Source organism: Phyllostomus discolor, chromosome 3, assembly GCF_004126475.2.
Source record: "Phyllostomus discolor isolate MPI-MPIP mPhyDis1 chromosome 3, mPhyDis1.pri.v3, whole genome shotgun sequence".
Taxonomy (NCBI): Eukaryota; Metazoa; Chordata; class Mammalia; order Chiroptera; family Phyllostomidae; genus Phyllostomus; species Phyllostomus discolor.
Window position 1 is genome coordinate 64,410,290 of NC_040905.2, and position 67,098 is coordinate 64,477,387.

General features: G+C 40.8%; 1 protein-coding gene and 1 pseudogene across 2 annotated transcripts; one reads left to right on the forward strand and one right to left on the reverse strand.

Moving 5' to 3' along the window:
- Positions 1–6,927: 6,927 nt before the first annotated feature.
- On the reverse strand, positions 6,928–7,339 carry LOC114497877 (annotated as a pseudogene).
- A 25,937-nt stretch (positions 7,340–33,276) lies between these two features.
- RGMB (repulsive guidance molecule BMP co-receptor b) lies at positions 33,277–59,830 on the forward strand. 2 transcript variants are annotated; one of them, XM_028515411.2, is made up of 5 exons: positions 33,277–33,536; positions 34,481–34,556; positions 37,668–37,930; positions 42,973–43,481; positions 56,721–59,830. In XM_028515411.2, exons 2-5 carry the CDS (start codon positions 34,552–34,554, stop codon positions 57,387–57,389), a joined length of 1,446 nt encoding a protein of 481 aa, XP_028371212.1. In that variant the 5' UTR covers positions 33,277–33,536; positions 34,481–34,551; the 3' UTR covers positions 57,390–59,830. The 2 variants fall into 2 exon arrangements, with proteins under 2 accessions (XP_028371212.1, XP_035876478.1); XM_036020585.1 differs by lacking the exon at positions 33,277–33,536 and adding an exon at positions 34,023–34,169.
- The last annotated feature ends 7,268 nt before the right edge of the window (positions 59,831–67,098 follow it).

A 67,098-nucleotide genomic window follows, 5' to 3' on the forward strand; every position in this document is an offset into this window, starting at 1 on the left:
TACCCCTATGTTCATTGCAGCATCATTTACAATCACCGAGATATGGAAGCAGCCCCAGTGTCCATCAGTTCATGAGTGGATAAAACAACTGATTTATTTCCTAAATGATCATTTCTAATGATTTCCTGGTCATCTCTTATAAAATAGTTTGTATCATTCCCTATCTTGAGAATTAATGAAAAAAGAGCTCTGGGGTGGGGGGGGGGGCAGTTACTGGTGTGTCTACGTCATGATAACACTTAATGTCCAGCAGTGGGAAAGTTCCAGTTAAGGAGGGCATAGTTACTTCTCTTCCCTGGAACATAGCTGGGGAGGAATTGAGCCTATTCCCTGATTCTACCCGGGAGTTACATAGCTGTGACTGAAATTAAATATGGATACGTTTCTCAATATGTGAATTCTTACACTCTTATAAACAAATTTAGGCATATGCTAGGACTTGGGCTAGAAATTTTAAAAAATGGTACAGGATGATTTAAAATCATGAGACAGACAGTGATAGGTAGTTTAGCTAAGAATAGCCGAGGGTTACAGAATTTTTAAGTTCTAAGGGGAGGAAACACTGAGCTAGAATGGCAATTAGATGAAATCCAACATCCTGAAAGCCAAAGGCAGTTAAGATAGCCTGTCAAAAGAAATGGTTGAGAGAATAATACCAGGAATTCTAGACTTGCATGGACCCAGCATCTTACAAACACAGTCTGCTGGTAACAGAGAAGTACAACTAGAGAATAAAGGTGAGTTGTTCCATAAAAACACATCATCTCACTCTACCCATTGTGGCTCAGTTGGTTGGACATCATCCCACAAAATGAAGGGTCACAGGTTTGACTCCCAGTCAGAGCACATGCCTGGATCATGGGTTCAGTCCCCTGTTGGGGCACATGCAAGAGGCAACTGGTCTATGTTTCTCTCTCACATTGACATTGCTCTTTTTCTCTTTCTCCTTCCCTTTCCCTCTCTCTAAAAATGAGTAAATATTTTTTAAAATTTTTAAATGTATCATTTCCTCTGCAAAAGCAACTTTCAAAAGACACACTTCATCTTTACACTGTTTAAATCTATGGTAACTAAAAGCCCCATTTTGCATGTATTTTCAGCAAAAATAAACAGGGTTTTTGTATAATACTTTCATATGAAGAAATATAGCTAGAAATAGCAATAGTAATACAAGTCCATTATTCCTGAAAAATGAAATTATACCTACATTCCCAATTCATCTTTCCAGGAAGTTTTGAGGAAACATTGTATAGGGGGAGAGAAACCATTATAACCAACACTACTGAAGAGATTCAAGTAGCAAAGACTTTAAAAAACTAAACCCTAAGCAAGGAAACTTAGTCTGAGGCACAAAGAAAAATAAGAAAAATAACATTTTCATAAACCAAAGTCTGCTTGGCTTGGACATTTTGCAAATGGAAAACAGTGTATTATATTAAATCTTAAGTTGTTTATTTAAGGTTGATATTTTACATTTTGAATTTACACCACCCCCATTTCATAAACATTAATACAAGTCTGTGTAACTTTTTCTTTCCTCATCCTTATACCAACATGAAAGCTAAATAGGAAAAACCAACCCAGCCAACTACAGGTAACTTCATTTATTCTTGTCCATGTTTCAATATGAAATATTAGGATCATGGAAAGAGAAGGGTATGGGGGGAAAGCAGAACTAGGAATAATAGTGAACAATGCATATCGGTTGAGGATCTGGTCAAGACCAATCAGCAACTGACCAGCTGTCACCCATAATTGAAAATATTGGAGCTGCCCAATTCTGAGTACTCTCATCCATGGCAAAACCCCCAAGAATGCCAGCTGTCATTGTTTTGGCACAGGTAGTATTGTTTCTTCTCCAGCCAGGCCCACACATATCCTTTGCCTCCTGAGTTATTTTTATAAGCCAAACAGCCCCTCCTACGGCTCTCCCTGCTTACGCTGAGGTTCAGTCCTTTTGAGATTTCCTACCTAACTGACATATGAATATGAATATGAATATGTCAGTGATAATAAGCTAAAATTTACTAGACATGAGAAGAATTATCCTATTATTATAACCATTAGTAATAGTGGTCTAAAGGTAAGATGAAAGAGATTCTTTGCAGGGTCTCCACACACAGCCATGCAACTCAGGCTGCACACCACACCACACAACTCTGTGACACAACATTCACATGGACTGTGGTGTGAACAGTGCCCCCAGATGTGGCTCTTTTCTATGTGTGCATAGAAGTCCAGAGTATCAGTCAGATGAAACGGATTTTTCTCAAACATCTTCCTAATATTCTTCTTCAAAATGCATGTAAATAATTATTTTTTATTTTCAAGTCACACAGAGTACTTCTGTAGAATACAATTTCCATATTCTTTCATGATACATTATTAAAAGAACTGAAGATGGAGAAAATCTCAAATACCTGATTTTCCTTACCAAAGAGAATATTTCAAATAGAAGGAAAGGTTTTTAGTTTGTCTTTCAGCTAGCGTATTCACCAGAGCTCAGTCAAACTCCTCTTCATTTTTAATTGCAAATGTACAAATTTTCTTTTCTGAAAAGAACATTTTAATTATGTAAAAAGTCTTCATTATGTTATGTCGAGTGGCAATTTTAATTCATTAGTTTAAATCATTTCAAAGTTAAACAGTTCTATTCACATCTATTAATCTTAAAAGGGCAAAAAATGATTGAATTTTTTATTGGATTTAGTTTGCCTTTTTCCCAAATTGAATGTGGGTCAATTGTTTGCAGGTGCTATTGTGAATCTAAAAATGCTATGTTAATGATGATCCCCTATTATATTTAAGAAAGTAAAGAACCCTGGGAGTGACTTATTTCCTTTTTTTCTACTCCCTCAAGCAGCACTGAAAAGAGGGAAATCACAAATATACAGTGGTACGTTGGTACTCCTTGTTAATTTGTTCCAGAGCTAGTGACGAGTGCCAAAACCAGGCGAGTACCTAACGATGTAGCATTTTCTCTTGTGGGGCAGTGTCATGACTCACATGTTCTAGCAAGTGCAATGAATCCCAAGAAAGCACCGAGTGCTGAGACATTTTTTTTTCTCAAGCATGGGAACTTGGAACAGAGTACAAGTTGCCAGAGGGGAGGGAGAAGGAGGATAATGGTGGAAAGAAGGGGAAGGGACTAGACAAAGAACATGTATGAATGACCCTGGACAACAGTGTGAGAACTAACTGTGGGACCAGGGGGTGGGATGGGTGGAGGAGAGCAAAGGGGGAAAAATTGGGACAACTGTAATAGAATAACAATAAAAAAAATGATTTAACAACAAAAAATGTGACGAATACAAGGTTTGACGAGAACCGATGTATGACTGTATGAAGAATCTCATTGACACCCTCCAGTCTGAAGGATGTGGTCTGGTGAGAAGGAAAGCAAGCTAATGAGGCAGAGGATGTAGATTGTCCTAGACTGGAAATCCTTTTCCCCACAATAGAGAGATCATAACATATCCAAAAAGCAAAAAATAAAAAAACAAAAACAAAACCCTCCCTAAATCACCAATTTGTTTCTGTGTCTCACTTGAAGAGAAACTCAGTAGAGACTTTGCAAAAGTAATTGTACTCACTGCAAAGGCTTAGCAAAATTGAATAAGAAAGGGCAGAAATAAAAACACATTAAAAGGTTAACCAACCTGGTGAAAGGATATTAGAAAATTTTATGGGAAAATCACCTGCTTTGTTGCACTTAAATAGCACGAGAATTATCTGGAAGAATTCCTAAATTTTTACTTCTTCTACCTCCAGAAACAAAGGAAAGGAAACAGAGGACAACTGGAAAGAGAAAGGTGGATGAGGGCTGTGGGAGTGAAGGCCTGGTGGAACAGGGTCTGGAACACCAGGACATCTCCAGGGCGATGGGAAAGACACCTGATGCCTACAGCCTCCCTGGGGTACATTGGAGGGTTCTCTATATATCCCATGGCCCAGCACACTTCCTGACACAAGACCTTCTTCTGGGTTTCTCTTGCCCCAACACTCAGTAACATGGGGTTGGGTGCTGAGAAAACTCAAGCCTAGCTATCTTCTCCATGTGCCTATTTGGCCTGAAGAACCGGTCATAAATGTTTGACTCCCACCAAATTACAAAGGACAGCATAATCAACTGCTGGCTCAATGCTTGCCTCATCAGCAAAGGAAACACACCAGTCTGAGTCCTGCCCGCAAAATTTTCCAGACAAGAAGTGACCACAGATCTCTCCATTTTGCAAATAGCTCTTAATTTTCTAGATCATTCTTTTGAGTACCTCCTCACCTGGACTGAGGAAAAGGAAATATTCCCCTATCCTCCCTTTTCTTTCCCTTGAATAAGAAGAAAATAAATGCCATAGTATTCTCTACTCTTAAAAATTTTCTTCAAAGAATCCACTTCACAAGTCTCCAGCCCCCTCTAATGCAGACTAGAGTTAACTGATGTTCACAGATCTATATGACTGCCTGCTAAGTGCATGCTACAAAGATGTACCTAGCACATTTATTTAGATCATGAAGTACTTGTCCATTGACCCCAACTTTGAGGTTTAGCCAATGTTCTGAACTATTAGAAAAAGTCTTATTTACTTTAACTTCTGTAATATTTGAAATACTTTGCTTATAACGTTTGTTTATGGCCATATATTTTGGGTTGGTTTAACTCACATTTGGTAAACTAGAATGCCTTGCTTTTCTTCAAAGACTGGGAAAAATAAAGAACCTAGCTACATTTTGTTATGACAGAGGAGCCATAATTTGAGTGTTTTGGTTTAATGGTTCACTGAAATGTCAAGCAAGAAATTCTCTACTTTTATTAGTTAAAACAGCCAATTATTGTTAACTTCAATTTTAAAGCTGTATAAATTGAGCCTTCTCCCATTATTCCAGATATTATTATTTCTCCCATTATTTCTTTTAAAATACCAAATGAAGTAAGATATAGTTAGGTCTATTAAATGTACCTTCTAAATGCCATACTTTTTGTCTTTTTTTTAATCCTCACCCAAGAACTTTGTTTTATTGCTTTTAGAGAGAGAGAGAGAGAAACATCGATGAAAGAGAGAAACATCCGTTGATTGCCTTCTCATATGCTCCCCGACCAGTGATTGAACCAGCAACCTGGTTATGTGCCCTGACTGGGAATTGCATTGCAACCTTTTGGTCCACAACAGGATGATGTTCCAGTGAACTGAACCACACCAGCTAGGGCCATACTTCCCTTTTAAAACCAAGCAAAAAGGTCAGCTCTTATGTTTGGAACAGAGTATGGATGCTCATATGCACAGATTTGCAGACAGCTTGGGAGGCAAAAGGTAGGAAGCACATCATTGTAGGGAGAAGTTGGACTCTAAGCTGTGATGACTTTTGGCAAGGCATTCAATTTCTCTAGACCTCACTTTCTTTTTTTTTTTTTTTTAATTTTAATCATTGTTCAAGTACAGTTTTCTCCCCCCTACTCCCATTCCAGTCCACCCACCCAACCCTCCCCCCAAGACCTCACTTTCTTAAACGTATAGCATATATGCCAGATTCCCCTCAAAACCCATGCTTTCCTCTTCTTTCTAGGTACACTATTAGACTGCATTTCCCAGCCTCCCACCAATTAAATGTGGCCAGGTGGCTGAGTTCTAGTCAATGGAACATGAGCAGAAGTGATGTGTCTCATAAAAACCTCCCAGATATTCTTCTCTGTGTTCTCTCTTCTTCTGGCTGGCTAGAAAGGAGATGACTCTCAAGAAGACTTTGACAACCTGACTTATTGGATACAAACCTATGTGCCTTCTCAAAATGTCTGATAGCTTCATTCTTTTCAAAGATACCAATCACTGCCTGGACCACTCCACAGCTGCCTTTACTGGTACCATTGACCAGTTTCCCACAGCAGGAAACAAGGAGTCAGTGCTGAGCATGACTAGGAATGGTATCATGTCTGACTGCAAGTAAGAAAGTTAAATTATTCTTGCCGTTTGTGTGTGGGAGGATCCTGATGCAGCAGTGATGCCTACCATGAGTAAGTGTCTTCTTCGACAAGCCCGGTGCTTCTGTTAGAAAAGTGAATCCTGCATTAATGGGTTTGCCCTCTTTCTAGGTCACATAGGGGAAGTATAGACTCTGGCCTGGAAGTTTCTCTATTCCTTTAAATCATTACAAATTTCTGCACTTATCTGTTGAAGACAAAGCAGAATGCATTAAGAGAAGTCAGACAAGTAGAAAATAAACTGCACTGCAGGATGCTTTCTCTTTATTGACAACCAAATGGAGACTGAAATAAAACAGGGAAGTAGACAATTTAGTCAAATGATATAAGTGTGATTAATGTTCTAAGCAATTTCTAACCAAGTCAAAACACGTATTTTAGTATTTGTTAACAGTCCCTGTGGCCCTTGGGCCAGCTGGTTTTGACAGTCTCCAACCAGAATCCTTAAAAAGCCACGTCCTAGGCTAGAAACAAAGGAGTTAGGTAAATAATAAAGTAAAGGAGTTAATCATTTGTGTCCTTGTTTATTTTATATCAATTTTTATTTCTAACCAAACTCACTTCTTATAGATATATCTATATCCATACATATCTGTATATCTCTATATATCTCTACATATATTTTATATATCTATTTATAGAGAGATATATAGACATATCTATATATGTCTTACATGTGAATAGATATATAGAGAGAGATATTGATATAAATCTCCATCTATACAGTGAATGTTGTAGTCACATTACTGAAAGGAGCTTCTGAAAACTGTTGTATGTGATCATGCCTCCAAACAGATCAAAAGTCCTAAATAAATTAGTATCTTACCTGCAAATATAAATAATGCTTCATTGGTCATCCAGTCTAGTTTCTAATACTCCAAATGATGGTAAATAAATAAAAACATAGGTTTTCTTTAAAAATAATTGACATTTATCTAAAGTAATGTATCTGTAGCCCAGAGGGTTCTAAACTGTACATTTCAGGTTTTACCAATGTCATTAAAATACTGAGGACAGCTGCATCCATAGATTTTGATTATGTGATTATTTCTTTGCCCATTTTTTTCTTTATGGAATAGCTTCTTTCAGATATGGTTCAAGGTAGTTTTATCCTTATATTTTGTCCACTGCTCCTTAGGCAAGACCTGCTGCCTCAGAGACAGGTCCACTGCTCTCTTAATGCAGAGCACCCCATCATTATGCAGGTTTGAATATGGCTTGTTTTACATCATCACCCACGGGCATTGTATTGTTTCACAATTAACCCCAGTTTATTGGACCCTGCAGCATTGTAATACCATTTTTGAACACTCTCCAGCCACCGGTTTGATGCTGCAATGGCAGATCTGCTTACCATTTTGACCTCAGACTGATGCATTTCCAAAGAGATTGTTTTGTTTTCATCCATATATTGTATTCACTTCAATTCATGTCAACAAATATTTACTGCTTATACTTTTAAGCATGTGCAGACAAGAGTATGAGGTGCTACATTTACTTTATTCACGTCAAGCATGATGCTAGTGAGGCCACGTTTGTAAAATCAAGCTCCCAAATGGTCCAGTTAATGTAGCTCTATTATCTATATTATATCACAGAGTACTTTTCTAATCCTGGAAGTACAAAATGAAAGACATCTATTCCTTGGAGAAAAGGAATACCAAGTAACAGGTCATGGCTCCATTAGACAAAAGAAGGCATGAACCCTACAGGGTGAGCTAGTACCCCTTTCCCTCCACATCCCTGGTAGAGAAATTCTGATTACTAATTAGGTGCCTACAACTCTGAGCATTTTAAAACTTTAGTCAGATTAAAAGTCCTTCTGTTTACTACCACACTCAGACAGCCACCCATGTGGCAGGACCAAGGAGCTTCATTTCTAACTCTCAAAAGGCAGTCACTATTCAATTATCTTATGCTGAATAGTCTTATTTTCATGCTGACACTGTATAAAGAGGGATCTAATCCTAATGATACTACATATAAATACTTTTAAAAAATAAGAGTGTTTCCTGATGCTGTATGCAATTTTTATATTGGATGAATCTTGGTTGCCCAAGAATAATAAAAGTAGAGAGAGACAGATGCCAGAACAGTTGATAGACTCTGGTTGCCAAAGTTTTAAAAATGTGATTCTTACTCTGAAGTTAGATACTTAATATTATATTTTTTACCACTAATATCTTTAAAAATTTTTAATGTGAATATTATATTTTTTGATCCAGTCAATATTGTCAGAATTGTTGAGTTAGATGCCTGTTTGACTTACTTCAAAACTGAGGGTACAAAAGAGGAGTCTTTAGCAATTGCATTTTTTTATGTACTCTGTCAGTAGTTACTATAGTCTATAAATGTTTTTAAGTGCTCAAATTTAAAAAGCAACTGGGACTTTGGGAAATACAGAGTGAAATTGATTTTAATGGATCAAATTACTCCAAATTTTTCTACAATTTTTACTCAGTTAGAAAGAACTTATAGGGCAGTTAACTACTGAGCTTTAAATTTTTTTGAAACTTAGTACATTGCTTTCTGAAGTAGATGCACATTTTGCACAAAGCAAAACCTCTAAAAAATGCAGAATTGCTCGTCTTATTTTCTCTAACCGTGTTTTAAATAGACATATATAATTAAAGAGCATATTCTATTTTGTCTTTTCATTTGTAGTATTAGTAATAGAACTGAGGTTTTTCTGTGGCTGCCGAGCCCCAGGCACATACTGATGCAGTCAACCCTCATTATTCATGGATTCTGTACTTAAAAATTCACCTACATGTGAAAAGTTTTGTATACCCCCAAATTAATATTTGCTGCACTCTCACAGTTGTTCACAGACATGAAGAGAGCAGCACAAAATGTGAGTCAGCCAATGGCCACTTCCCAGCTGAGGTCGAATAAGGAGATATTCTGCCTTCTTATTTCAGTTCATAAACAAGCATTGCCTAAGGTGGATCTTTTACCTCTTCCCATGTAAGTAAGAGCTTCTCCCTCTTTATCTTCCATCCCCACCTCATTTTTGTAACCACTTGTTAACTTGGCATCTCCTAATTAATATAATAGTCTATAATCCTTTAGAAATCTAAAGTCCTGCTTGGGATTTCTACAAATACCCAAGGATTGTATGTTTTCTTCCTCACCTCTGGCTCATTCTACCAATTCATTCAGTCTGTGGACTATTCACCATCCCATTTCCATAAAAAATGATAATAAATACACAAAAATCTCATATAAGCTATCAACAAGTTTAGTGACACAGACTGGAGTTCTGGGGCTGTAGAAACAGGACAGAATCATAGTTCAGGAAAATAAGCTACTTTGCGGTGAACATGAACATTATGCGTTGTATTCTTTGTGTCCTTCAGCCACACCGTCACTGAAGAATATTCAATGCTTGGTCCTCCTTCATGCTGTATTGGCCTCACATCACCATGTTTTATACAGAAACCCCCAGAAAAAGAGTGTATTTTTTTCTCTTACAGAGAAACTTACTGTTCCATTATTTTTTCCTGGAGCAATATGATTATTCATACCTTAATGTTTTTATCATCTATTCTCTACCAAGTGGCTTACAGAGGTCTTTTCTGAACAGAAATTAAAATTTTCTGCTAAAATAGAAATACTTTTACCACCTGTTGATACACACTGTTGACCACCCTGTTAGCTTCACAGCGCTGGTACACTGTGCCCAGAGAACAGAGCCCACACAGACTCCAGTCTATTATCTTAACCCCACATTATAATGCCTCTACTTCACAAATACCATCCCTCCCTACCCTTGATATCCCACCTCGCATGTAAATACAGGGTGGGAAAAAGGTTTACAGTTGTTTGAATGGAAAATAATATAATAAATAATACAAGAATAAACTATTTTGTGTACTCACAACTGTAAACCTACTTTTGCCTAACCCTGTATTTGTGAACTCCATACTGCAAATAACAGAATAAAGAAAAATGTATTAATCTAAAGAAAGCAAGGAAGATGAAAAGAGAAAGAGCAATACCACAAAGTACAAAGTAAGAAAGAAGAAATAAACCCAAATATATGAATAGCCACCAAAAAACTTCAATAGTTCAAATTATAGCAACTATCAACTGGTTTTACTTAATTTCAACCTTTTCTTTGCTTTCAAAAAACCTAATTAAAAAGAAAAAGCAGAAAAACAGAAATACTGATTTTGTAGACTAGTATCAGAATACTAGTCTTGTAAAAAGCTTGAGTAACAAAACTAGTATCAGGCAAAATAAGATCAAAAGTCATTAACCAAGATAAAGAAGAAACCTATATAATAACAAAAGGAATAATTCACTAAGAACAATTAATGTGCATGAAGCTGTATGTACCTAGTAGCATGGGCATAAACATAAAAAGCAAAAACTTTTAATTACATTTATTAGAATATATATCGAGAAGAACTTGTTTCCACTGCCACCTGGGGAACTAATTATGGGACCTCACATCATACAGTTAAATTCTTCTCCCTCTTCGGTAAGTGATGGTATCCACCCTTGTCTTACTAAAGACAATGTTTTTATTTTAACAAGATAAAGCTTAATAATGTATGTATATATGTATATTTATGCATATAATACTAACAGACACAAAATGAGAGAAAAAGAAAGAAGAACAGATAGAAAAGATCCACCACAAAAAAAAAAAATGTAGGTTTCATCAGGTATAGAGGCTTGCAAATAAATCAATTGCAAGGAAGGAGAATGAACTGTCAAAGTCATGATAGACATTGGAAAGAAGAAAAGAAAGAACTAATTACAAAGATCTGGATCCAAGGAGCTACAAATAATAAAGATATAAACAAATATATATATTTTCTTTGAGAGTTTGCATTATTTAACTCACAGAGTAAACAAGTAACATTTTTTTACTATTTCATAAATGAACAGGTTATCAATGTTTAAACAGACATAATCCTTGGCTCTAAAATATCTCCTGAAATCTTTTTATAAAAAATAAATTTTCATTGGATTTTGCCAGGCAGTCATGCCACAAAGCACTTGCACTTGTGGAAGCTTTTTTTTTTTTTAATTTGAAAGCAAAATGAGCTGCATCAGGGAAATATGTAAAATCTGACAATTTATGTGACAGATTAAAGAAAAATTAGGTATTTTGGTGCTTTAACAATAGAGGTAATTGAATAGTAATACAGTTCACAACAGTTGTTGAGTTCCTTCCCATTACTCTGATCTGTCACCAACGTATGTGACAGTAGCTAAACAGATAGAGTCATGAACTTTCAGTATCCTTTTAGCCCTCAGAAATGTCCATTGGAAGACTCTTCACTAAAAAGTAGTTATCGGAAAAACTGAGAACTTGTACAAAACAAGTTCAATAGATTAGGTGCCTATCTTCTATGTACCTGCCACCTATGGCAGGCAATACTGGAAGGCCAAACGTTGTATGTCAATAAAATACAAGAAAATATAAGTTTGTTCTTTATAGAAAAGAAACCATAAATGGTTGTGAGGGGTTTTTTGTGGGTTGTTTTTTTTTTTTTGACTATGAGCTTTTTGAAAGTAGGATACGTGTCTATTTTCAGTGCTGTTCCTCCAGAGACTAATGCAGGTCCAGGTATAAAACAGGCACTCAGTACTTGATTGTTGAATGGAATTGAATTAAGAAGGCACTGATGCACTTAACTGGATCTGAAATGAAAAGGGAACACTAGAGAAACCACATGTGTGGAGGACAATCAGATTCATGAATGGTTGTTTTCATCACCCAGCACCCACTCATGTTTCCCCTGGTAATAGTTACTCTGATGCCAATTCTTCCACCCTCTCAGCACATTGGTTCCAGGTGAGCCTCCACAGGGGCTTGTGTGAAATAGACCTAAGCCAATCAGCATGGCACATTACCCTGAGCTATACTGATTGTTTCAATGATGGAACTATGGACAAATGGAACTACGGAACTGGGAATCTACAGACAAATATTCTCAATCTTTTGCATAGGGATTGATGATCAGACCATGCAAACATTAACAGCTTCTGCTGATCATGAGGGGATAGCCCTCCTGGGGTCAAAATCAACCAAGACAATGCAGAGATGAGAGATTGAAAGGGAAACCCCCACTCCAGATGGCATGGATTGAGTTCCTATAACCAGCCAGACCCTATGTCTAACTTTCAGTGTTATTTTGAAACACAACTTTCAGCAAAGAAAAGGAATCATGGGATTTTTTTCTTCTCTGTATCATACAGTGTTTAGTTTTCTCCACTTTTGCAGGATCTCACTGATAAACTGCTTCCCATTTTCTTCACTCTTCCATGAAGGAGTTCTGGTCCTCACAAGTATTACCAGGGAGACCCGAGTCAGGAGGCTCCACACCTCTTCTCAGTTTTTGTCTTGCTTGCAAGAGATGAAGTCAATTGAGAGACAACAGTATAGTGGAAATGAGGTAGCAAGTTTATTTATGAAACACGCATGAGCAGGAAACTACAGGCAGCCACCCAGCTAGTGTAAATGCCCAACCTGTAGAGGAAATAAAGTTAGTAAGTTTGTTGGTAAGTTTGTTCTATACACTTGAGCTGAGGCTACAAGTGGGCCCTCAGCTAATCTGAGTCTACCCACTCCTGGGGCTCAGGGGTTATATACTTTACTCAGCTTCTAGGAACCCCACCTTCTCCCCTTGCTAAACCTTGGGAATAATGTACAGCTACAAAGGCTTTCTTTCTCAGCTAGTAAATGCTTTTTTTTGTCTTAGAAATTGCTACAGAGGCTCCTTTTCCCAGTACACAGAGTTTCAAGGACTCTCTTCCTCCTTAGCACTGTCTTTGCCTGTGATATTCGGAACACCCCACAACCTTACCAGAATGGGCTCAGGACTGCTGAGTAGTGTGTGAGACATGTCTCCCTCCTCTTCCCTGCCTTAGTTTACTACCCATCCTACCTAACACAACCATCCTCCTTATTTTCAGTAAGTCTGTTCATTCTATTCCTTTCCAAGTGTACCTGTGCTCCAGAATTGTCTTATTTCTTTGTAGGCCTATTTCCTTCCTGAAATATAAGCTCTCCGAGGAAAGGAATTATTAACTTCATATCCACAGAGCCTACTCAATTTAATTTCTGGAACATAGTAGATACTCACACTAAGTATAAAGGCAGTGTGTATGGTGCTGTGGAGAGAACTATAAAGCAAGCACAACCAGGTTCACACTAGCTCACTCTCTACAGTACAGAACCTCTCAGCACCTCGGTGTCCCCATACAGAAAACAGTAATAATAACTGTCATGACCGTGGTCAAAATTTAAAATGTTTAATACATGTCTATGTGATGTCTAGTTATGGAAAGTCCTCAATAATAATTCATTTTTTTCAACTCCATTCCCATTAAACATTGTGTAAGTTGATATTTCAAACAGGAAGTAATGAGAAGGTGATAGAGGACTATAGCTTCGGGGAGGAAAAAAGGCCAAATTTAGATGACATAAAGTAAAAACAAATTTTGGCAAAGGTCTAGATAGATAAAGAACACACATAATTAAATGTAACCTAGAAAATTTGAGGACTAAGAGAGACCACTGATGATCTTATCATGACCCAGAAAGAAAGCACAGACCATGTTACCAGCTGGTTAAGAAATCTCCTTCAAGGTTCTAACAATGTAACGTGGTAGCAATGGTAAACCATAACTGAACTTCTGTGAACATGTTGACTAGTCAGATTCTAATTCTCTATCGGGGCCTCCATCAATCATTCCAGTAGTTAATTGCCCAAATTAGCTATAGGCCTTGGGCTCATTGATAAACAATTTAATGATAACTCACAGCATACAGCAACAGCAAAAAGGAAACAGCTGAATATCCCAGGTGAGGTAGATCCACCTTACAAAAGTTACTATAGTATTTGGTCAGTACAATTCTCTCTCTAATTACTTAAGGTCCCAGGCTTTCCTATAAAATTTCCACTGAACTCTTCTGATGAAATATATGACTGGAAACCTCAGGAATAAGTCTAAATATCAAAAAAGTGGAGATTGAAACATCTGTTCAGTACATGAATACTGTACAGGTCAATGAGTGAAATATCTTAGCCCACTAATCTTTTTTCATACTAGAAGACACTTAAGCTTAATTATGACAATGCATGTCCACTGATGGAGTGGACAGTGCCAATAAGGCCAATGAGACTATATGTAGAGTATCTATAATAGTAACTACATTTCTATTCAAGCAGTATGAATCCAGGTACACACATTTAGACAGAGAATGTGGCATCTTGATTATGGGAACTTGGTAAATGGATACTTCTGGATGCCTGGCTTTCTTTTGAAAGTTGATTTCATAATTTTATATATACTTTTAAGTACCTTCAGTGGAATTCTTTCCATAATAAATCACTTGCCTGACTCTTTAAATGAAAATTATTAATGACTCAAGTTTATCATTGTAAATAACAATTATTAAAACCTGAAATACTCAAATGCCATTTAAACTAATATTTTCATTACTGGAAGTGTATCTTTATTGCATTATCATAAAGGTTCATAAAGATTTTACTATAAGGATAATCATATAAAATTGATTACATAAATGATTATAAAATGCACACCCCAAACCATTAAAATAGTATAGATAAATATGCATTTATATTTTTACAAAGTAAAAATGGCAATGAACATGTCACACTTTAAGAAAGAAAAATATAAATATTACTATGAAAATATTAATTATCGTATTCTGCAATGATACAGTGATGACCTTAAGACCTACTGATGAGCATGGAGCTGTTTGTTCTCTCTCTCTCTCACACATGTGTACACACACACCAGGCTCTATTACTGTCCTTTTCAGGTCTTGTACCTAACTTTTGAGATTTTCTGCCCTTCTCCATTGCTGTAGGGCTGTCTGTTCTTTCTTCCCATTATTGACAACGCACCTGTCCTTAGCAGCCCTCCTCCATTTTCATTCTTTTAGAGTCATGAGACTGAATAGGACATCAGTGATCATTGAAACTGAACACCTTTGAATTCTCAAGGCACCTCATTGACAACTCTGCTAAATGCCATCCAGCTCACTCTTGACCTATCCACTTATGACAACTTGTTTCTTCCTCTGACTGTGACTCCTTTCAATTTTGTGAAATTCTTATCTATTTTTCCCCTTACAAAGTTTCCTTTTTGGTTCACTGAAAGCCCTTGAAGCCATTCAAATCTAAACTCCTTTCTAATCACAGTTCTTTAAATATTAAAAAATAACTATCATGGTACCCAAATTGTTCTCTTTTCCTTCATTTTTCATTCATTCAAAGAATGTAAATTCATTATTTACTCCTTATTTTGTGTTGGGCACTGCTCTAGACATTGATTGGGACTATGGTTATGAATAAAACCAATAAGGTCCCTATCCTCATGAAAATCACATTCTATGAGAAAGAGATAATTCAAAATAGTATTTTCCTGTGGAGAATATACATAACAGTGTTCCTAGATGAAATTCAAGGGAGAATGAAAAGAGATAAAAAGTTTCTGGGTAAGAAAAATCAAAATTATGAGGTCTGTACTCTGAACATCAGAACCTACAGTTCATATGTTTCCTTATGAACTGGAAACATATGAAAATCCAGTGGATCTCAAAGTGTGGTTCTATACCCATGCAAACTGGGTTTTGGCCACTTGGCACCTTTAATCCACATGACTCAATGATTTGTGTTGAAGGAAACAGGTTTTTATTAACAGGGGTCCAACCTGGGGGATGGGGAGGTGCTTGAGAGCCTCTTGCTCTGTGCTCTTCTCTCCCACGAGACCCAGAAATTCCCTTGCTCCCCAAAAGACTACAAGCCAAAACTATGCCCGGAATTTCCCATTTCCTTATCTGTCCTTAAGCCGGTCACACAAACAGACCTCTCTCCTGTCTGGAATGTGCACTTGTGGGTTTCAGAATCACCATCTTCTTGTAGCAGTTTTCTCTCTCAGGATTTGGCCTGCACAGCTCTCAGGCTCCATGCAGCAGTCCAGAAATCATGCACCATGCTACACTGGATCATGGTGTCCCAGAGGCTGGAGCCCAGGGAGGCACACATCCCTATGTGGGATTCTGCCTCCAGGAGTGAGCTACCAGCCATGCAGGGTCTAAGCTGCTGCTGGGCCTAGCATCTCCTGGTCATACGAGTGCTCCTGTCTGTGCAGGCAGCAGGGTCAGATGCCCAGCATGTCCAAATGCTAAAAGCCTGGAGAGAGGGCTTGCACCAAGCTCCAAAGCAAGAGAGTAACTTCTCTATATGAAGCACACAAGCAAGAGAGAGAGAGAGAGAGAGAGAGAGCGTGCACTTGCCTTTAGAGACACTCAAAAGTGAGTAGCCCTGCCTCCCTCTGCCAAGTCAAATCAGTTTCAGAATATGCCACTCAAAAGTATTGTCCTTCAGCCCTGGCTTGTGTGGCTCAGTGGACTGAGTGCTGGCCTTCAGACCAAAGGGTCACTGGTTAGATTCCCAGTCAGAGCACATGCCTGGGTGGTGGGCCAGGTCCCCAGTAGGGGACACATGAGAGGCAACCACATATTGATGTCTCTCGCCCTCTCTTTCTCCCTTCTCCTTTCTAAAAATAAATAAATAAAATCTTTTTAAAAAATCAACAAGATAAAGAGGTGTCAACCTTAAAAAAAAAATACCATCCTTCAGAGACACAGAAGTCTGCAGCTCAGCATTCCTGGTCACTGTTTGGCTCTAAGCTGAACATCTCTCATGAGTCTGTATGCACCCGCCTGAATCCTTCCCACAGTGTCAGTTTCTCTCCCCCAGAGCTGCCTTTATTGCAGCCATCAGTTTACCAGTGTGCCTGTGTGCTTGGCCAGGCAGGTTGCCTCCTGCACCCCCAGTTCTGCTGCTGTCTTCTATGCAGGAGGGTTGCTGAGGGTGTTTCCAAGGGACCCACAGACCTCATGTTTCTTGGTGTGCTGCCATTTAAATGCTCTGCTTGGAAATTCCTGCACAACTGAATATCTGGCTCTTCCTGTGGTGCGACAGTGTCTGCCATTTTTCTCAGCTCCTCAGTGTCTGACCCTCTTTTGGCTGCCATCTTTGGTCAGAGCAAGAGTTTCCCAGTCACCCACAGGCACCTAGGGTGGGCATCCAACACCTGCAGCTTACCCAGGTGTCATATGATCTCTCTCCCAGACTGGCTACGTCATTCTGCTGGTGCACATTCTCAGTCTCTTTACAATTTGCCCTGGGCAGCAGCTTTCTTCTGCAGCCCTTCCCTTCAGGAAATCCTGGGCTGTTTTATCTACCTTTATTATGCAATGTGCCTCAAAGGCTGTGACTGCTCTATCTGTGGCCACCCTTCCCCACCTTTTGCAGGATTTGGGGTTGGTGTTCTCCTATTTTCCAGGGACCTCTGCTCTGACCTATCCAATTGCAGTCCCTGGATGGGTAGCATTAGCAAAATCTGAGAATGTGTTAGAAATGCAGTCTCAGGCCTCACCCTAGATCTGTTGAATCAGAATCTCTGAGGGTGGGGTCCAGCAACCTGTGTTTTTTTACAAGATTTCCAAGTAATTCTGGCATATGCTATTCAAATTTTGGAGCTACCACCTTGTGGTTCTTAAGCCAGAAACAGAGGTATCACCTGGAAGCTATGAAGAAATTCAGATTCTTGGGCCCTGCCTGAGACCCATGGAATCAGAATATGCATTTTAACAAGATCCTCAGGTGATTCCTCTGTATGTTAAAGTTTGGGAAGCACAGGGTTGCTGTTCTGCCATGGTTTGCAGCCTTGGGTACATAATGAAACCACCTGGGGATATTTAAAAGACTACCTCCAGAGATTCTGATTTTCCTGGTCTGAGATGCAGTTTAAGCACCAGAGATTTCTTCAAAACTTCCCAAGTGATTCTAATGGGCAGACAAGGTTGAGAACTGCTGCTGTAAATCCTCAAACAGAATATATTTACTTTTGTTTATAATAGGCTTCTTTATATGACTTCCAACCTTGCAGGAAATCTTAATCTTTATCTGCATTAATGGAAGACCTGCCTAAGTAGAGAGGTCCTTATTTCATGATCAGGTCAAACCCAAAACACCACCTTCATCTTGTTACAGGGTGCAGCCAAGAGGGGGGACCCAAACAGGCATTTGAAATGGGGTCCAGAACTTAAGGTGTCCAGGAGATTTTAAGATGTCTCCATCCCCGCCTCCCACCAGGGTGTGGGTTGGGGGAAGGGACAAATGGATCAGGGCCATTGAGAGCTGTTTAGCATAGCAACAGCCTTGCAGCTAAACTCTGGTGTGGTTGTTTGGCAAATCTATAACCTTTGACTGGTTGCATAGATATGTTAAGTAGCTGTGATCAGCTTTAAGCCAGGGGAATGGAAGTGACTTCCCCACCCAGATGTAACTGGGGGGCGGGTCCCCTGAGTTACAGCACCTGCGTGGGAGCTCAGAGAGGATTGGCTCCAGGACATGGGGCCACGCCTGCCCAGACTCATGATGGCAGCCCAGTAAAGCTGGAAGGATACGAGTTCTGGCATGTGAAGCCGAGTGTGGGAGGAGTCGGAAATGAGGCTGCAGAGGAAGATTGGCCGAGGGGATTTAAACCCAGATTTGGCGGCCATTGAGGAGGAGAACCATGCTGCTTTGAGGAGGGGAACCACGTGGCAGCCCTGAGGGAGAGAACCACATGTCTTTAGCAGAGTGGAGACTCCCGCATCCCAGAGAGAGGGAACCACACGGCAGCCCTGGAGAAGAGAACCACGCGGCCTGGCAGAGTGGGGACCCCCACAGCTTTAGAAGGGGGAACCACCACCTGGTTTTAGCAGAGATCCTGGCGACTCAGCTGAGGGTGCCGGGAACCCAGGGAGGTCTCCCAGTCGAGATGGAGTTCTAACTGGGAAGAACCAGAGGACTGCCTGAGCCATGGACTTCTATTTCCTTTCCTGAAATACGGTACTCTGGACTGGGCAAAGGGGGAAGGAAGGAAGGACTGTGTCTGTGGGTGTTTTAAGGGACTTTGGGATTTTGGTGAAGACATTAGGTCACTACTTTAAGTTAGTATAGCATTAAATAAACATTTCCTTTCCTTTTCACAAATCTCTGGCATTGAGATTCTTTGAGAGTCTTTCCTCTGATGGTGGACATAATGGACCCGGGGCCTTCTTTCAATAATAGTATATCATCCCAGGCCCCTCTTGTTGTGTTCTGTAACAATCTCTCGGCTCCCTTGTGGAAAAGAATGTACAAAACTTGAGCATGTTTAGAAAGACTAGACCAGGGGAACCAACACAAATCATTCCTATGAGAAATGGTTATAGGAATTTGTAATGTTTAGGCAGCCAGAATGATCTTTTAAAATGTAAATCAGATTTTATCACTGCCATGCCTATCACTTGCATTTGGAAAGAAATTTTGCACCACATTCCTTCATGATCTGGTGCTGCCTTCATCGCCCACCTCAACTCTCTCCAGCCAACATTGCCCCTTTGTTCTCTGATCACTGAGAGCTTTCTTGTGAGAGTGACTTCACCCTCTATTCCTTCTGCCTATAGTGCTTTTCCCTTGACTTCCAACGGTGAGACTTCAACTTTCCCGTCTAGGCTCAGATAAGGTGCCTTTCCTATCTATATAGTCCCTCCCAGTACCTTTCTAGAACAAAAGCCAACTTAGGTTCTTCCTGATACCTACTAGGATCTACAATTACCTTCTTCACTTGTCCATTTTCTTATTTATTACCTTCCCTGAAATGCAAACTAATAAAAACATATGCTACTAAAGTGATGAGAGTTGAGTAGTAAGAGAAAATAAAGTGAATTGCTCCTCCAGCATCAAGTGTTTCTTAGTAAGCATTTTTCTGAATAATATTTTTCCTCCAGGCTCATCTACATACCAAAAAGTTGACAAGTATATTACACTTCCTCGGTTATATATATTTCTGATATGACATTATTCATTTATTTTTATGTGTAACATTTTTGTGTATTTAAAATATTAAACCAGAAAGTCTCTATTTTCCCTGTATATTTGTTTACTCAGTAAATAAAATTTTTGTTGATGTCCAGGAACTACAAAATATGATTGTCTGTAATAGAGATATAAAAGCCTATGCAGCTTAGCACTTGTATGTGGCTCAGTTAAGAATTCATAGAGTTATGATAGAATCAAAAGGTTTTTTACAAATCTTAAAACAACTGCAGCACAATTCAGCTCTAAAATAGCATGAATTCTTACAGCTCTAGATTATAGTATGAAGATGCACACCGAATACTTGTCATACCAGACATAGGAGGATCAGTGATTGGAACGTTCCAGTGTTCTATCCATTACCTATTTTCAGAACAAAGGACTGTGGGGGAGCTTTGTCTGCAGAGCCCCCCATCTGCCACAGATGAGAATAAGTCTACCAAGACATGATCTGCTTGGGGAGGAAAGGTAGCCAGTCTCTCAAAGGAGAAGGACCAAGAGCCTTTTCCTCAATGGCTTTTATTGGGTTTGTTTACACAGGAATTCAGGTAAAGCTCATTACTCATTGCCGAGAAGTAAGGATCAAATAACAAGAAACTCTGAGGGCCTATTTTGAGTCAGGGTCAAATAGCTAAAGAGCTGTAAAACACTTTAAGGAACAAACTTACTTCTTCCTTGGACCCTTATCATTTAATTGAGAGCATTCCAAACAAAGCAGGTTTCACAGGATTTTACATATTCTTTCTTAGGCCTGATCCCCTGGGGAACCTGCCCTTTCCAGTACAGGGCTGCACCACCCTGTCATTGTTTCAGGCTTAGGTGGAGCAAGGTAAGTAAGGCAGCCAAGAGATTAGGAGATTTTCTCACAGACAGTGAGGACTCAGGCTACCTCAAAGCCGAGGGGCGAGGGTCCATCAGCTGTAGCCCCCCAAAGTCCTTCCTTGGGGACCTCCCACGTGATTGTGCCTGTCCTAGGTCATTCCCCCGTTGGGGAATCTTACCCATCATTGGCTAACCAACCAAGCATTGGAGGCCAGGCTGGGTGAAGTAAAAGGGGCTGAAGCAGTGCTCTTGCCAGGGAGATAAGCTTTTGTCTCCTTGGTGGCTTATGGCCCAAGGTCATTCCCTCAGCCTTAGCCTTGAGGGGGGAGGGGGGTTGGGGGCGGTTACAGCTTCTGATACCAGGCAGGGAGGTTCCCAACAAAGGATGGTAATAGAAGGTACACAACAGAGTTCTTTCTACTCAACTTAAAATGTCAGATTATTTTTTTAACCCTCCTGATTAGAAACCCTTTGAAGGATAACTCCCTCCCACCAAAAAAAAAAAAGAAAAAGTTCCTTTCCAGCTCCATTTTATTGAGTTATTTTTAAGAAAATAAAAGAGAAAAACTGACTTAAGGACTTGCTCATAATAAGTCTATTTTGGCTGAAACCCAAACAGAAACTAGAAGTTTCACATTGGAAAATAGGATTTGACTGACTTCTTGCTTTACATAAGTCTTGACAATTGAAGAAAATCAGTGAGTTAGCATGGAGTGCCATGCAAAGAAGTATAGAAAAAACAAAGTATATACCAAGATTCAGATTCTCTGTGGTAAATGTCAGAAAGGTAAATTTGGACAGTGAATTAAATGATATACTAAATTTTTTGAATTGTCTTTTTTTCTGGCATGCAGTTTCTCAAGCAATTGTCTTTTTTTATAGCAAGGAACCAGTTTCATAACTTCTTTATTGTCATTTACTAGATTACCCCATATTGAACAGTTCAGGATCCATGGCTGGAACTGCATTCCTGAAGTTGATTATTAGTATTGCAGGGGCACTGTCTTTTTCTTTTTTTTTTTTCAGAGTGAATTACCCATTGCTGGCAACCCTTGGGGACAATTAGAATTTTGGCAGCTGGGAAAGCAAAATGACCAAAAGCACCTGTAACCAAAGTAGCTCTACCTAGTTATTATTAATCAGGCCAATACTAAGTGGGTGTAATTTCTTCTGTGACAAGAGATGGGAGAAACTAGAATTAAATTATTGATAGGCAACATTGCTTTAAAATGCCATTTTTGGGAGAAGACAAGCCTAGAAAGTAAATTAAAAATGTAAGAAATGATTGAAAGAAAATGCTACCTATAATTCTATGCAAGTCCCTTAAGCCAGTATCATTCAACATTTTTATTAAAAGCTTGGAGTAAAGATTTAGTACTAATCAAATTTATAAATCATCAGAGAATTAATTTTTTTTGAAAATTAATATTAAAATAAAATATGAGCCTGAGAAATTGGAAAATGGGTTTAAAACAATAAAGAATAGTTCATTCAAATAACAGAAAAATGTGAAGTGATTCTCATAGAAAACAGTAAGTACTGAGAAATACTAATGAGATCAGAACACCAAAGAGCATGAGAAAAAAATGGCAGGTGTCAATAATGTGTCACTAACACTAAAATTCTATAATTCATGTTATTCTTCATTAAATGTGTTATTTAACAATTGAATGAATTACATTTTAATGTTTTCACTAGTACCAACTGAAGTTCATTCTAGCAATATTATGTAATAAAAAAGACACAAATTATATCACTAAGACAAAAAGAATGAATAAAAGTTTAAGAAAGAAATCCCTTCACTGCAAAAGTTAAAACTGGGGGAGTAAAAAGGCAAAACAAAAATGATGGAACTCTTGTTTAATACATAAATGGAAAGCAGTACTAGGTGTAATGGTTGAGACTTTAGAGTCATAGACCTGAGCTTGAATCCTACTTCTTCCATTTTCTTCTGTTCCTTAAAAAAAAAAAAAAAAAAAAAAAAAAAAAAGCATGACTTAGGCACCTCACATTCTAAATTTCTACATCTGCACAATGCAGAAAAAAATGATACCTAGTACTGTAGGATTGCAGTAAAAATTAAGTGAGTAGTGATGCAATTTACATCACCTGCATTAAGGGAATTTAGTTACAATTATGATTTTCTAGAGGCCAAAGCTTGTAATACTAAAATAGGTCCCAACTATAGATTATTTTAAAACCAAGTCATCCTTTCCCAAAAACTAAGGGAATGGTCTAAATCATATTCCTCAAACCTGCAGACAGAACTTGTTTGTAGTATTTTATTCCATTTCACAAGTAGTGCCTTTTGTTCTTGGGCAAAACTACAGTTTGCTCTTAATCTTTTTATCTTTTGTGCCTTAAATTTAACTTCTAAGATTTCTACATTTAAGATGTCCTTTCCTACCTAAAACCTATATATCCTCACTTTTTTCTTATTCCACATACATATAATTTGCAGTCTACTGTTTTCTAGTTTCTTCACCAAAAGGCCCACATTTTATCACTTGTCCGACTGCTTTGATCAAATTTTGAATGTCCTAATTTGCATATAAAATGTGAGGCACTCTGAGAGATGTTGGTAGGACATTTGGGGAAAATGTAGACAAATAACCTGTAAAACTATAATTAAATGCACTATTTCATATATTTTAATATGCAGGGTCCAGCACACATAACACCTCTTTTTTATCACAAAATCTTTTATTACAAAATCATATGTAATTCTGTAACATAACAATATCACACTCAGCACATTATATGACATTTTAGGTAAAATGTTCAAATTGCTGTCCATCTCATGCTAGACATTCACATACCCTACCAACCATACTCAAGTAGGTGTTACTTAGGCCAGACCCTGGATATTTATCAAAAACAGGGTTTTGTGTAGCTTTAGGCAAATTTACTAAAGAAAGTTATGGTCTTTCAAATTCACTGGACATCTGTATGACCTACCCAGCAGTCTTTCATGAGTCCTGAATCCCACCACCAAAACATGGACTATTTGAAGTGTCACAGGAAAGAAGACCTGGCTCCATGTTGATAAAAATCAGTTAGTAATGTGAAGGCTTTTAAAAATATGTAAGAAAAAAATAATCTAGACTTCATCTGCTAATAAATGAAATTGATTCTTAAAATCTCATATTTTTACAAGCAATGTAAGAATTCAGGGCTGGGGACAGCAAACCTTGTGATATTAGACAAGGAAAACATTTTCAAAGATGTTATTTACTTAATTTTAGAGAGAGAAAGAGAGGGAAACCTGTGATAGGAACATCAACTGGTTGCCTCTTGCATGCCCACAACCGGAAACCTGACCTGCAACCCAGGCATGTGCTCTGAAAGGAAATCAAACCAGCGACCTTTCGGTTCCCAGGCTGGCACGCAGTCCACTTAGCCACACCAGCCAGGACCAAGTAAAGAAATGTTAAATGGGTATTAACTAGGGAGCTCAACAGAAATAAGTCCAAACCTAAACCTATTAAGTCCTACACCAAATTCTTGCTTTTCTCCCCAGACAAGACTTAGATTTACAGGAGACCTCTGCTCCCATTATTTTCTGTTCAAAGAAATCGCTAACCACAAAGCACCACCTTGCCCTTAAATATTCAGGATAACTCACCTTCACCCTTCTTCAATGACTCAGATAAGAGCTCTCTCCATCCTTCCCCAGGATTCCCATAGGACGACCTTATGTCTCCCTTGCCTACCTGCCTCTCTCCCACGACCCCTTTCTTTTGCTTTGAGGTGGTCCTCATTAACAAACTTCCTCCCTATTGCAATAGACTGACTAAAATCATCTCTTTAATTATGTGTTGTATTTTATCTTTCACACACCAAAACCTCTCCTAACTCTTAGCTCAGTTGATGTCAGTCCATCTGAATGGTGGCTCAGGCCAAAAGTCTAAGTGTGATCTTTGTCTTTTCTCTCCCTCTCAAGCATCTCCATTTGATCTATCAAAAAATCCTTTTGAGCCGTGGCTGGCATAGCTCAGTGGATTGAGCTCAGACTGTGAACCAAAGTGTTGCAGGTTCGATTCCCAGCCAGGGTACATGCCTGGGTTGCAGGCCATAACCCCCAGCAACCGCACACTGATGTTTCTCTCTATATATATCTCCCTCCCTTCCCTCTCTAAAAATAAAAATGAATAAAATCTTAAAAAAAAAAAAAGAAATCCTTTTGAGTCCTGGCTGATGTGGCTCGGTGGATTGAGTGCCAGCCTGTGAACCAAAGCATCACTGGTTCAATTCCCAGTCAGGGCACATACCTAGGTTGTGGGCCAGTACAGGCACGCAAGAGGCAACCACACATTAATGTTTCTCTCTCTTTCTCCTTCCCTTCCCTTCCATCTAAAAATAAAATAAATAAAACCTTTAAAAAATGTTGATTTAAATGTCAAAATATATCCAGAATCTAATCACTGCTACAATTTCTCTGCTACCATCATTGGTCTGAGCCACTGTCATCTCTTGCATAGATTATTAAAATAACCATCCTACTGTTTCTCAGCTTCCACTCTTGCCTGGCTGTGGTATACTCTCAACAAGCAACATGAAGGAACTCCTAAAATTCAGATTATGTCATTTCTCTGCTCAAAATTCTCTGCAGGTTCCCAAATTTAGTCAGACTCCTTACAATGGCCTCAAAGTTCTCTGTGATCTGGATCCCTATATCTCTAAAATCATACATATCCTACCACTCTCCCCTTGTCACTCTGTTCTGATAAAACTGGTCTCTTTTCTCTTTCTTGAATATGCCAGCCACAATCCCACATCAGAATCCCTGCACTGGCTCTGGTCTCAGCCTTGAACTCACCTCCTTTGGATAGCTACATAGGTCAACACCTCCAAGTGTTTGCTCAAATGTCATCTCAGTGAAGCCCACCTTTGCCACCCTTTTAAAAACTGTACATACAAATCAGCATTCCACGTCTCACTATTACACTCCACCTTTCCCAGAGCACTTTACTCCTTCTGTTGCACTCTGGAATGTCTTCATGTTTATTGTCTGTCTCTCCCTCTAGGAGGAAGGAAGATTTTTTATTTTATTCATTGATATATATATACATATATCTTAGTTCCTAACTCTTTTCCTTCCCATTAATATATCCTTAGTGCCTAGAAGAGTATTGGCACATAGTAGATAGTTCAATAAATATTTGCTGAAAGATTAATTGGCTAAATAGGTGTCTGACTGAATGAATGAATAAGTGGATATAATAATATTGGCTATCTGTTTAAAGTTATTATTTGTGCAGTAATGAAGCTATGCATGGATGATCTGTATTATTTTCCATTATGATTCTGTTGGACTTTTTCCACATCATTACTCCTAGTTCTCTTTCCTGGCTCTGAATGTGGCAGGAAACCACTAATATTACTATGTACCTGGTACCAGTGACACCATTAATGCATTACCATAGGCACACAGCCCTAAATAAGGAAATGGCACAATCTAAGTTGCGAAAGAGGCTAAAGTATCCTTAAGTATCCTTAAGATAATGCTGCTGTGAATTCATTAGAAACTTGGAGGCCTCCCATCGAAGGAGTATGTATCGAAACCTGCACTCCCACAATCAAACCACAGGAGAAGAGCAGCAGAATGTACTAAGTTGAGGAAATAAGAGACTCTTCAGCTCTCTGTACTATTGAGAAGAATGTCTTGACTAGACTAGAAGAGAACCACAGATTTAATTTAAAATTTCTAAAAACAATTCTTAAGTTTCTTCCCAACCAGCTCATTTTCAATTTCCTTATTAATTATCTAATTTTATTTATCAGTGGCTCAAAACCTTTATGATGAATCTCTGTCATTCTAACGCCAGAACTTCCTAATAAATAATACAGAGCAATGAAATCTAAGAAACAACTGGACTTGGGAATCAGAGAGACTCAGTTAAAATCCTGTATTATTTCTTATGTACCTTTAAGCAGGTTTTTAAATCTTTCAAGCTAAATTTCCTCCTCTATAATAAGATAACAATAATCTGTGCTTCAGAGAAAGTTGTGAGGGTGCAGTTAAATTACCCCTGTGAGCTAGACACCTGGTGTCAGACTTAATAATAAATAAATACTGCTTGTTTTCTTGCCTTCCTGAGGTTTGGGAACAACCAAAAAGTCTTCATTCAAATGCCAACTGGAAATTAAAGAACTCTGCCTTATAGATTGCTAAAAATGTTCCAGCAGATGCTTTCTGCCATAGCTTTGTCTATTCCTTGAACACTCAAGTGTTGTTCCCACTGTTAAAAAACAAACACAAACTGGCCAGACTTGAAAATTCCCTGAGCAGAAAAAAAAACAGTTTTGTCATACAAGCAAAGCTTAATTTTGCTTATTTTGCAAAACATGTGAGGCTAACCCAACCTGGGTCATTTCTTGCTTATGCTTCTGAAAATCATAAGTAGAAATTTACAATGTTCCCCAAAATTGACATAAGGTAACCACTAACACCAACTCTCTTTCATTTAAGAAAATTCTGCCCTGGCGGGTATGGTTCAGTGGACTGAGCACTGGCCTGCAATCCAAAAGTTTGCTGGTTCAATTCCCAGTCAGGGCATATGCCTGGATTGTGGGCCAGGTGACCAGTAGAGGACACACGAGAGGGGGCACATGTTGATGTTCCTCTCTTCTCTTTCTCCCTCCTTCCCCTCTCTTTAAAAATAAATTAAATCTTTTAAAGAAAAGAAAATTCTAATATTGTAACCAATCACTGAAGAATGAACAGTTGCTGCCCTTACATAAGCTGCTTTATGATAATATAAATATATATTATTTATATTATATTATATTTATGATATATTTATATTATATTTCTAATATAAATATACCATATATGGTATATGGTAATATACCTCTGAGCCTCATTTGTTCCATGTTTTTGTTTGTGTGTTCATGGTTTTCCAACTGTCTTTCTGGTGTGTGCACAATAAATTTTTACCAATTATTACTTCAGTGATTCATTGATTTTATTTTTTTCTAAATTGTTGACAATACCTTGAGACCTTGACCTCTGCCTGAAACCCCATATCACAGGCCTTACGTGATACCTCCGAAAGTCCTTCCAATTAATGGTTTTTCCTGATCTTCGTTACTCTCTACCATAGGTTCCTATTCCTTAAACTTTATAACATTACAGTTATTTTGTTTATTGACTTGATGACCTATTTATTCTCCTACCACCAGAATGTACATTCTTAAGAATCTTTGTCTGAGTTGTTTACAGCAGTATCCCCAGGACTTAGAAGATTGCCAGGCTCATTAGTGGGTGCTCAAAGTTTGCTTAATGGAAGAATTAAGGAGAGGATTTGCATTTGAGAATAGGTCAATAACAGATCCTTTCTGTAACAAGGAGCAAGTATCCTGGATGCTGATTGCTTGCCAAAGGGTCTGGGGGGCCATGTACCCTATCTCCCTGAGGGGACCCTCAGGGGACAGGAAAAGGAAACTTCATCTATTTCACATAGAGCCCTGCACCAGTCATGCATTCCTCGAATTCTTTGTTGATGGACAGTCCCAGCTGGGACAGCTGAAGAGCACATTAACAACTCAACAGCCAGAGCCTGACCTCTGAGAATCCTTTCCTATTCCTGTACTATATTACTCTTCTTTTGAAAAAGTCCCACTCTCAAAGTCAGCCAGATTTGTTTCAGTCAAATTTCTGATGAACATGCACTGTTTTCCTCTCTGGGTTCATTTTCAAGCTTGAATCTAACCTTGCTTCTGGCATGAACACTACCTGAGCTTCTTTATGTGACGTGGACAATTTGAAATCACAGATGATAGAACAAGAGAAGAGAAGAAAGAGGAGAATACTTATTATTTTTGTACTTGTGATTATTTTAACACTGATTTCTTTGGTCCCATTATTGTTTCAGTTCATTAAGATGAGTTAAAATATATCTCCTTGGAATTTTCTCTAATATTGGTAAGATATTGGGTTGGCCAAAATGTCCATTTAGTTTTTTTCTATAAAATAAAGGACACATTTTTCATTTTCACCAATAACTTTATTGATTTGGATAGTTTGAGTATGTTGGCTATCTCCTACATGGTATAATGTTGATTGTTCTCAGTGTCTCTATTTGATCACTATCAACCTCAGCTGGCCTACCCGACTATGCCACATCATCCAGCAATAAATCTCCAGCATCAAACTTCACAAATCGCTTCTGACACATTTCAATCAGTCAGAGCCCCTTCTCCATACACTGCACAAATCTTTTTTTTTTTACGTTTCAGTTGTGTTTTTACCTTTCTTGAAATAGTAAACCATAATATGCTGAAAATGTTGCATATTTTCTTCCATCATTAATAATAAGTGGGTATAAAAATTCAGCAATTTTGGTAAGTTTTTTTAATATATAATGATATAACAGCTGTCACAACACAATCTAACAAAATTGTTTTAAATGAAGTTAAAGACAACTAAGCGCTACTAGAGCCATCTTATGGAAAAAAAAAATGAACTTTTTGGCCAACCCAATATAGACATATACTATCTATATATTAGAATACATCTAGTTTTATTATTTAAAACTCTTAATCGGTAGTTTTGCTATTAGAATCTAGGGTATCCAATTTCTCAAACAAATTTCATGGAATGTTAAAGATTGTGGTGTATTCCATTCTGTCATGTTCTTGCCACTGTGCACACAAATGAGTGTGAGGACAGAGATTTTGTCTCCAAGCAAAACCCTAGATTACCATGGTAGATCTAAACTATTGCACATAAGAGTAACTTCACAGTTACTTACCTCCTTAAAAAGGTTCTTTTCCAGTTTCCTGAAGTTTACTTTTCATAGAGCAAATGTAATATAAAAGAGTGACTATTTTAGGATATATATTTTGCCTCTTAAAACTTATAAGATCTAAGCCCTGGCTGGCGTAGCTCAGTGGATTAAGCGTGGGCTGTGAACCAAAGTGTTGCAGGTTCAATTCCCAGCCAGGGTACATGCCTGGGTTGCAGGCCACAGCCCCCAGCAACCGCACATTGATGTTTCTCTCTCTCTCTCTCTCTTTCTCCCTCCCTTCCCTTTCTAAAAGTAATAAATAAATAAAATCTTTAAAAAGACAACTTATAAGATCTAGAAAAGATAGTGTGTGTGTTTGTACCTAAAATGACTGAAACTAAAATAATCAACAAATACAATAGTGAAAAGGGCCATCCCTGGGGTTTTGCATTCTGCTATTTTATGCTGTCCTGAATGGCTACAAGAACTTTCCTAATACCAAGAAAACAAAACAATTGCTTTCCCCTAGGTCCTTCAAGGAAATTATTATTTATTTTATTTTTTACCACATATTTTTATATTGACTTTATTTATTCAATATGCATTCATTTACCTGTTTTATTGTGTACATGTGTAGGAATACTTTAGGGTTGCACGAATTGCACGACATCCCTAGAAAATTAGGCTTTCATTGCTGATAGAATGCAATAGTTTTCATTTTCTAAACAAAGTGCTTTTTAAAAAATTTGTCCTTGTTGTTAGCTATGTGTCTAGAGGTATCATTTTCTAAATTTACAATTTATCAGATTTCTTTACCTTAATCATTATCTGAGCTGATGATTTAACTGCCTTACATCTTTGTACAGAAGAAAAGTAAGCAAAGCAAATTCTCACCTTTTTAAACATAGAAATAGGTTTAGATCCTTTATGTTTTTACTCAATTTAAATACTGATCCTATAAAACAAAAAAAAGGAAGTAGCATTTTCTCCTAGTATTATTTTATAAATGTTTTATTCCTTACCAATCTTATTATTAGTACTAGTAATACTTAAAATAGTGTAATTTGTTAGCAATAATAAGTATTCTCACATTATGAGTAAATAAAGGAATTATTAAATTAGGCATCATTGAAACTAGAGAAGAATTTCAACAGAACATATAAGAAAATCAAAATAAGTAATACTAGAAAACAGATCCATATGCTGCTTGAAATTGAATTGACTCCCCCAATCTACAAAAGGAGAAACTTAGAACCATCAAACATAAGCAAACTATGACCTTGACAACTGAAGAGGTGGATGTACACATTAGCTGAACATTTTAGAAGCTGAAGTTCTATCACCTTCCTGTGGAAATTCAGAAGATGGTATAAATACACATTGGCTCATCAGAAGGTTTCTTTGTAGTCAACAGAGAAATGCTAAGTCAATGTTACAGAAAAAGTGATTTCTTGTTCCTTTTCTATTCCCATTTTTTTGGTTTATTTTGGTTGGTATGGGGAAAAAAGAAAGATTAAAATGAGATAAAAGAAAAGAGTTGTGAAGCATTGAGCAATATAAAGAATCCTGTGAAGAAAAATATAAACCATGTTTTCTTTTACAGTTGGAACATCGAAATCTCAATTAGAAATATAAACGTTTTTAGCATTGTTGGGGGTGGGGAAGGAGTGCAGATTAATACAAATAAAAACAACAGAATTAGACAAGCTCAAAATATTTTTCTACCACTATTTTTTGAAGAAAGTTTTCTTTCCCAAAGAAAGTGTTACTTCAGAATTCTCCTTAATGGACAAAATGTTAAAGTGTGAATTGCTGTGAAAGCTAAGCATTTCTGACATTCTTTCGTTGAAACTGAAGAAGCAAGACATTTGTAGTTTAAAAATTTATATTTCACTATGAAATATCAGTCTTTTTATCTTGGTTTCAGAAAACATTCCACAAAAAACAGAAAGGTTGTCCAGAGTGATAACTAAGGCTCAAATTTCCAAAGCAAGCGGTGAATAAAAAATCCTGGAAAGTATCCTAATGCTAAGGAAAAATTAAATGTATTGATCTGACGATTTCATTTACATGATGATTGGCAAGTTATAAGCCAAGTTCCACAGCCCTATTTTTATGGGAAGTGCTAGGGAGAAAGGATGTTCTGGGAGCCTGCGCCTGCTATTGATGTGCTGTCCAAAGCCAGCTTAGCAGGGGAGTGGGGAAGGACTGGGGCTGCCTCAGAAAGCATCCTCTGTGCTGGCACTCTAGGCTTGCTTTGAACTCCTGTTCATCATTATTTTATGTGGCAGCTTGTCTTTGTGTTGGTGGAAGGGAAAAGAAAAGCAAGAGAATGCCTTTAGGTTCTAAATCAAAGAGCTGCTCTGCAGATTGTTGGAGTGGCTTTCCAAAGGAAAAGCAAGTGGGAACATTACAATTCCCTTGTTCTGTGGACCAGGACCTGAGGGTTTTTTGGTTTGGTTTTGTTTTGTTTTTTAATTCTCAGTAGCAAAAACAGAACATTTTAAACGTGTGTTACAGTCATCCTAAAACATCTCCACTATATTTTTTTTTTCAGTTTGATTGGCACTTGAAGAAGATAAAGCAAGTGGGGAGACATTTTAAAAGGGAATCTACAAAGGGTGCAAGGAGGCGTCCCTTGTCATAGAATTTCAGAACCGGAAGGAACCCGGCCACTGCCCGTAGCACACTCTTTCTTGACTGTGACCTCAAGGTCCAAAGACATTAAATCCGTTGCCTCAGACCCCTACTCAGAAAGTCAGTAGGAGACTTTCTTCGCTGGATTCCCACTGCGCCGTCTTCACACTGCCCTCTGCTGCCTCTAGCGTTAGGCCAAGAAACTATAAGGAACAGTGGGAGAGCATCAGAGATACTCTCTTAAGCGGGCAAAAAGTGAAAAACCTGAGTCAGGGTGCTTGAACAGTTGCCCGAATAAAGAGAAACAGCCTGCTCGTCCCAGGCAATGCGCTCACAGAGCAATAGCTACCGCTAAAAACCCATGATGCTTATTGTCAACTTTGGAAGATAAGCCTAGGGAAGAAAGCTAAACGCTTTCCTCTTGCCCCCCACGCCTACTTTTATCCAAGTGACTGTCGTTCCTCGGACATTTCGTGGGCTTGTTCTTTATTAACACACTTCCTCACCTGTGTTTTAGGTGTCTTTCAATCTTCTCTCCCTCATAATTCTTAAATTGTTATCCTGGACTTTCTTAACCTGTAAACTCAAGCCACATTGGTAACTTAGGTAGACAGAAAAGATCACTGGATTCCTTATTTCGGCGAAAGTCCAGAGGATCATTCCTGCCACCCACCCAGCCCCCATTTAGACACACTGGGAAGACCCTCAAAGATCCTTTATGGAGAGGAAGGGGTGCATGTTGTGGCCGCCGCTGGACAGCTAAAGAAAGGGTGGAAAGGGGGAGGGGGGCTTGCATCTGTGCCTGTATGGAGGCGCGAAGTGGAAAGAGCCCTTCTCCGTCTGCTACCTTCCTGCCCTGGCGACGGCGGGCATGATCACCAATCGGGAATCCGTGGAGTCACGGGTGGGCAAAGGCAACAGGCTGGCCTGGAGCGCGGCTCGGAGGGTGGCGCTGGCAGGGTGAAAAGAGTCTTTGTGCGGGACTTGGTGGGGTAAAGGGGTGGTGAGAAAGACCGGAGCCGGGACTTGGAAACTGGGGCTCCTGAACGCGGTTACTCGCCAATCCTCATCCGCGCTGGAAAAATCCGGGTAGCGGGTAGCGCCGGCAGGGGGCGGTGTGGTGCTGGAGGGGTGGAGTGGAGGCCTCTGGGTTTGGTCTTCTTTGACATTGGAAGGGAAAGTAGGATGGAATTGTAAGATTTGCCTCCCCGACCCCTCCCCTAGGTGGCAGAGAGTTCGCGCTGGCTGGAAGGGTGCAGCCCCTCGCCCAGTGCTCACTTGGTGTTGGGAGAGGGGAGAACGGCTCCCAAGGCGGACCCTCCCTCCTGCCCCAGCGTACCGCTGCCCCCACCTGGAGCGGAGAGGCGGGCGCCGCGCAGCCTTCCCTGTGCGCCCGAGCCGCGTGGCTTGCGGCTTATTTTCCCAGCTGGCAAGCGTCGCGCTGCAGACAAGGGAATGCCTGTGGTGAGTTGTTTATTTTGTTGAAGTTTGCGGTGGGCCAGGGGGACGTGGGGGGCGAGCGGCAGGCAGAGGCCGGGACTGTTTTGTTTAGGTCTCCGTCCACCTGTGTGGTATAAATCAGCCAGCCTCAGGACGGCAGGGGGCCAAGGTGAGAAAACCCCAGGTGCTCCAAAAGGCCCCCTTTTGCCACTTGCAGATTTAGAACCACATTTGATTCTCCACTCCTGGAATCAGCTAGATCCTAGTTTAAACTACCCCATGTGCCAGGTCAGAGCTTCCCTCACCCGCTGTGGACAGGGGTGTCTGTCACTCCTAAGAGCAATCAGCCGTCAAGAATCAGGGACAGCTGGCCAAGGAAGTTCCTCCCCTTGAGGGCAGGGGAGCTGAGATTTTAATATGAGGAGAGCTAGTGGAATTAGCGGAAACTTGTTTTGGCTGCTTCGGGCATGAAGTGGGTTCAGAGTCTGCCCAGTACTGCAAACAGGGATCCCGGTTGGCCAGAGTGTCCCACACTTGAAGCTTTTGGGAGGTCGGCAATTGGCTCCTGGAAGAACCCAGAGGAACCCAGGAGCTGATGGCAGTCACGGTCGTGGCTGCGTTTGCCTGGAAGAAAAGCCTAAATACATTAGCGAGCTGGTAAAGCTTTTAAGGCCTTTTCGGGAGTGAGTGGCTGGCTAATGAGAGGTTAATTTTGTTTCGAAGGGAAGGCTGCGCTGGTTTCCTGAGATAAATGGACAGGAAGCGCATTACCTCCGCGCGCTGGCAAGCGGCTCCCAAATGCTTTTTGCACCTGCCGCTTTGAGCTGTGCGAGCCTCGGCGGAGCCCGCTGGGATCGCCGGGGCCCGTGGTGTACGCTCGGGTGATGAGCCTCAGGCACGCCCCGGACCCTCTCTTACCGGGGGCGCTGCGCTCACGCCGAGCCCTGGGGCTCTTCTCTCACACACAGGTCCTGCGAGTTCCGGAGCTCGGCGGCCCCCTGATCCCGCCAAGCCCCATCCAGGAGAGGAAGGGTTAAGAATGATGTAAGTACAATCTGTGAGCAGCTTTCCTCTGGGCTATCCGACTCCCAGGCTATTTCAGCCCCTGCTTTTAGTGCACTGTGGACTGGGGAGCGGCAGGGAATACTCTTCAATGGGTTGCACAAATCGCAACCCCGGGTCTGATTCCTGGTTCCTCTGCCCGGTTGATCTGTTAAGCGGAGACCTTCGTGTTAGAATTCTGGAAATGGAGATATATTAACGAGAGGACAGGAAAAGAAAACGCATCTTGTTTAGAATCCATTAATGTTGTTGGCATGTGTTTGAATTCTGTCCACTTGCACATTCATAGCGTTGCTTTGCCGAATCCCTTAATTGTACTGTTTTGGCCTCATCTTTCTTTCTCGAAAACAAAGACAGGGAGAAAGAGTACAAGTGGCAAGAAAGTGTGTAAATTTGAGTTGTACAAGCTGTCACTTCACGATATTTTTTCTTATTAAAATGTAAAACTTTTCTAAGTCATCAATTTTGTGTTCGTGTCCCAGCTCCCTCTCCAGATTTTTCTTTGTGGAGTCTTAAAATCCTGCTTAACTTGCAGCATAGGAGCTAGAGAGAGGACTGGATGCTCTGTAAGCCACCATTTACCATGCTCTTGCTTTCCAAGCGGATTCGGGACCTGCTTAGCAGGCCAAATTTACCTAGCGCGTGTGTCAACTGACCTAAAATCTTGAAAGTAGGAACCAACTTGCGGTTTAATTGTGAAAATTAACATTTTCCTCTAGACGGCTGAACACTTATGCAGCAATAAAAAGTGAATTGTTAGGCTTATAAATCTTGAGCTTGTCAAATTTTACAACAGAGGAGCAATAAAGCACCTTAGAAGAAACGAAGTTTTTCCTCAAGCAGTTCCCTTTCACACCAGGATTTGCAGCGACTGGAGGGCGCCCTCTATTGATTAGAAAGTCAAGAGCACGGGTGTTCTCAGGAACAGGATAGGGGTGAGGTGGAAGGGGGAAGTAGAGGACGGGAAAATCGTAGAAAGTCACGGGCGAAAAGGCAAAAACTAAACGGACTGTGATCCTTACCAACTGGCGGTGTGTTCTGAAGTGTGCTCCATTAAGTAGGATGCCTCTTTCAGAGCGGTTAAATTAAATCTTGGGTTAAAGAGAAGGAAAGTGTAGTCTTTGTTAGCAAAATACTGTACTTTGACAGTGTTCAATTTAATTAAAAGATGTTTAAAAGACGTTTTAAAAGACGTTTACCAATATATCATTATTTCACTGTTAGTATGTGGTAATTGCAAGCGAGTAAATTTTTGGCCTCATAGTATTTACTCCATAGTATTATCTAAAATTTATATCAGGTAACTGCCTGCAAAAAGTCACTTCTCCAGGCAACACTGAAGATATCATTATGCATATTATGTCCAAGGCTTGAATTATATCATGGGCAGTGAAAGGTGTGTTTACCACTTGTGTCATCACAGCATGTGGTAAGTAATGAAAAGTTACAGTAAAAAGATAGGCATCCTTCATTAGGGATCTAGGGTTTGTGCAATTCATAATGAATCTAATAAGTAAGCTAGAGTGATAGGTTTGCCTTCAGTTCTCCTGGTCCACTGATTAGCACATTGTAACTTGTGGGATACTTACATGTCCACGGCTGATACAAAATTCCTAATTAGAGAATCTGAAGAATGCATCGGGTAGAACTGCCTACTGTGATTTCGGTATGCTGTAAGGGAACGGAAAATGGCCACCTTGAGCCATTTGGGTAACGGCCCAGGTGAGGGCAGTAGGAAATGGCTCCCAGCCTTTGGCGCCATTCTAGACGTCAGATACTACTTCACACTTAACTGATAACAAATTGGAACATATTATTACCCTACTTTCTGACTATTTTTCTCCATTTTTGGACCCATCCAATCCCAAAAGTAGAAACTGATCTTTCATTGAATTAATGTGCTATTAGACTATGAAAATTTGTGGAAAAGCCACTGAGCAATAACAAATCATGGCTTAATTACACTGCATTAAAAGGCGACTATCCTCGCTAATCTAATTACACTGTAGCCGAACACGTTGAAGTTCTCCCACTTTCAGCCCCCTCCCAGCTGCTTTCAGGAAGGCAAATGTCAAAGAAACAAGAACACCAGAGCCTCGCACAGCGGCCTGCGAATTCCGCAGAAAGCTGGCGGGTACCTTCCCAGCCCAAGTGATCTGTTCCGGACCAAAGGTCACATTCGATTTCTTAGGCGGCTGGATGCTAGCTTTAGCGAACGTCCGCAATAAGCCCTAGGCTCGAAATGCGGTTCTGCGGATGTGATTGGCTGCGAAGGGAGTTGGCTCTTCCTCCAAAGAGCCAGAGCCAAAGCTGGAGGTGGGGGGACATAGATTGGAATGATCGTTTAAAAAAAAAACAAAAAAACGCCTTTGAGGGAAGTTGATTCCAATAACATTAATTTAATTCAAGGAGAGGTCAAAGACCAATTCCTTTGTAACGGTGGCCGGAAGGAGTGGCCATCGCCTGTTTCAGTTTGGTTAAAAGAAACAGTAAATCCCGGAATGGGTGGACGGGAGAGGAGAGAGCGAGAGAGTCTGGGCCCGGGCTCCTGGGACAGAACCCAAAGTAAGAGTACCAGGAACTCGAATTACACCGAAAACGCAGAAGGCTATAGAAGACGCGGTGATCAGGCACTTTGGGCCCTGCTAGTGGCCGGCAGGGCCCAGCGGACTAACTCAAGCAGCCAATGGAGCGGGAGGGCGGGGCAAGGTGGGGGTGTGGACAACGCGGATTGGTGAGTGAAGGGCGGGCGTGGCAGCAGTGTGGGGCTGAGATTGATTGACCTGGGGCCCGCTTCGCAGAGATCTCCGAGGCGCTGACCAGGGCTGAGTGCGCCTCCTGTTGGTCCACGCCCGCGCTCCACGGCCGTAGAGCCCACGCTGGCCGGGGCAGGGGCACCCACCCTGGGGGCCGGACTCGGCAGTCGCTCACAGCCTTTGTGTCTTCTCTCTCGGCCCCTTCCCCCCTCTCGCCACCTCCGGCTGCTGCAATGCTGCTGCACCCCGTTGCGGTCGCCTCCACCGACTCGCTCCGCCCGCGGCGTGCTGCTGGATGCGGCGGTGGCTGCGGCCCGTCTACAACGTGGGCCTGAAGGAGGAAGAAGAGGAAGCGAGGTGCGTCCCCCGGCCCATGCAGCAGCCACGGCTCCGGACCCGCCACGGCGCCCGCGCCTCAGCCCTCGCTGGAGCCCACGCGACCTGCATGGACGGGCATGGGCTTGAGAGTAGCACCTTCCTGCGCCGCCACCGCCTCCGCCGCCGTCTCCGGGGCTGAGCAGCGCCGCCGCCCCAGGCTCTGCCCGCCTCCCCTGGCACTGCTCTTGCTGCTGCTGCTCAGCCTTGGGCTTCTCCACGCAGGTACGAGGCGCGTGCGCGAGGGAGCCAGCCCCAGGGCCCTGTGCTTTGTTCCCAAACACCCCGGGTTTTGAAGGCGCTGGCCAGGGTGGAAGGGCAGCGTGGTGAGACTGGAAAGGCCTCTTGAGCCCATGACGTGCACCTTAGTCGGGCTTATGGGGCACCAGTAAGAACACACCCGCCGACCTTGCGGCGTGCCCAGAACACAGGGCTCAGGCCTCTTCCCGTCCCTCCCTTTGGCCTTCTTCCGTCTTCGGTTGGGAACGTTGATAAATTTACTCCCAACAGCCGCTTATCAAAGATTTAGCTGCGGGGTGGGGTGGAGGGGGGGGGGTGGCGGGAGCTGCGCGCCTGAGACAAATGTTCCGGATGCTTTATTGCTCTCTGCATTGGTGTTTACTGCAAGTCAGGCCGGGATCAGGTTTCCTCTGCCGCCGCCGCCTACTAGGAGAGGAGACAAGGAGCCTTGTGCTGCTACTCTGGAGTTGGGGGTGGTGGTGAGGTGAAGAAATCGCACCAGATGGAAAGACTTTCACCAGAGTTTGTAAACTGGGAGGTTAATTTTGAAGTAACTAAATTTCTTTAAATCGGGATTTCTTTCGTATTTGCGAAAGCTGCTTTTAATTCAGCTTTCAACTTTGGAAAAACTCATGCTTTGTGGCTAGCCGCGTGTTCCAGGACGGATTGACAGATATGCTGCTCTCTGGATGTCGGCGCTTCCTCTATGGAAGCAGCAGTGAGGAATTTGTTCTTAGAGAAATAAGCCTGAAAATGAGCCATCCAGACTGTAATACTATGTTTTTGTGTTTTAAATTCTTTCATTAATACAATGTTAAATGTCAGCTATGCAATCGCTGTTAAGATGGGAGGATAATATTGGATGCTCTTTACAAACAAGACCACTTCTAAGGAGTTTGTCTAGACAAAGAATTTTTTAAATGCCAAATGAAAGTTAAATTATTTTTTTTTAGTTTGAGAACAACTAGAGTGTTAGATAAATTGTTCTCCCGATCTTTTTGTCCCTTATTAATATGACAGAAGTCACCATGCTCTGATCTGGAGAATCCTGGACTTTAATGCCATCCAAATGTGAGGAGTAATTTTTATTCATTGAGTCATACCAGCCCCTGCTCAAAATTTGAGGCTCTTTTTAAGTAGGGGGGGAAATGTAGTATTTGAAAAAAGGGCTTCATTTACCTTGTGTAACTTTGTGTTGTGATGTAACAGCTGCATTTTAACACTGTCACTTGGGAAAACATAAACTGAAGTCTTAATAAGGAATGTAATGGCAAGTTTTAGAATGATTAAGGTTTTCAGTTAGTGACTTTAGAACCTTAGAAAGTAATTTCAGTCTGCTTACAATTACATGGAAAATTGTTTGTGACATATCAAAAGATATACTCAGATGATATGTGTGAAAAATGTGTCCATAATGTCCAAGTATGGGTTTCTTGGAATGGAAATCGAAGGGCTAGGTGGGACTGTGTCCTTGACTGCTTAGATATTGTTTCCCTTAGTTGCTATAGTTTCCTCTGACAGGATTGGAATGTAGCCCATGAAGATTTCTTTGCTGGCCCATGAAAGACCTAAGAAGCTGGTTTAAATGTTTAGAAAATCAAGGTGCCATACTTAGTTCAAAACTTGGAATGTGAAGCTCCTCTCAGTATGTTAATATGCCCTCACTAAAGTCACCATCAGATTCTACCTAGAGTGGCTGTGGTGTTTTCTCTGGACAATTCATTGAAGTGGAACAATTAATCTCATTACAGAAAAGAGAGCTCCTTTTGAGAGATTTCTTTGAAGAGCAGTGCTATTGAAATTCAGGGCTTGTTACTCAGAGCAGGGAGCCTAGCAAAGTGCTCTTTGCAGATGGGCTACCATATGTTTTATGCCTGGATCCATATAATTTCCCTCAGCAACCATATGGCTTCACATTTCATTTAATTCAGCTCCAGCTTATCTTGTTTCTTTTATTATAAACTGGTGATCATGCTGCAAATTCACACATTGCAGTCTAGGCATTGAGGAAACTGTCTTAAATGGTGAGATCTTTACGTCTCAATCATTAAGGAAAGTTCTAGACCCAAAAATCCTTTAGCACTTTCATTAACTGGAATGAAAATACTGTCACACCAATCACAGATAATCTAACTTAAAAAAATAGAGATCTGTAACTGCAGATTTTTAATTCTGCTCTCAAGAAATGAAAAGAGTACTTGTACTTGATTTTTTTTTTTTCTGTTAAGCAAACCTCTGCAGTTCCTGGCTGGAGATGCAATATGGGGGTTACTTGCTTATTCGTATACTTCATAGCCTACTTGGCTACATCCTTGAAATTGTTTCCGCTCCTCATTGCCTTGGCATTTTGATAGGAGGCTTACTTTACCGCCTGTAACAGGCAAAGTGTGTGCTGTCAATTATAAATTCATGAAGGCTGGATATTTCTGGGTATATGCTACAAATTAGTCATTCTACAGGAGCCTGCAAAGGGGCTGAAACTGCTGACCCAAATGCACTTTCTCTCTAATTAGCCTTCTTCCCTCCCATTATCTCTACTCCAAAAGGCTGCTAGAAACCTCTTCCAAAGCAGAACAACCCAAGAAGTTCTGTTTTCTCAAAGGAATCAGCACTTACTTACTATGAATAAAGGAAGGGTGAGCGGAGAATGAGGAAAGAACAGAAAGGGAGCTGGCATCTAAATTCTGCTTCTCTTCCCTTCTGAACAATTGCATCTGTATTTCCATACTGTTCTTACTTTTGATATTTTATGACTATTTGAAATAATTATAAGAAAATGTGTGCTCAGATAGATTTTATAGACCATAAAAAGAACAAATAGACGCTACAAGTTTAGCAGAACGTTCTTATGCTGTCATTTATATGTAGTCTGAGGGCTTTTCATTACTGAGTGATTTTGGCCCAGTTTTTATTTCCTTGCTTTCGGCTTGCTGTGAATCTGACTTAAAAGGGGAAAATTGATACATTAGTTACTTAAATCTTTTTGTTGAGATATCAAGTACCATTTGAGAGTCAGGAATTTAGGGGATGTGATGTGTGGAGGAAGGAAAATGGGATTGGAGGAAAGGCACCACTTCCTGGGCTTCATACTAGCTGTGTGTGATCAGCCAGGACAAGGCCTGAAAGATCCCTTTGCCTTGATTTTTTTCCATCTGTTAAATGGCTTGAATGGCTTTTGAGGTGTTTTTTGTTTTTGTTTGTTTGTTTTTGTTTTTTGCTTGGTTGGTTGGATTTTATGTATATATTGTTTAGCTTTTTTGAGTAAAAATAGTTGAAAATGACTTGATCTACTTTGGAAAGAGGAATTCTGTAAATATCAGAGCTGCTTTTAACTTTGCAATGATAAAACATAAAAGAGGTCAAACACATGAAGATGGTTTTGTGATTAATATTTAATCTTTTCTTTTACTCAAGTTAAAGTGAATATCCAATCAAGACTACAGCATTTTTTCCCTTTTTGGCCTTTGAAATATAAAAGTGGTTGAGGTGGTATCCTGAGAAGTGGTCATCTCCTACGCTTTTCTGCCCAACTGAAGCCAAAGACAGAGATTACAGACTACTTAATTTAGATTTAAAAGCAGTTTACTACTGAAAAGATTAAAATATTTTTTTAAATTATTTTTATTTAAATACCATTTTAATAAGTCTTTATCAGATGAAGTCCTAAATCTTATTATCCTGAAGTTTATGTCCACATCTTTAAATAATTACATATTTAATAGTACTTTATTGCCTGTTTTCCTCCCACCTAGAATAAGATATTTTATGCATGAAAAATGTCAGAAAGTTTATTTTAGGAAAACTTCCTCATTTCTCAGATGAAGAACCTTAGACTTGAAGAGATTGAGACCCTCCTTCATAGTTTAGAGACCTATAAGAATGTGTAACTCAAATACGTGCTACAGGGTTTTGGTTTTAGTAATTCTAGTGTTCCCACTTTATGGAACAGAAACAAAAAAACTGGTACAGGTGACTGACCTAGTATTGGCAATTCTTATGATTTTTGTGCTTTGAGAGGTTTTAGTAAATTTTTATGTGAGAAGCTAGTGGCAAAACATCATTTGAAAATTGAGTTTTTAAATAGTGGGGCACTGGTTTTTCATTACTTCATTTCAATCATTACTTCATTGCTTCAGTCATTAAGTTCATATGCATTGTTGATTTAAGGAAAAATAATTTATGTACATTCTAAGAATTCTGTTCTGTTTCTGAAAAACATAGTTGCAATCATCTGTTTCTGCAGCATAATTTCAATGTCCTCTTGCTTTAGTGCACTTTCACTGGTGAACTGTTTGGGAGCTGGAATCCTAGGGTGATGGATGTTACAGGAGAAGTGAATACATAGCTTGGTCAAATGAATCACTTTATTTTTTTAAGAGAACATTTATACTTCGCAAAATCCAGGAGATTAAATGTCAGTTTGTATAGTTTGTTGATAAACATCTATCACGAATGCAGAATAAGGTAGATACCTAGATTTTTTTCTTGTTATTCTTCCTCTGTTAGCTGTGCTAGAATCAGGTAAAGGTGTTTTAACCAATCATGCTATAATTAGGGGCTTTCCCCTACCTGATTTGTGGATGCTTTAATTGTGGTTTTGTGCATAGAGAGTGCTTTCCAAAGCAAATTACTTATGCAGTTTTCAAAATCAAAACTACATTCACATCTTTTGCTTGGCTTTAGAGCAAAGGAATCTTTCTCAAAATCCACAAGCAATAGCAAAGTTGATAAAATATGTCATTTACCATTCCCTGTAGTATTAACTTAAGAACACTGCACTAGATTCATACTTACTTACAATGGCCCATGCTTTAAAGTTTTAAGCTAAGTGCATGCAACTTTTTCTCCCAATGGCTTAATCTGTAGAGACACAGAAGCACAATGCAGCCCTATTTCTGAAGGCCTTCCTAAAATAGGAGTATATGAAATAGAACAAACAGTCCCCAGAGGAGAATGTCATTTTCTCATGTAGCTCAGGAAGTTATGAAGCATCTAAGAAATGTGTGGTCTTATCTTCTTTCCCGTAGGTGACTGCCAACAACCAGCCCAGTGTCGAATCCAGAAATGTACCACAGACTTTGTGTCCCTGACTTCACACCTGAACTCTGCCATTGACGGCTTTGACTCTGAGTTTTGCAAGGCCCTGCGTGCCTATGCTGGCTGCACCCAGCGAACGTCAAAAGCCTGCCGTGGCAACCTGGTATACCATTCTGCTGTATTGGGTATCAGCGACCTCATGAGCCAGAGGAACTGTTCCAAGGATGGACCCACATCCTCTACCAACCCTGAAGTGACCCATGACCCTTGTAACTATCACAGCCATGCAGGAGCCAGAGAACACAGGGGAGGGGACCAGAACCCTCCTAATTACCTTTTTTGTGGCTTGTTCGGAGATCCTCACCTTAGAACTTTCAAGGATCACTTCCAGACGTGCAAAGTGGAAGGGGCCTGGCCACTCATAGATAATAATTATCTTTCAGTTCAAGTGACGAATGTGCCTGTGGTCCCTGGATCCAGTGCTACTGCTACAAATAAGGTAAGAATACTTTCTTTGTTCTTCTACCTTTCAGGTGTCTGACTCTTCAGAAAACTTTGGAAGTGTGATACAAAAAACCTAGTTTAAACGGAACTTTGCTTGGTTGTTTTAGTAAGCAGTGTTAACAGGGTAGATGAAGGATTAAATGAGAATTAGTAAGGAATTTTATGCTGGAATTCTAGGGCCTATGAAAAATGTGCATCTAAATTTAAATAGGAAATGATATGAAAAATAAAAAGTAAACAGTAAAGTTGACTTCTCTAGGGAAAAGGCAGCCCTATCTAATGAAAAACTATACTTTTTTTAGTGGGGTTTTTTTTTTGGAGTGCATATATGTGTGTGACTCTTGAGGAAATTCATGCTTCAATTTATTAGATTTGACTGATATCTAATAAGTAGGTGTCAGTGTTCTGAGTAAAGAAAGTTGTGAACCTGAGGGCAGTGACCCATCTGGAAAAATTTCATTGGAAATTTCAAATCTGTAGTAAGAGATAATGGCTATAAGCCAGCTTCCCAGTGGCAAAAAGTCTTTTAGTTACTATCTTTGTGGTAACCAAGGAAGTTAGAATTGAATATTGCAGAGCAGTGATGTATAACCCCAAGTAATCTCAGGATAACAATTTGAATGAGAAGCTGAGGGGAAAACTGACAAAATTAGGTTTACCCTGCCTAGCTTCCAGTGTCTGTGGTTCTTGGTTGGCTGGTTGGTTGGTTGGTTAGTTGGTTGGTTGGTTTTAAAGAAGCTAATACTGAATCCTTTCAGTCAATTTTAAGATGCAAATGTCTTAGTGCAATGATTTTCAACCTTTTTCATCTCATGGCATACATAAACTAATTACTAAAATTCTTCGCCACATCAAAAAATAATAGTAGTATTTTTTTGCCAGTTTGACAAAAACAATAGTTACAATTTTGATTCATTCATACCAGATGTCGCTTGTGTTGGCTGTTGTCATTTTTTTAGTTTGACAATCAAAGGGAAAAGAGATCAGTGCCCTTGACTAAATAGCCAGGTATTGCATGTTTTAAAAATCCTTGTGGCACACCGGTTGAAAATGACTGTCTTGTGCAAGTGGGTGGACAGGACAGGAGCGATGAACTGGGTTTTCAGTTGCCAGTCAGCACTAATTCTTTCATTAGTGAGTGAAGAGATCAAAAGGGTTTTCCACAGTAAGTGTTCCAAGCAACTGCTCCTTCCCTGTCTCCCCCAGCCACAAACTCACATATTATAGACCACCTCACCTTGCTTAAATTTCTTTCTTTATTTTATCTATTCATTAGTTGGTTTAGACTATAATTAACAAAGATCAAACTTTTGTAATACTTAACGACTGATCTTTCGATTCCAGGACACCCTCCCTTGCCTCTGAACACGTGTGGCATATTTCTAAAGGGAATTTAAATTATTTCACTTGGTATTTTGTGGAGGGAGTCTTAGAGCACCTCCAGAGATACCTGGAGACACCCAGCAGTGTCACAGATCTGAGATTAGATATCATGGCTCTGAACAAGGAAGGTGAGAGTGGTGCAGCCGTCTTAGGGCGACTCAGGCATGTTTGCACTCAGTTCCAGCACAGACCCAAGCTGGCCTTTCCAGATCCTGTATCTCACGTAAACTTTTCTTCCTCTGGCTTTTATAAGTATGCCAACAGTTTTTCTAGCTGAATATTAAAATACATATTTGCTATATTATGATCTTAAGTTGTGTAATTATGAAGTTTTAAGACAAACCATGGCCAAAAATCCATCATCGCAGCAGTCAGGTCACAGAACCCCAGAATAGTCTTTGGGAAAACATGACAGTGGAAATTCAAGAAGGCAGTTCCATTGGGAATGGAGAAAATCATCATCAATTGTGCAAATAACTGGAGGGCTTAGAGGGGTTGCCTTCCCACCATACTGTCAAGATTAATAAGTGCTGCGTGCGTGGGAAAATAATGGTTCGGTGGAACAGTTGACAGACACTGAAGTACTTTATTTACATCATTCCATTTCAATTGTGGTTGAAACTATCATAGTTTTTAGCAAATTAGTAAATAAAGGTGCAACTTTGTTTTCTTTCTCAGTTTGTTAAGTAAGGATCAAAGGTTTTACCTATTCCAAAAAGGGAGGTAGAGGTCTTGTCTTCTGACATAAATTGTAGCCGACCATGAGAATGCTTGGTCTTTAATTGCACTGTTGGAAAGTATTTCTCCACATCTGGTGACCATGCTGTTCATCAACAAAGTACTCTATGGCTTCACAACCTCAAATAGTTTTTTTCCTTTTTTTTTTTTGTAACTCTCTCCAAAGTCCCCAGAAGCATCTGGAAGGTTACAGTTGAAGGTCTGTCTCAGTGATGGTGTTTGACCTATGCTAATGAAACCAAAAAAAGGCCTAAAGTTTTGCAGTACAATTTCCTTATTTGTACCTACCCAGGGCCAAAATAAAACCTTTAAAAAATTCTAAGCAATAAAAAAATGATGCTAATGAAAATAAAAACAGTATCAAGCAAAAAGTACCAAAAAAGATCTGATTTTTCTCTCCTTGATGTCTACGCAACACTTTTTAAAAAGTTTTCTCAGCAGATGTTTTTTTGTGTGTGCATCCCAGCTCTCCTGAAACCTTAGAGCATGCGTGGACCAGCTGTTGGGTAGGTAACCCAGCACTGCACATTGCAGACACTGTCATCCTCGTGATCCAGCACCTTTAATGACCTGTGCTCAGTGCCCTAGCTTTAAAGACTGCCCAATGGTGTTGACAGGCTGGCCCACTGTAATGCTAAAACTGTAGTTAAGCATCTATTTATTTACATGTCTTCAGCACTGAACTAACCATTAGACCTGGGCTTTTGGTTCATGAGGTCCCTAAAACAACCCCTCATCCTGGGAAGCTGGCTTCTTGAGCAAGCCACTTCCAAGCTGACTTTTGTGAGCTCTGCCTGGCCTTAAGTACCTACCTTTCCCTCCTCAGAAGAATACAAAACTGAGGCTGGGGGGTGGGGTGGGTCTAAACAACAAGGAAAGGAAAGTTGTTTGCACTCAAGGGGCCACTTACTAGCTAAGCCTGTTCCATTTTCCACTCACAGGCAGTGAGTTCAGGGCCACTGGGCCTGCAGTGCTGGACAGCATGGCCCCATCTCCTCTTTGCTACCTCCTGTCCCCTGTCCCTGGGAACTATGGGGTGGTGTTCCACTTGTCATGCTGAGTGCACGCATGCTTTCTTGGGGCTTCTGGGTTTTTGTCATGCCCTCTGCCAGCCTGTTAGGCTCCCTGTCTTAGGAGTAGGCTGTGTGGTTGGCCACCTTGCCAGGTAGGTGTGTTCTGAGGCCAGGGCTGGTTTTTCATCTCTCCCCCCGGGGGCTGCAGGGGTGTCTGGCACACCTACACACCTGGGCTGAGATCCACATCAGCTCTGGGCCATCTTCCCCACCTTTGGTTGTGAGAGGCACTTCAGACCTGAAGGCACTGGGGTGAGGGTGGGGGGAGGTGAGAGGACAGGCTTAGAACTGGCAGGGTTGGCTACATGGGAAAGAACAGCAGTTTTTGTTTGGGGAGAGAAGGTAGCTCTCACCAGGCCAGAGAGGACACAAGTCAGTAGCTCTCCCAGGCCTCACAAATAAATAAACCAGATCATCCGTGGTAATGTGTGACTTCTGTACCTTTCTTCCACGTTTCCTTAGCCAGCCCCACATTCTCAACTCTTACGGACCTATTTCTGTGTATCTGTGGATCTCTGTTTAAGTGGATTCAGTAAAGATTTGTGTATGCCGTTACTATAGAAAGTGATTTTGGTAATAAATTATTTTATGAAAGGATTCTGAACTTTGCAGATATGCTATATTTCTAATAGCATATATTAAAATCACCAGTTTCTGAGGTGCACTTAAATTATTCCTTTTTCCAAAAAATCTCAGGAATGCATTTATTACACACCTAAGTAATGGTAATATTTTAAAAATTATTTATACAGGTAATTGGCACTTTATTTTTGCTTTTATTTTAATGTAATAGGGTCCTTTCCCATCATTGTAGCTTTCTTATCCTTCAGTCTGTGAGACAGAATTACAAGTGGGAGGGTAACATGGAGTGGCTGAGTCCTTCTACAGATATTCTGCTACAGATTTTTATGTGCTTCATCCTTCAGTGAGAGAGCATGGTTTATTTCGGGGTAGTTTACATTTGGAAAAGGGGTGTGTTCTTTGTGCTTGACCAAGCCAGATGACTGTGCAGGTGAGTGGACACTCTGAGGTACCTCTTAAGTTCTTGCTGCCACCACAGGCCACCAGCTCCGGGTTATTCCAGGGCAGTGGCACTCAGCTATGCAAGCATGGGAAGAGGCCCTACCCATCAGGTATCTATGTATACTTAACAGTTTATAATTATCCCTGATTCTTAAACTCCAGCTACTATCTGGAAAGTCCTGAAAACTTCCACTAGATGATGATACCAGAGTTATAGGAAGACATAGTTCATTTGGTTGATCGTTGCTCACTGTCTTCCTCAAACTGTAAACCTAGGGTGTTGCCTTATTTGCTTGTAGGGTTCTAGAGCATGCTCCATGCCTTCTCTTTCTCTCTGATACCTCCTAGCACGTAGCCATTACTCCATAATGGTAAACTGAAGTTGTGGATCATTCTGTTGGTTACAAAATCAGAGACAGACATGCCTGCATTGTGAAGGCTTAAACTGCCGTTTTAAGCATCTCTTTGGATCAGGGTTTGGAAATCTGTGTTCTCTCTTGACCCCAGGCCTAGGACACTTTTTTTGTTACCATTGTTGCCAAGTTTTTGTAACCCATTATGCTTTTAGTGTCTTTATGGAGACAGGGTGAGCTACACTGTGGGGTAAGGAAGATGCCGCACCCTCCCATTAGCAGGATTGTGCCTTGAGTATGCAGACGCTGTTCTTGCGTGCAGCGTTTTTAGAGGAGGCATGGCATTTTTTCTGAGGGTGTAAGGCCCTTTCCTCCCAGAGAGCACAACTGCTTTGCAGATACATTGTAACCAGTCTTTAAAATCTGAGATTGCTCTTTATTTTGTTATGACTTAACTCTTATGCAGGTAATTCTTGCCATCTTGAAAAGATTTGCTCCTTGTCTTGGTCCTCCATGTTTTGCAGAAATTACCCCCCAAAAGTTACAAGGCTAGTTATGGTACATTAGGGAACACATGGGACAGAAGTTTGCAGTTGTAGTTCCCTGCTCAGTGTAATCATTTCTCTGATAAAATGTATGGCTGATTTAGTGCTGCATTTCAACCAGCAAGCATTAAAGGACCTACTGTGTGGGGGAGATGCAGAGAGGAATGCATTCTCTGCCTCAGGCTAGGCACATAACTAAAATCTGCAGGAGTCAGTGGAGAATTGTAGGGTTTGTATGTAAAACCGGCCATTTTCAGGGTTCTGTTTTTGAACATTGGTGACCCGCATTTGTAAACTGGCTCCAAGTGTTGCTAAGACTGAGTAAGTTGTTGCTGGTGGCAAGAGGAGCCAGAGAGAGGGGTTTCTGTACACAGGGCACATTCCTCCGTCCTGGTCACTTGTCACAGGTCCCCTTTTTGACTCCTGGAATTTGAGTTTCCCTTTCCAACCAGCTACGGTCAGAGGAGCCCTCATTCACACCCACATTTCCTCACACCACAACAAGCTAGAGTCCTGGCTGCCACTTCTGAAAGGTTGTTGGTCTTTGACTTAATCTAAAAAGCTTTCTAGAATTTGACTATCAGAATCATCAGTTTTTTAATTCAATTTTTAGGATCCCATCTCATCTTTAAAATTCATGAAAGTGTGTCTTAGATATCCTTATCCTCCTTGAATTTTTATTTATTATAGAAACTATTGAAACATGACAGAATCCTTCTTGGAAGAGCAGAAGTCAGCTATAATTCCAGGTGGTGGGGTTGGTATTAGGCCGTTTTTGTTTCCTGTGGACGCCTTGTGTGTGCTGGATTGTAAGGTCTCAGGCCCAGGAGCTACTCAGCGTTGCTATACACAGTTGTAGCACATTGCTGGAGGTAAAGGGATTTCCAAGTATATCTAGGGGAAGAAGGAGAAAGGAGCAGGAATGATTAGCTCCATGATGTACATGTAAGTATAAAAGATCACTTTGTAACATGAATTTGTGCTGCATTTTCCAAACAAGGTTCACCTTTACATTGTCCATATGCATTAAAATATTCTGGGGAATGAGCCTTTCACCATCTTCTCTTTGGAATGAAGAGACAGAGCAGGATATTAGTAGAAACTGTCTAAAATCATATAAAGTTTGTATCTGCGTATCTTTTTTCATTGTATTTTTCCATTATCATTTATCACCCTTATACCTTCTCCCGCCCCCATACACCCCCCACCCACAGTCATACTTGTTGAGTTCTTTCTTTTTTTTCTTTTTTGCTGGATTCCCCCACCTCCTCCCCTGCAGAGCTGTATCTGTGTATCTTTTAAGACCTCTATGTTGAATCTCCTAGACTATGACACTGTGTCCCAGATATGATTTGGAAGGAGGAGGAGACCTTCAAAATTCCCCATTTGTAAGTGAAATTAACCCCATGCCTGCCTCACCCTAGCCAGGCAGGGTTCCATATGGGGCTGCCAGCCTCTGCTGCTTTGAAACAAATCCACACGCCTCCCTAGTTTAAATGCAGAGGCACAAGGCCAAGTCTGATACACAGCTGAGAGTTAGAACTTGTTTTTCTGTCACATTTCCAAATGTCTCTCTCTGCCCTGTGAAATTTTCTTTGAGTCAACATTTTGAGAGGAAGGGGCGAGAAGGAAACATTGGATAGTTGGTCCTTTTTTTGTTGGCTTCAGTTAATGCTAACCAAACAGTTCTGCCTGTGCGGAATGTGGCGAGTAAAAAGGCTTACCTACAGTGTCGAACAATGAAAAATGCTGCCTTACCCACTTTGTCTTTATTTGTTTTGACTGCAGTAGAACTTGCTCTTCCACTGTTTTGAATTTTTTGTTCTTGTGGGTGGGGTAACTCAAAGGACTTTTTAAACTGCTCCACTTGTCAGTGGGTGATAACCAGCAGGAATAGCCACACGCATCTGAGACACAGAATTTCGCAGGGCAGCCTTGCCGTGAAACATGGTCCGTTGGGTCCAGAAAGAACTTAAGGTGAAACTGGTTCTGTGAAGATGGGAGTTTGTTTGTTTTTTTAATGTCCCAGTTAGCTGGTTACTTTAAAGAGTTAGAGCCAAAAAGCATGTTTGGCTAATTCTATGGGGGTTCTTTCAGTGTCAGAACATACACTGTGGATAGAATTGATATGACAGCATTTAAACACTTTCACAAACCCTGAAGTGGGGGGGTCGGATTTGAATCTTTCCATTTTAGGATGTGTGTGTACGCACATGTGTGCACACACAGGTACGTGGTGTTGTGTCTTCCCCTCTCCCTGCCTCAGGAAAATGAAAACGGAAGGATGTTGTTTTTTGTAGCATTCCAGTGAAGTGGCTTCTTGAACTATATGGTCGTGGCCTCTCACCACCTTGCTCCTGAGTAGGCTTTTTTTTTTTTTTTTTAATTTAAGCCTCCAGAACTTGAACCTAGAAGTGACAGAGTGTGGGTGCATTGTGAAGACCTTCCAGCATTTTTACTTTTTTAAATCACCTCCCAAAACTGAAAAAATGATGAAAGAGGCTGTGATTTCCTAATCCCCATTGGTTTGGGAAAGAGCTGTGCCGAACCTAGGCCCAGAGCATTTGTCCGGGCGACAACAGGGACCTAGGATCTGTGACCCTTCCCCCACACCACTTGAGGAGAGCAATGAGGACAAAGGCCAGATCTGCTAAGGCAGATTCCTGCCCCTAGAGCTACGCCTTTGGCTGTAACAGGGCATCTTGCAAAATACTTTTAGCCTCTAGTCTTGAAGCATAGGGGCAGCCTAGGCCTGTAATTCGAAATCCCCACACCCGTACCTTCACATCTAGGGCACAGCAAGTTCTTGCACTTGCTGGGTTCCCATGTAATGCAAAGTCTGACATTCCCTGTGTGTTCTCTGAGTGGCTGGGACTCAAAGGACCAGAGGCCTTTCCAGCACAGCCTTGCTCTGGTCTGTACAAGGAAGCTAGCCAATTTCCCTGTCTCTGACTGAGCCTATTTATACTTCCAGCCTTCCTTGTTTTAAGTGCACAGAAATTACTCTTTGGACGGCGACTTTTGTGTGCCTGTCCCTTTTATAAGTCATCCCTGGGCCTGCTTCCCTTTCACTCTGGCAAGCTCTTTTCCAGCCTCTGAGCCTCCTGCTTCTCCCCTGGACCACCCTAGCAGCCTCAGCTGTGGGTGTCCTTCCCTCTGATTTGGTTTCTTCTTTCTCCTGCTGCTGCCAAGACCCCCTCCAGCAGCCAAGGCAGCCCTTGTTCCTGCATGTATTACCTGGGGCAACACTGAAGAATAAATAAGGCTGATCCAGTCCATTTCTCTGGATTCCTTTAAGTGTTCCTAGAACAGAGCTCTGTGAAAAGAAACTGAGGACAGAGAAACCTATTTTGATATTTCTTTTGAAGGTAGCAGATTCTTAGTCTCATTCAAGCCCTAAAATGAGTCTAGGGGTAAGCTCTTCTTAAACACATTATGTCGTCTTCTCTTAGTATCTTGTTCTATCCAATAAAAGTATTTAACAAAATATATTTTTGTAGGTCTTACATTCAGTCTTCCTACAGGTAGATATTTGATAAATAGGCTGAGTTAGTGATTGTAAAAAGTACATTTCGGTGCATTGAGTTCACAGCTTCCTAGAAAATTCTTTTTCTTTACTTTTAAGCAAAATTGTCAGTGACATCAGTTATTAACCAACCCAACATTTAATTAAATTTGGTACATATAAATACTCTCCCGGGTTTTGTTTGAAACAGTTCAAGCGGAAAGTTATTCTAAATGAATATGCTCTTCCACCCCACCGCACCTCACTTCTAAAAATAGAGGAGACAGAGTTCTCTCATTTTTTTGTAACCAAAGGCGAGGCACCTGCCTCACAGCATAGATGGGTGGCTCAGCTCCAGCCAGGATCCACACTACTGGGTTTCCCTGTCAGGTGGTGGGGCGGGAAGGGGCCTTCAAAATCGTCTACTTCCTTTGGTGCCTGCAAGTTTCTTAGGCTTTGACCTCTGAAGTAAAGATTAGGTGTTTAAGAGCTGGAGATAGAGCCTGTGTATTTCTTGGGAGCATGTGCTCTTATTGGAATGGTTTCTTTTTTGTTCACTGCACAGGACAAAATATAGAGGCTACATACCACTGACCTGTCAGAGTAAAAGGGACTGTGAGCACAGAGATCTCTTAATCCTCCTTGAGTCCCCTACTTTTTCACCTTGTTAATGCATCCAACAGATCTGACAAAGGGGATGTATTAGCTAATTATATAAAAGAAAATTCATTTAGGTCCCTTTAACACGAGCAGAATTGTAACCAGGTACATACCAAAACTGTTTCCCCATGTTCCAAGTTAATTTCTGGTACGATTTCATTTTAGTTTGCTGGCTAATCTTAATCCTAGAGGTGTGGGTCCCTTGATCTAAAAGTCCAGGTCTGGTATTCCAGGATTCCGGTAAGGTCCTGCACTTGTGGTGCCAAACGGCCTGATTAAACACTGATAAATGTTTCTTCCAAAATGCAATAAGCACAAATAGTTAAGTGCGCAGCCTTTGGGGAAATCTGCTATTTGAAAACCTGTGCACAGCACTTTAGAAGGCTATCGAGCTCCAGGGAGATAATGTCTGTACCTTGGCAAGACAGTGCCTGGGTTTTCCTTTTTGTTGGCTACCTCATTTTCTTCTCATGTATTTTCTTTTTTCCTGGTGGAAAGAGGAAGCAGATGCCTCTAAATTTTGATATTTCACAGCAAACCTTAAATCCTATTGTCTTTCATGTGTGGAAAGGTTGATTTGTAGCTGCTATCTTTCTCCTCCTAATAGACCTTGTGGGTGGTAAAGATCTCAGGGAGTGAAACATTAAAAATGAATGAGGAGAACTGGAGCAGTTTGTCTGAGGTGGGGTTTGAGAGGGCCTGGGTGGGGGAGGGTTAACAAAAGGCATTGATGTTTTAAATGCACAGAAATGCCATCCATCAATAATAAATGGTGTGGCATAGAGCAGATGTGCCAAATTGAGTTATTACAGCATATGGATCTGTTCATAGAGGGAGAAAAGAAAGCAGCATAGCTGGTGTTTTTGAATTGTCTGAGAGCTTTAGAATACAATTTCGAATATCCTCTTTTTTACAAAGCTCTAATAGCTGCTAGTTGGAAATACAAAAATGTTTGGAATTTCCAAAAATTCTGATTAATTTTTGAATGTTCTAAAAGTAAGAATTAGTAAGAATAAGAATGGGTAAATTTTGTTTTTCTGAAGGGGGATCTGAAAATAAATTTCTGGCCCTTTATGGTTGAGTGTTTGCTGTTTAAGAGTATGTGTTGTAATTATATGAGGAATGAAGTTACATTACAAAACTTCAGTCATGTGACACTGTTACCTAGCGCTTTCTGCATTTACATCGATGGTATCTCTAGATACATACTGAGACTACAGAGGACCACTCAGGAAACCCCTCTCATGCTTTGAGATCAATTCATCACCTTCAGCATTTTGATTCCTAAGGCTAATTTTATACATCAGCTCTGGGAGGATTATTTCACCCAAAAGAGGAACAACAAGAGAAATACCAGCTTCTTTGTCTTGTAGAGAAAATCACTCCCAGGAAATTGGACAGACATAAAAATCTGTTGGATAAGCTGGACTGCTTTGTAAGTGTAGATGCCAGTGCAGAGGTCAGGCTTTGAGTTGCACTTATCTTGTAAAGGTGTGTCACCAGCATGGAAGAGGAGGGCCATGTGTGAGGGTTTGAAATGCATCCAGGGTTGGAATTGGCGTGCGCAGTGAAAACAGCAGGGACTTGGTGAGGCATGTGCAACGACTCCACGCACCTGAATATTGACCCTTGCTTGCCTTTTTGGAAACCTGTGTGAAATTGGATCTCTCTTCTTTGTTGTCCCAACAAAACTAATTCCTCCTTGTTTTTCCTAAGGTGAACAAAAAAGTTCTTAATTCTTATAAATAATGCCAACTGGGCTTAAATTTGAGGTTTGTTAGACTAGAAAAACTCATTACTTAGCTGTTATAGAAGAGTTTGTGGAATCTTTGGGAATGTTCTAGTTGAAAAGGAGGATAGTGATTATATGAAAATTCTGTTAGTAACTCTTATTTTAGCCATTTGTACTAACTTTCAACTCTTTCAGGTACAGAATTTATTTGAATTAATCTCTTCACCTCCAAGGAATCCTAGCTCTCTTTAAAAATAAACAAATACACAAACTTGTCAAGCTGTCTTTAGAGCCACTGAATAAATCTATTTTATAGTCCCATTAGACAATCTAGCTCAAAATCCCATTCACTCAGGAAAGTCCTATGGTTCGATGCACAACAAATTTCCTGAAATCATCTCTGGTGCGCCTCCTCTGGGTTGTTAAGAAGGTGTTGAAATGTGAGAAGGCTGGTAGTGAAATTAAATTGTGGCTCAGGGTAATTAGGAAAGGAGAAATCCTAGCATTTTCATAGTACATTGTCTGGCCTTCGGTTGCAGCTGCAAACAACGGATATGAATTTAACCAGTTGCCACAGTGCAGCTGGTTCAGATCTGGCTTTAAAACGGGCTGAAGTAAAATGAAATGGCTGGAAAATTCCAGTCAAGTAACACCAGTGGGAACATGTGGAATTAAATAGTGTGAGCAAATACTAGCCGAGTTGAGGAAAAAAACTTCAGACATAAACTTCAGGGTGGTGGTGAGGACTTGTAGAGAGAGGGGCGGGGAGAGGGGCCACGGCATTTTCTGGCCTTTCTTAACAAGGGTCTATTGTTTTGATTAGCTCCCTTGCAGGAGGTGGTTTCCTCCATCCAGAGTAATTTGTAGAGTGTTTGGCCTGTCTACCTCCTCCTTGACTGAAGTCACCTGATACTTTTTTTTTTCCTCCAAGAAGAAAGAAAAATAAGCTGTTACCTCAGTTACTGACAATAACACAAATCTCAAAATGTAGTCTTTTTTTTTTTTCCTTCGGGACAGTTTTCCCACCTTGTGTACCCAGGAGGCCCTGGCTCTTCACAGTCCTTCCTCCCACCACCTGCACCAGAGATGTTGAATGTGTTGGAGGCCAGGGTGCTCAAAGGTTCAGGGTTTGTTTTTTTTAATAATTGTCCTAATTATTAAAAAAAAAGAAAGTGGGTTCACTAAAAGCAAGCTTTTGTATTGTCAGTAGTTTGTTTCTCCATGAATTATCTGCTTAATTTAGAGAGTGGAGAGTTGAGGGTTGTCTGAGGAAAAGAAATTCTGAGAAGCTGAAGGGCCATGTGCTGTTTGGAGAAAACATTTGCTGTAACCAGGTTTAGGGTATTTATTCTTTGCCAGTGTTTGGGAGCTATATTTGCCAAGTGATTTCCCTGTCACAGGGATTAGCCAGTCATGTGAAACATTTGATTAAGAGACTTAGAGAACTCTTTCCCGAGGCACATGACTAGGAGCTGCCCCAGGAAGGCCCCCTTCTCAATTCGGCTGCGTCCCCGCCTCGGTGTTCACAGGTGTGCCGTGACCAGTCGTGGGGTATTTTTTTTACAGTCCAATGAAGGAACTTTTTAGGAATCAGCATTCTTGTAGGTATGTTGTTAATTAAGCCCCTTAAAATTTCTGCATAACTTAGAAAGAAATCTTTTTTTCTCAGAGCTACACCACTTGTTCATCTGTTTTTGGAATGAGACAAGATATAAATGATCAATAAAAATTGCCTATATCTCAATAGTAATAATGTCCGATCTTAGCAAAATAAAGACCGTTTTCTTTATCTGATGAACATTCCCTGGACTTGTGTTGAATTTTCATTCTAATTACATAGGACTTTTTTTTTATTAAGATTTTATGTATTTATTTTTAGAGATGGGGGGAAGGGAAGGAGAAAAAGAGGGAAATATAGATCAGTTGCCTCTGGTACATGCCCCAACTGGGGAACCGAACCCACAACCCAGACGTGTGCCCTGACTGGGAATCGAACTTGCAACCTTTGGCGTTGTGAAATGATATCCAACCAACTGAGCCATGCTTATCAGGGCAATACGTAGGACTTTTTTATTTTCCCTCACAGCAGCACCATTCATTCCTGAAGCAGGAGCAAAGGGGCTGAATTTGGAGATTCTTTTTCTAGCCATTCAGCTCTCGGGGGAGGCACTGCCCTGTTTCCCTCCCACAGTGTTAAACTTCATGCACGTTCCTTCCCACAGATCACGATCATCTTCAAAGCCCACCGTGAGTGTACAGATCAGAAAGTGTACCAAGCTGTGACAGATGACCTGCCTGCTGCCTTTGTGGATGGCAGTACCAGTGGCGGGGACAGTGATGCCAAGAGCCTGCGTATCGTGGAAAGGGAGAGTGGCCGCTACGTGGAGATGCACGCCCGCTACATAGGGACCACAGTGTTTGTGCGGCAGCTGGGTCGCTACCTGACCCTCGCCATCCGCATGCCCGAGGACCTGGCCATGTCCTACGAGGAGAGCCAGGACCTGCAGCTATGTGTGAATGGCTGCCCCCTGAGCGAGCGCATCGATGATGGGCAGGGCCAGGTGTCTGCCATCCTGGGGCATACCCTGCCTCACACCCCCCTGGCACAGGCCTGGCCTGGTTACACACTGGAGACTGCCAACGCTCAGTGCCACGAGAAGATGCCAGTGAAGGACATCTATTTCCAGTCCTGTGTCTTCGACCTGCTCACCACAGGTGATGCCAACTTCACCGCAGCAGCCCACAGTGCCTTGGCGGACGTGGAGGCGCTGCACCCGAGGAAGGAGCGCTGGCACATTTTCCCAAGCAGCGGTCAGGAGACTCCCCACGGAGGCAGCCACCTGTCTCTCAGCCTGGGGCTCACATGCTTGATCTGTATTGTGTTTTTGTAGGGGTTGTCTTTTATTTTTTGTCTATAACAAAATTTTAAAATATATATTGTCATAATATATTGAGTAAAAGAGTATATATGTATATACCATGTATATGACAGGATGTTTGTTCTGGGACACCCACCAGATTGTACATATTGTGTTTGATTGTTTTCACATATGTTGGATGTAGTGTTCTTTGATTGTATGGATTTTATTTTGCAGTTTTGTGAAAAGTTTTATAATGTCCGTGCCAGGGGACCTGTTAGAAAGCACTTTATTTTTTATATATTAAATATTTATGTGTGTACCTGTTCAGTATGTATAGTACATATACACAGACACCACACGCAGCGTCCCCTTTGGACGTGAACAGTGGTGATGTCTGTAGCTGTTCCTGGCTGTTCCCTTCCACCCTTTCATTGCTACTGATTCCCACGGTGTGCAGCTTACACTCTCCTCCTGGTGGAGCCTCCCCAGTGCTTCTGTCCTCACTGTCCTCACTTGATTCGGAAGGATAGCTCACTCCACCTTACAGGTGCTTTTGGCTGTTAAAAACTGATGTCTAGGAAGCCTTTACCCTCTTCAACAGCTGTCACTTTTCCCAAGGTTGGAGAGAAGACTACCACAATCCTTATTAAACTAAGATTGTTGTATCTGAGCACTTCTGGTGCATTAAGTTGAACCATAGGAAACTGCTGTTTATATAGGTCAGAAGGGGCTAGTGATGGCAATTTCACAGGTAAATACCAGGTATTTTGCTAGACTCCGCCAGCTCTCAGTCTTTTTCTCACCCCATGTCCCTGTTTAAACTGTAGTTTTTTCCCTCTTTTAACTGTCTTGCATTGAACAAACAAAACACAAAAACGTAACTTTAGTGATCATGCTTGCTGTTGTCTCTAATTTGTGCGAGCCCACGGTCTTAGCCTTCCCTCCTTGACTCTTCAGGCTCAGAAACACTGACCCTGTCTCCCCCCGCAGTGCACCCGCCTCCACCTCGGGCACCGGGGGTTGTAGATTCTGTACTGAGACCCAGATCCCATCACAAAGTTTTCCACTCCACAGCATTGGCAGTCTTGGACATGTCTATCTGCGTGATGGAGCAGATGGAGTGGGGTGTCAATGACAAACACTGCCTCAGCCTGGCTAAACTCTGGGTGCTAGTTAATCTAGACATTTTCCTTAAGTAGTGTTGCTCCCCAGGTGGTCTCTCTTTAATCAGCAACTATTATCCCTCTCAATGTCTGTAGGTGAATATTATTTAGCTACTTAGGTAACTTCATCAAGTCCCTATAAAGTAAAAAAAATCTTACTTCCCTAATTCCCTTAGCGCCCCAGCAATAGGAAAACACTGCCAATGACATGAAGCACGGTAACTGAGAAAGTCAACTCCATGATAGCTAGGTTTGTATTGTTATATCTAAAATGTGTTTGATTCCAAAAAAAGTGGTAGAATTTGTTACTTGCCTTAAGTTTACATTAATGTAAACAAGAGTGAATAAGCTTTAAATACTATAGTAATTTGGGTGAAGATTGTGCTAAGTTTTAGTTAGCCAGGTAGCTCTTCCCCGTCCTATGTGCCATGGGTTAGTAGCACTACCACAGGCCCAGGCTGGCAGGACAAAGGGACATCATTTGGAGAAGTTCTTTCTCTTAGTGAACTGATCTATCATCCAGTCATAGGATGCAACTGCAATTCATCCAGAGGTGGCAAACCTTTCCACCTTCTGCTATATAAGAGAATATTCTGCCCAGTCTAAAAAAATAATAAAGATTGTGCAAATAGTATAGAAGTGAAAACAAGGGTAGAAATTTCTATAGTATCTGGGTTTAGAGTGTATGGTTTTACCTCTGGCCTTTGTAGGGAAAGGAGAACATCCACCTCTACTAATAGTTGGGAAAAGAAAATTAGGTCATTTTGTCATATTATTTAGCTAGAAAGGATGCTTAAAACCATCCTCCATCACTGGATTGGTACTAGTGTGTTTAGCTGTTCTCCCTTAACTAGTGTCTCTGTACATACTTAGAGTTCTCACACGTAACTGTTTCAGCAATGCAGGTATTTCTCTGGAGAGGGGCCAGCTTTATTATCTCCTGTTTCTTTTCTAGGATTTCTAGAGAAAATGCTACTTGCACATGTTGATTCTTGAAAATTTCCTTAACTAGAAGAGTTTTGGGTCACAGCAACACATGGGTAGGCTGTAGCTGTTCAAAGGTCTCCTGGGGAGCTTAAAACTTGGAGGAAAACACTGGTTTTCACAGATGCTCCACATGGCTGTCTAAAAGACTTAAAAAACATTTTTTGCCCCCTTTTTATGCTTGGAAATCCCACAGTGTGTTGAGTCTTTAGATGTGGTTCATAGGTATATGAATAAGTATCTGTGTAAAACTGTGAGTGTGCAGTGTGTAAATACTTTAAATTATTATGCTAGAAAAATAAAGTTACATACCATGCTGTGGAATGTTTGTTCTGTGATTATAGTGACACCTGCTGGAAGAGCTGAGAAACAGGAGCAGAAGGATGGAAGTGAGAGTGTTTGTGCAATATCCTGTGGTTACTGACAATGAGTTGTACCAGCTGCCCACAAACTCACTTATTTTCTCAACTATATCACTACTGTAGGGTTTTGTTTTCCTTTTGTTAATGTTAAGCAACTGCAAATAAGTATCTGTGAGCCTGGCCCACTGGTGTTATCCCGAAGGTCTGTCTTCGGACTCACAGACATGGGACCTGCTCTTTGGTTCTTTTAAGGCAGCAAGAAGGCAACAACATACTCTTGGCGGGGAAGAGCTTGGGGGCAGGATTTCCTAGCTTTGGAACTTGAAATCCCTGCTTCTTGGGTGTTCTAAAAAGAGACACCACAAGATTACAAATTTAAGAAACATGCCAAAGGGTAGAAAAGCTTGAAAAAGGAACCCAAACTGAAGACACAGGAAAGCCCTGTTACTGCTACTAGGTAGAGCAAATTTTGATTAGAGGAAACATAAATGTAATCATGTCTTAAATGAAAAGCTATGCAGACCAGAAGAAATGAAACAGGGAAATTACGCCAGCTGAACCACACAAAGATGACGGTGCCATAGCCACTAAGAACCTCATGTGTATGTCTGCGCTGAGCGAACACTAAGGAATAACATAACATGATGAAGCCTACGCTTAATGGCAAATATTCTTTAACATATTCTATGTCCAGAATTCCAGCTTTTCAAAGATTGAAACTTGAGCAACTGTCCAAAATCCTAAAAGGGAGGCCTCTAGCAGCATTCTGTTGCCTGCAATCAGATGTAATAAGTCTTGAGTTGCTTCAGTCCTGAGCAAAGAGAGCTTGAACAGTCCCCCCCTTCCCAACCTCATTCCGTTAAATTCATTTGTGAACCAAAGAACATCCCTCTTCCCACAGAAAATGTAATCAAGACATTGAAGAAAGAGGAGCCAGCTCACTGGTATTTCCTGCCTTGCCCACCATACTGCTTCTGCTTCCATGCATTTTCTGCGTGTCTTCCAGGTGGGCGAGTCATACTCATACTATTCCTGTTTAGATGGTATTTTCCTTTGAATTGACTGATCTTCTTCCCGTAAGTACCTCCAATAAGCAAGATGTGTGACACTATCAACTAAGTAGAATAGCCTTCTACCCAGCACATGATGTCTGTTGGAGCGGGAATGTCTGTGTCTCCTCCCCCTTGTGCAGACTTACAGGGAGATTGGGACACCCAGTGCCCAGGGGCATATACTCACATCCTGCAGAGATGCAGTATATACTCGGCCTCATCAGAATGGTGTTCAAACCAATTGAACAAACCAGTCCTGTCCCCTAGAATATATTAAAGTCAGTCCATCAAACTCCAGCAAGAAGAAAGCAACAGGGACTTATTTTCTAATTTGGCATTTTTCATGGGTGATAGTTCTAGGACCCACTTTTTATTTTAACTTCAGAGGAAGGAAAAAATGTAAGCATTTTGCTACCAGATTGAATATACAAGACTGACCATGTGCAAATTAACCAAGCAGAAACTGCATTTTCCATAAATGACACTTTAAAAAACCAGCATTATCTCCATGCTGTTACTGGACAGCGCTAAGGGCTTCCAGAGCCTTTTATGGGAAACAGTAAAGTAGGAGTCACTGAGGGGGAGGGGAAAGGGGTAATAAATTTATTTCCTAGCAAGACTGTCTTTTGACCTGCCAAAGAGCAATGCCATTAACGAATTCATCATAGGCAATCAGTACAGCGAGGGCTGTGGGGAGAGCTATTGATTGGCTCGCTCTAAGTACAAGGGAAGGATTCTGGGCCACAGTCACCATAAGAGTTCATCGTCCTCCTTGAGAAGGAGAAGGAAAAAGAAAGAGTTGTGACATAACTTGGGATGGCACAAAGTATAAGATGCTCAGCGTCCCGTCAAATTGGAAACTGGAGTGACATTTAGTGGTTGGGAAAGAAGTGAAAGTCCATCTGGGGTGCTGGGAAGAAAGGTGGCACAGGAAAGGGGGCGCTCACAAATCAGAATGACATACAGAATGCAGACTGATTAAATTTGGGGCCATAAAGCCAGTATTAAGTGTTCATTTGTGCGTGAATATTTATATTACATTTTCTATATACTTTAGAAGAGGTAACATAGCATAGTGGTAAAGATTACTGACTGGGAAATTGCATAGCTCTGAGTTTAAGTCCAGCCACTTTCCTAGCTGTGCAGCCTTTGACATGCCAAGACACATCCTCATCTTTAAAACAGGAATACTAATAAAGCCTCACACCTCAAACATTCCTTGTGAGAGTTAAATGTGTTACTATATCTACAGTTCTTAGCACAGTAGCTAGTACAGACCTAGTGCTCAGCACACGCTCCTCAACCATGTACCTGAGATGGAGGGCTCCATGCTCACTTGGGGGAACTAGCAAGCCCATAAGCACTTCCGAGAACTACATTTGCATTTATGCCCCTGTGTACATTCTCGAATTTAGGGCTGGGTCAAAGTTCTGTAGCCACCTGACTTTAAACATATCCAGGAGGGATGAACACTCTGTCATGGCTCCTTGGAGAACGGGTAAGACCACATGCAAAGTTGCATAACGGGCCTCCTGCCAGTCTCCTCACTGCAGCCACCCCAGGAATCTCAGCGTAAACTCCTTAACATCCCTACAAAGAGAGTAACCCTGACTTGTGAGCAACCATTGCACCAGACAGAACTTCATGGATTAAGGGTGGGTTGAGGACAGGAAGAACTCTGAAGAAAAGCTGCTACCAGTGAAATTATTGTTGGAGTGTTCTGGTCGTATGTTATACACCTCAGCAAATAGGAAAGAGATCCAGCTTTGGGAAAGGACACTCTGAAATGCTTATATAGATTGGGTCACATGTAAAAAAGGTTTGGAAACAGGGCCTCTAGTGCCCACATTATAATCTTAACTCTTATCCAGAGATCCCCTGCTTGTTCACAGTAGGCCATTATAACATTCCTAGCCTCTCGGAATTGCTTACAGCAGAAGATGGAGAAAGGGAGCCTATCATGGTGACCAACAGGCTCGGATTTGCTCAACTAAGCAAAATCATCCCTCTGTGATCTTGGGATTTTTCCAGTGTAAGAAGAGAGAGGAGACAAGTTGTGAGAAATTGTCACCAACACACAATAAAAACAGTAACATGGAATGAAAATTAGTGTACAGAAAAGATTTTGAAAAAAACTAAAAAGATAACAGAAATGAGAAAGAGAAAGAAAAGTAAAAGGTGAAGGAGAAATGTCTGAAGAAAGTTGTATACAGCTAATAAACACATTGAATAGAGACATAAAAATGCAGGCAGTGCTTGAGGTATTTATGGAGACAAACAGTGGCATGGAGGAATCAGATTATTCTTTGGTTCTCCACAGAAATGGAACCAACAGAAGAATATAGATATAAACACACACACACACACATTGTGGGCAAGAGTCAGTTTACAGTTGTTTATATGAAAAAATACAAATTGATAAATAATACAAGAATAAACTGTTTCACATACTCACAACTGCAAACCCACTTTTGCCAACCCATGTGCGTGTTGTTTTCTTTTCACGCTCCATAAACCTGAGACTGAACAAAAGTGAGCCAAAGCCTGTAACAAAACTTGTCAGAGGCCATTGGTCTAGGTTCCAAAGACTGAAGGTCCAAGAAGCAGGAGCTATGTGAGGACAGAAGATAGATGTCCTTCATCATTTTTGTTCTGTTGAAGCCCCCAGGGGAATCGATACTAATCTGTTCCAGAAAGACTCACCTAGAAATAGCATTTACCAGCTATCCAGGCATCTCTTAGCCCAGTCAACTTGACACCTAAATTAACCATCACATTCTCCTTTCATATATTTTCTTTTAAAAAAGTTATTATACATCTCTCAGGCATTGAAGGGGCAATAATTGGTTAGGACTTTTTGATCACATCAAATCCAATTTCATCAAATCAACTACCTCAACAAAAAGCAGGAAAGGTGAGATTGACTAGAAAATCACAGAAGTATCTCATAGAGCCCAAGGGCAGGAGTGGAGCCGGGCCCACAAGGCTAGAAACAGAGTCTGGCAAATTGATAGAGTCTCACCCTGCTTCTACCTGTGCAAGCACTCTCTTCTCTCTCACTTTGCAGGCTGATTTCTCTATCTCACAAGTACTCTAGCTGGAATGTGATCACCTCACACATCCACCTACAAATTCACATTTCTGGTGGGACTGGGAGGATTTCTTTGGCCAAGCTTAGGTCAGATAAGGGATCACACAAAATGGGCAGTAGGTGTCTTTCTCACTTCCCCACAGGCTTTAGTGAAGCTTTGGCTCTTTGGAGCTCTTGCATATTAATTGCTCTCTGAGAGGCCCAGCATTACCATCCTATCTGACCCCCCTTGCTTTCTACTCCCAAATCCTGCTTTATTTGTTTCTTCACTATCTTACATTTCATGTTTATGTGTTTATTGTCTGTCTCCCTTCCTGGGATGCAAACTCCATAAGAACAGAGACTTACTATGTACTGTTTTGTCCCAGAGAAGACAATGGTGCCACTATGTATCAGTAGAATATTTGAGGAAGGAGGGAGGGAGGGAGGGAGGGGTTGAAGTTAGGGATATCTAAGTAGTTGAACAAGGATTAGAAGAAATAAAGAATGGGGGAGTCAAGAATTAGCTGACAGGTGTGATTATTAGAATCAGGAAGACTTTCAGCTTAGGATAAAAACTCTTTTCTGACACATCTATTAACACTATCAAGATAGATGCTGTGTGAAAGGGAACCCATTAATTCTAGAACTAGACTGATTTGTGTCCAACTAAGTGGAAGCAAAGGGATCTAATATTTGTTGATCTTCTACCATGTCCTAGACATAATGCAAGCACCTTGCAAACTCTATGAGATTTGAGGAAATTGAGCAGAGAGATCGAGTAATTACACTATGATCATCAAGCAGTGAGGGTTGGAGCTTATATAGAGGGGTGTCCAACATTTTGGTGTCTCTGGACCACACTGGAAGAAGAGTTGTCTTGGCCACACATTAAATACATTGTGACACATAATCACAAAAAAAAAAATCTCATAAAGTTTTGAATACATTTATGATTTTGTGTTGGGCCATATTCATGGCCACCCTGAGTCTTATAAGGCCTGCAGGCTGCAGGCTGGACACCCCTGTGAGTTAAAATCTAGACTCACTGGGGCTATAAATCCATGCGTGCCATGTGAAATCATGCTCAAGCTCAGCAAGGTTTTACTATTGCTATATGATTTCTATTAAATTATAGTAACTCCTTAAAAGAAAATGCTAAGAAAGTCTGGATAAAGAGCCCTATTAAATACTTTCTTTTATGAATAAGTAAATACTACAAGTTACCATTTTACTTGTTTACTAACAGGCCTTTAAAATATTTGAGACTATTATCTTAAGAAGATAAATAGCACATCTATAATCTTACCTATCAAATTTTTATATCTAAACTTAGTTTAGATATAAAAATAAACTTCATTATCCTTCTCTGAGTCAATGGGGTCAAAAATTAATGAATATTTAGCCTGTTTTATGTGTAAATACCTATATAAACACACATGTACATATATGACAATAAAACCTTATGTAAGTTTTAACATAACTAATCACCTGCCAAATACGTGTTGACATTTGTCAGCTTATTGGAACCACATTCTTGTGCAATCATAGGATAAAATTATGAACTCAATTTATAAAATAACTCATTGTGATTGAACAGGGATTTCCATGAGTAGGAAAATTGGGCTGAGTGTAATGTGAAAGGGAAGAGGCATTCATTTAACAACCATTTACTGAGCACCTAATAAGAATAAAACACTGTTGAATGTCAGAGTTTCGAAGCTGAATAGTCATATTTCCTTACCTAGAGGAATTTATAGTCTAGCAATAAGGAATGTTATGTTTAACCCTCAGAGCTCAACTTGGAAAGGGAATGCTTTTAAATAGTTTAATATGGGTTTCATATATCAAGCATAATTCATTTCTTTAATGTCTATTCACAATTTCCATAAGGCAAAGTACTTTCCTTCTCATGGTTCTGTGGGTTGGCAGTGCTTAGCTGGAAGGTTCTTCCTTGGGATCTCTCATGCAGTGGTGGTTGGAGGTCATCTGGGAATGCAGTGATCTGAAGGTTTCATTGGGCTGGACATCTAAGATGGCTCACTCAAATGGCTGACAGTCAACGGCAACTACTGGGAGGCCAGCTACGGCTGTGAACCAGAGCACCAGCATGTGGCTGTGCATGTGACCCTGACTTGGACTTCTCCTGCTTGGAACAACCACTCAGAGGGGAGGCGTATCAAAAGTAAGCATAGTGCAAAAGCAGTTTCTTAATATCTAGGGTAGATAAATAATCAAACTCAATTAAGGGCTGCACCAGTAACTAGCACAGCATCACTCTGACTGCTTTTATAGTCAAAGCAGCCATGGGGTACATTCAAATATAAGAAAATAGAGAAACTCTATCTCTTGTTGAGCGGAGTATCAAGTATGGAGGGGCTCCACCCCACCCCCCACCAGGTTGAGAATAAGTCTACCAAGACATGATCTGCTTGGGTGGGAAAGGTGACCTATCTCTCATAGGAGAAGGACCAGGAACCTGTTCTTCCATGGGGTTTTAGGGGTTTTATTGGGTTTATTTGCATAGGAATACAGGGTGTATAAGTATAAAGCTCAGCAATCATTGTCAGGCAGTAATGATCAAACAATAGATAACATTCAAAGAACTATGAGGGCTTATTTAGAGTCAGGGTCAGGTAGCTAAAGGGACACAAAACTTTGGGGAACAAACTCATTTCATGCTTGGACCCTTATCATTTAAATTGAGGGTATTAGCAAAGCAAGTTTCACCAGATTTTATACATTCTTTCTTAGGTCTGATTGCCCCAGGGAACCCACCCTTCCCAACACAGAGCCACACCCACCTCCAACACTGTTTCAAGCTTAAGTCAGGCAGGTGAAGTAAGGCAGCCAGGAGATTAGGAGACTTCTTGCAGACAGAATGAGGACTCAGGCTATGTCAAAGCTGAGGGGTCAGGGTCCACCCCCTTTTTCTGTAGCCCCCCCAAGTCCTTCCCCGAGGGCCCCTTTGTGACCATGCCTGTCTTAGGTCATCCCTCCTTTGAAGAATCTTACCCATCATTGGCTAACTGGTCAGGCTCAGGGCCAAGCAGGGTGAAGTAAAGGGGGTAGAGGCAATGTCCCTGCCAAGGAAATAGGCTTTGTCTC

What these genes read in the sequence shown, in the direction of transcription:
- RGMB (XM_028515411.2), top strand. An exon ending in CCTTGGGCTTCTCCACGCAG is followed by an intron (nt 37,931 to 42,972) that starts GTACGAGGCGCG and finishes TCTTTCCCGTAG; the next exon opens with GTGACTGCCAACAACCAGCC. An exon ending in GTGCTACTGCTACAAATAAG is followed by an intron (nt 43,482 to 56,720) that starts GTAAGAATACTT and finishes TCCTTCCCACAG; the next exon opens with ATCACGATCATCTTCAAAGC.